Here is a 72089-nt window from a genome sequence, read left to right as displayed (position 1 = left end):
AATGTGTCTTGAGTCGAATTGATGGTACATCACATCCCATTGTTTTTGAATCCTCCAATCTGTTACCTTGAACCTGTTCCACAAAACTTCCAGATCACAATATCAGGACAGATATGGAAACGCACAGTTCGCAAACTAAAATGACCGAGCGAAGAAGCTTTTAATGTGGCCCAGGAAAACAAATAATTCTGAACCATATAATGAAACGATCAACTGTAAACCCTCAACGCTCTTCCTTAACCGACTTGAATGGAACACTGATCTGACATTTGAAAGATTTTCCAATGGAGACAGGGAATTATGGGAACATCCTGAGATGTGTCAGGGAGAAGCTCAAATTTTGCTACATCATGATACGAGAAGCTTCATCGGGAATAGTAGAGAAATGGATTTGTATTAGTAACATTCTTGGTACTGTAACTGGTTTAGAAAAGGCAAGTATTGACCAGAGCTAGTGTTTCACGAGGAGCTTCCTTGCTCCCAGTACAGTGGCCTAATGCAGAAACAGAACCAGCACATTTAGTGCAATGCACTAACGTTAAGAGTTCATTTTGTGCAACAGGAACATCTGCAATTAACATGACCCCAGCTGGTCCCGAACCAATTTAAGAAATACTTCCAGGGAGATTGATTCAGCAAGTAACAGGTTATTGATCGCATAGCAGGTGATAAGGCGGATCAATAATCTGCCAATATTTTTAGCAGGAGACCACTGAGTTTTGAAATGATGAGTGAATCAAAGTTTTTTCTTCCCCATCTGCTTTCTTACCAAGGGAACATTCAACAACATTGCATTCACTATGAAGTGCAGATGTCCTAGCCATTGACTATTTTAATCTGTTGTATGCAACACATGTGTGAAGGATTAGGTCTTGTCAAAGGAGATTATTTATTTATCATGCTACATGTATTTTTAATTTGTTTTATTTCTTTCAGTTATTTGAAACTTCCACCCATCTGCAGGCACATGTTTTAGTTGGAAATTAGATACAGCCAGCAATCAGAACTATTACATAATGTGCTGACCAGAAACATGATTCCAGTTCAAGAAGACAACATACCAGCACCTTCTGAAGGGCAACTAGGGATGGACAATAAATGCTGGGCCTAACCAGCGAGGCCCACATCCCATAAAATGAATTTTTAATAAAGATGTGCGAGATGGGCATGAAATCACTTTTTCTCTTTCTGGAACACATCACACCAGCTACTGGTTTGGCTGAGAATAGTTTTGACAACATGAATAAGTCCAGCTACATCTAAACTAAGAACCCTTTCTCCTTCCCTAACCTTCACACCAAAAACATTAATAAGACATATGCCCAAGCGAGAGACTGCATAAATCTGAAGGCGAGAGTTTCAGTTTATAGAATAACTACTACATGGGGTGGCACGGTGGTTAGCACTGCTGCCTCACAGCTCCAGGGACCTGAGGTCAATTCCGACCTCGGGTCACTGTCTGTGCGGAGTCTGCACGCTCTCCCCGCGTCTGCGTGGGTTTCCTCCGGGTGCTCCGGTTTCCACCCACAGTCCAAAGATGTGCAGGTTAGGTGGATTGGCCATGCTGAATTGCCCCTTGGTGTCCAAAGGTTGAGGTGCGATTATGGGGATGGGGTGGGGGATTGGGACATGGGTGGGGTGCTCTTTCAGAGGATCAGTGTGGACTCGATAGGCCGAATGGCCTCCTCCTTCTGCACTGTAGGGATGTGTTTGCGAATTGTATCACATAATCCCAACCTCGCAGAAAAACAGGCAGGAAAAAGCGACTCGTTCAATTTGTTTTAAGTCAAGTACAGGAATAAGGAGTGAGTTGAGAAATGCGGGCAGTGAGTGCAGCTCTGGCTGTGTGCACACAGAAGGCAGGAGCATGACTTCCGTACTTTCAACCTGACGGTTGTTTGCTGTTGCTGTGACAACAAATGCTTCTGTCAGTGCCCTGATCGAGGTCTTTGTTTTTTTTTAAATTTAGATTACCCAATTATTTTTTTCCAATTAAGGGGCAATTTACCGTGGCCAATTCACCTAACCTGCACATCTTTGGGTTGTGGGGGCAAAACCCACGCAGACACGGGGAGAATGTGCAAACTCCACACGGACAGTGACCCAGGGCTGGGATTCGAACCCGGGTCCTCAGCGCCGTAGGCAGCACTGTGCCACCGTGCATCGAGGTCTTTGTTGGTGTTTCCTGGCAGACCCATGCTGCAGGCCACCGGACTGCAGCATCATTTAGAACAGATGGGAGGCCATTCGTCCCATCCTGCCCTTGTTGCCATTTTGAAACAGCTATCCAATTAGCCCCACTCCCCTGCCTCTTTCCCATAATCCTGCAACATTGCTGAAACATTTCCTTCGGTACAGATTCATTGCTGTTGGAATATGAAGTATATTTAGCTGCAGGAAACATTTTCATTTTTGGTTGAAAAAGAGGCAGCAGGGTGGCACAGTGGGTTAGCCCTGCTGCCTCACGGCGCCGAGGTCACAGGTTAGATCCCGGCTCCGGGTCACTGTCCGTGTGGAGTTGCCACATTCTCCCCGTGTTTGCCTGGGTTTCGCTCTCACAACCCCAAGGTGTGCAAGGTCGGTGGATTGGCCACGCTAAATTGCCCCTTAATTGGAAAAAAATGAATTGGGTACTCTAAATTTATTTTAAAAAAAGAAAAAGGGGCTAAACCGCTTTTCTATTCTCCTCCCACTGTTTTCACAAAATGGCTGCAGCATTTACATTTGGAGTGCGCAATTTTATTGAATAAACTTGTTCGCAGTCAAAGTCAAACTTCAGGGCAGTATAACGCATTAAATATATGTATCCCCGCATTGCCTGTGTAATCTGGGTGCAGGGAGTGTGCAGGCCTGAGGCACACCACATATTCGACCTTGGGCCTTCACTTGCACACGACTAGGAACCTACAGACAGGTTGTCCACAATTTTGTGTCATTGTGCATCACCCAGCCGCGCCCAAATAAGTAAAGCCTGAGCAATCGGGAGGGAGGTAACTTGTAGGTAACGGAGCAGGCAGATAACTGGGCACCAACAACATTCGTCAGTAAGCTGGAGAGGTTCCTCCCCACTCCACATCGGCCTGAAATATTTTTTTTAAATTATGTTTTTTTTGTGTAGGCCTTCAGTGGTCTCTTCAAGAACCAGTGGTGAGGCCACATGTCCATCACACTTGCCTTTCTAGCACTGCACTTGGAAAGAGTGCAGTGTTCAATGACCAGAATGATACCTGGGCTTGTAGAGCCAAATTACGAGGCAGAATTTCGCAAACTGGGGATGTGTTCTCTGGAATTTAGAGGGTTAAGGGGTGATTTGATCGAAGGTTTCATGATATCAATGGTACTGGATATAATAGCTGGAGAGAAACCATTTCTGCCGGCTGTGGCGACAAGCATTAGGGGGACATAGTCTAAATATTACAGCCAGATCCTTCAGGACTAAAATTAGGCAACAGATCTTCACCAACAGGATAGCAGAAGGTTGGAAATCCCTTCCTGTGATGAATGGTATCGGTAACTGCTGTAACTGTACCTTGCCTTTAATACATTGGCCCTTTAAGACCGGGCTTGGAACCCTGGGGGACTCCGCCTCTGGCTCCGCCCCCAGGAAACGGTATATAAGGTGATGCTCACTGGGCAGCGTGCTGTGAGCACACTTCTCGGCAGCTGTCCGGTTCTCTGGTAATTAAAGCCTTTGAATTACCGACCTTCTCTCCCGTGTCGTAATTGGGGGTATCTCACTTCCGCAAACAGCAATTGATGCTTGATCAATTGTTAATCTTAAATCTGAGATTAATTTTGTTAACTAAAGATATTAAGGGTAATGGAGAAAAGATGGGTTTATGGAGTTAGGTGTCATTGAATAGTGGAACAGTGTGGAGGGGCTGAATGATGTGCTCCTCCAATGTTCACAGTTTAATATGGGGGATCCTGTGGGCCTCTGAGAGGCATCAATAACCCTGCTATTTGCATACGGTAGGCAGTGTTATTTTGTTGTGGAATGGGCCACTCAGTGCCTGGTATGGGGCTCCAGCCCACATCCTTTTGGCTCAGTCACAGGACTGTCACTGACAGAGCCAATCTGATGCATCTCCCCTTGACATTCAATGGCATTACCATCACTGAATCCCCCACTATCAACATCCTGGGGGTTAGCATTGACCCGAAACTGAATTAGAATAGCCATATAAATACTGTGGCTACAAGAGCAGGCCAGAGGCTAGGAATCCTGCAGAGAGAGTAACTCACCCCCTGACTCCCCAAAACCCTGTCCACCATCTACGAGGCACAAGTCAGAAACGTGCTGGAATATCCTCCACGTGCCTGGATGATTGAAGCTGCTGCAACACTCAAGAAGCTCGACGCCATCCAGGGCAAAAGCAGCCCACTTCATTGGCACCCCTTCCACAAACATTCACTCCTTTGAGCACTGGCACCCTGTGGCAGCCGTCTGCATGATGCACCGTAGGAACTCACCAAGATCTTTAGATAGCAACCTCCCAACCCTTGGGTCACTGCCATCTAAAAGGACAAGGGCAGCAGATACATGGGAACGCCATCACCGAGAAATTTCCCTCCAAGTCACTCATCATCCAGACATGGAAATATACCCCTGCTCCTTTACTGTCACTGGATCAAAATTGGGGAACTCACTGTGGGTGTACCTACACCTTAGGGACTGCAGCGGTTCAAGAAGGCAATAATCCTTCTCAAGGGATGGGCAATAAATGCTGCCCTAGCCAGTGATGCCTACATCCTGCGAATGAATTAAAAAAAAATTCCAAGTGCAAATTTTTCCATCACGTACGGCAGTGGCATTGTGCGGTGTCCTCCCACTGTATAAAAAAACAATTACAGAAGCAACCCGATTTTCATTTCAGCTGGCCTTCTGCCAGTGAGTTGAAAATCCACTTCATTGTTTAGAATGAGATGAAAATTCCAAACTTTCCCGGCCTTTGTCTAACTTTTAGAAAGTAGAATCAGAAGTAGGGATATTTCTCTAGCAGGCCGGTGACTTATTCCATCTGCTATTGGCTCTGTTCCCCTGAATTGATGGTTCTCACACAGCAGCCATCTGAGAGTAATGCTAATTGCTTCTGAATCCGGTTGGTGAAAAAGAGAATTTAAAAAGTTGAATTTACCAATATGGCGAGCATACCATTGACCCCAATTTGCATTAATTTCCATGTGAAATGAAAATTGCTTATTGTCACGAGTAGGCTTCAATGAAGTTACTGTGAAAAGCCCCTAGTCGCCAAGTTCCGGCGCCTGTCCAGGGAGGCTGGTACGGGAATCGAACCATGCTGCTGGCCTGCCTTGGTCTGCTTTAAAAGCCAGCGATTTAGCTGAGTGAGCTAAACCAGCCCCTGTCATTATAGAATCATAGAATCATAGAATTTACAGTGCAGAAGGAGGCCATTCAGCCCATCGAGTCTGCACCGGCTCTTGGAAAGAGCACCCTACCCAAGGTTAACACCTCCACCCTATCCCCATAACCCCAGTAACCCCACATCCAACACTAAGGGCAATTTTGGACACTAAGGGCAATTTAGCCTGGCCAATCCACCTAACCTGCACATCGTTCGACTGTGGGAGGAAACCGGAGCACCTGGAGGAAACCCACGCACACACGGGGAGGACGTGCAGACTCCGCACAGACAGTGACCCAAGCCGGGAATCGAACCTGGGACCCTGGAGCTGCGAAGCGATTGCGCTATCCACAATGCTACCGCGCTGCCCCGAATTAGCCAGATTGAAGTCAAATGAAACGGCCTCCCGGGAATTAACCGGCTCCCCAATGAGAAATCACACAGGCGTCGTTTTGAAAACGAGAAGCTGGCGCAATGGCTGCTGAGAGGAGGTGAGGAGCCATTTCCATTTTCCAACAAGCAGCCCCAGGGCACTTGCTCCAGTGCTCAGGGAGTTGGGCTTGGTCGGGGAGCTGAAGTGTTCCAGGTCGGGGTTCACCCCTGGGGTGGGGGGTGGGGGCGGGGTGGTATTGAGGGGCTCTTCATCTATGAGGACTTCAAGCCATCTTTAAATATTGTGCAGCCCATAACAGGGGCAACTACAGCTGCTGCCTGTCTGTCCAACAAACACTTCCAGACAGAGCCTTAATCCCTGGTTACATGCTGAAGGTCACTTTAACTCCCTTTGACTGTGAGTAGCCTCTAGCTTCACAGCTGAATTGCTAATAAAGAATTGGCCGTGTTAGTTGTGAGAGCCTTTCACAGCTGCAGGTTGTGTTTGCTGCTTGCTCCTGCGGGTGGCTGCAGATGCTGTTTCCTTATTTTTATTTAGCCAAAAGGAAGGACAATTTTTTCAAAGCTGTCTGGGTCCTGGTGAAGGTATGAGTCTGGAAGGCAATCCGGTTTGAAGCACAAAGATGCTGCGGGACCGGGTGCACGGCATTGTTTCAAATGATGCTGCTGAAGAAATTCTGTCGTAGATTGCTGATGTTTTTGTTGCTGGTGTGGTGAGTGCTGCGTGTAACTGGCACGTCACCCGCAGGTGAAACACGCTGGAAGTCAAGGATGTTCAACTGCACCTTGAGCACCGTGGAATATGTGGATGTCAGGATTTGGTTCCAATGAGATTGGACCATGTGGGAGGGCCTGCATAGCTGTATCTCCTGGAAGGAGAATGGCATAGATACTTAGAACAAGTACAGGTTGAGCGTCCCTTATCCGAAATTCCGATAACCGGAAATTTCCGAAATCTGCACTTTTTCTCGAGTGCTGACATGGCTTCACGAGTGGGACAAGACTCTGGGTAGGTTCCCGGGCGATGTGCAGGTCTCAACACACGCGCAGGTCCCAATACGCTGCACATGCGCATTGCCACATCATATTCCGAATTACAAAATCCGATGCACACTCAGCCCCAAGCAAATCGGATAAAGGATGCTCGACCGGTAACGCATTGATAGACAGATCATTTCCACAACCGAGTTCTGAATATGATAACACATTCTCAGTCTTATCCTCCATTTCTGTTGAAGAACTTGCGAGAGGTGTTTGTGTTTTGTGTGAATATGAGCTGATATAGCTTTGTCTTGGTACCAATATGGAACGGTGGCGTTTCCTTGTTGTTCAATGGTTAGTGTGATTTGTGGAATGTTACATAGTTGATTTTCAAATCTTTGTTACTGTTGACCATTTAATAAACAAAATATTCTCAAGTGGATTCTCGTGGGTACACCTGCCATGTCTCAGACAATGATAATTGGGGGGGCAGCACGTTGGTCCAGTGGTTAGCACTGCTGCCTCACAACGCCAAGGTCCCAGGTTCGATCCCGCCTCAGGGTCACTGTCCGTGTGGAGTTTGCACATTCTCCCCGTGTTTGCGTGGGTTTCGCCCCCACAGCCCAAAGATGTGCAGGCTAGGTGGATTTGGCCATGCTAAATTGCCCCTTAATTGGAAACAATGAATTGGGTACTCTAAATTTTTTTTAAAAGACAACAATAATTGCATTGTATTTCAATCAAACTTGGAAACCTGAACACTTTACCTGACCTCGAGAAGCGTCAGCACCATAGAGCAGCAGCCAATAATCAAACACTAAAGAGCTGGGCTTCAGCACTGGGGGCATTCCCAGGGAACGTGCATAACAGCTACATCTTGGGACACTCGAAGATCCTGGGGGGTGGAAGGAGGGGAATGGGGGAATCGGGGGACGCCTTCATCCTCGATTGCTTCTCATAGGACGAGGCTTTGTCCGTCAATTCATCCCCTCTCCCCAATTCTCCTCCTACCCCCCATTCCCCTCCTTCCCCCCCATCCATGATTGGAACACTTACAGCAACTGAATACCTTTACTTAGGGCGGCGATTTAACAGAAACATTTCGAAGAGTCATTTTGGGCATGGTCGGCGGATTGTTTCTCTGGCGATATTGCGGCCAATATTTAACGGCACTTTAGTGCTAGAAATGAGCCTGGTACAGTGGCACAGTGGTTAGCACGGTTGCCTCACAACGCCAGAGACCCAGGTTTGATTCCAACCTCGGTTGACTCTCTGTGTGGAGTTTGCATGTTCTCTCTGTGTCTGCGTGGACTTCTTCCAGGTGCTCCGGTTTCCTCCCACTGTCCAAAGATGTGCAGGTTAGGTGGATTGGCCATGATAAAATTGACCATAGGTGGGGTTACGGGGATTAGGTGTGAAATTGGGCTTGGGTAGGGTGCGTTTTCAGAGGGCCGATAAAGACTCGATAGGCCAAATGGCCTCCTTCTGCACTGTAGGGATTCTATGATTTGAAGATAACAGTAATGGATCTATGCCACTCAGACTGAACTGAGCAGGTTCTGCAGATGTGTGCCATTTACAGTGAACATCCCACCCATGGAACTCAGGTTGGTTGCTGTCAGCTGGGTGTCAGACTCTAGTTCCCAAGGAGATTGGAGGTCAAATTGAAGAAGACAACATTTGAAGGACTTTGTGGCTGAGTTTGATCACTCAAATCTGAGTAAGCTCCTAAGTGCAACCATAAGATTGGTCTTAGTTGCATCTGCCATTTAAGGTGTAACTTATATTCAATCACAATTTACCTGTTAATTCATATTAAGCTCTTGTTAATTCTGGATGGTAGATACAGAATAGATACCATTTAGTGTTTGCTTTGTTGACTCTTGTACTGTAAAATACATTTTGTTTTAAACAGTGGAATCTTGGTGGCTTCATTCTCTTAGCAAATAATCAGAATTTCAAACTTTGTTTGCTTTTTAAAAAAAGTTACTGGTCTCCACCGAGGTCGTAACACATCTTTCAAAGAAATAAATAGAATGTAGTCTAAAAATAGCAATAAATGAACTGGGAGAGAAAGGGGGCTCTCGTTTACTTTATACATTCAAAACCAGGAGCTGGGAAACCCCTTGAATCTGATTACAGTACATGGGTAAAATGGGCTAGGTAAGATGGAGTGGGAGCAGCTCTGAGCAAGTTCTTAGCTAATTTATTCAAAGCATCAGTGTGGTGAATGTAATTCACACTGTAATATATATGATACCATATTATTGTAAGCGCAGTTGCGTTGCCCGACCACTAGGGGGAGTAGCACTGGGAATGCATAGGAGTTTGTACAGAGCTCCACCCTTGGCTCCGCCCACGGCTCCTCCCCCTGGACTGCTGTATAAAGATCGATGCCCAGAGCCAGCCGACCAGTTCATCCAGGATTCATCGTGTTACAGGCTGGCTCTGTTGTAAGTAGATTAAAAGCACTGTTCATATCTTAAAGCACGTGTCTCGTGAATTGATGGTCTCATCAATCAGTACAAATGTGGTACAGTGAGTGCTGCCACTAAGCACTACCCACCACCAACCCACCGCCTTTCAAAATATGACCATTGTCTAACCTTGTTGCTTTTTAAAAGTCAGCATTTTAATTTGGTTGTGTGACGTGGGCGTCATGGGCAAGTCCAGCATTTGTGTCCATCCAAAATTGCCCTTGATGGTGGTGGTGAGCCACCTTCTTGAACTGCTGCAACCCATGTGCTGTAGGCACACCCACAGTGCTGTTCGGAAGGAAGTTTGAGGATTTTGACCCACTGATAGTGAAGGGATGGTGGTTGTACTAGTGTACCAAGCAGTCAAATCTTTCCAGCATTGCAAAAACATAAAAGTTGTAGAAACTGCAGCTTTGCCACACGGTATTGCGTGCAAACTTTATTTTGTTACTTTATACTTTCTGAAACTTTATTGTGACCTCAGATGTGGTAAAGCAGTACTAAGTACATTTAAGTTTCTAACTTCATTAGGTGAATATTATGGAGTTGGCTTTCCGAAACCACATGGAACTGCCGGCTGAGAATGCATTCAATGCCATTGTTGCTGAATGCAGACATTTTTATTTATTTCTTTTGCACCTCCCAAAAAATTGCTTCATCTTCTTTGTTTGAAAGATTTATTTTAGCTGCTCTCCGAAAGTCAGCAGTATTGTTCAGCGTAGACTGCTGGTTGCGACTAGCTTCAGAAGGCATTTCTGTACATCGGGCAAGATGGACTTGCCAAAGTGAGGTTGGAGGTCGCTCTGATCCCTGCACGGTTTGGATATTGGGCAGGTAATTAGACAATGCAGCAACAGTTGCGGTGTCGAGAATGGTGGGTGTGGATAAAGCTGACTATCATCAGTTTCGACAAACAAAAGCTGACCTAGTTTTTTGGCTAATGTCACTATAGTGATAACATATTGAAAAGAAGCGGGCCCACAATGGAATCTTGGGATATAGCAGAGGTGACCATCTTACAATTTCCCAGATGTCTCTAAACCTCTTCTACGTCTCTCTTACTCTTTGCTTTTCCCATATTTTTGAACTCTGTATTCTTTTCTCCAAGATACTTGAATTGAGATACATGAATCACCAACCTCCTGTTTCTGCGATCCTCTTACATTCTGAATGTCTCCAGTAGGCCCAATTCTTCAAATGTTTGAGACTTATCTCTTGTTTTCCCCGTGTTTCTGAGATCCTCGTTGTCACTCTCCAGTCAGGGAGTAGGAGTGGTTCTGAATTCCTCGTCTTCTATCCTTCCTGTTGCTGAAATCCACTATCCCAAATCCTCCTCTACCACACCTGTGGCTGAGACTCTCATATCCTCTCTCTCTCCCAGAAATCAGCCCCCTCTTCCACTCCCCCCCCCCCCAGATTTAAATTCTACGGCTTGCATCTACTGTTCATAGGGCAGCACGGCAGCACAGTGGTTAGCACAGTTGCTTCACAGCTCCAGAGTCCCAGGCTCAATTCCCGGCTTGGGCCAGTGTCTGTGCGGAGTCTGCACGTTCTCTCCGTGTCTGCGTGGGTTTCCTCCGGGTGCTCCGGTTTCCTCCCACAATCCAAAAATGTGCAGTTTAGGTGGATTGGCCATGGTAAATTACCCTTAGTGTCCAAAAAGGTTAGGTGGGGTTACTGGGTTACGGGGATAGGGTGGTGCGGGTTTAAGTGGGGTGCTCTTTCCAAGGGTTAGTGCAGACTCGATGGGCCGAATGGCCTCCTTCTGCACTGTAAATTCTATGATTGAAGGGGATTTTCTAGAAATTGATATGACTTCATTTTACTCACTGTGAATATGTTACAGCAAAACGTTTAAGCAATTTTTATTTAATCAGTTATTCACATGATTATTAAAGCAAATAGAGATGATTGATGCGAAAATTGTTTCTGAATCACATTAATTATTCCTGTTGCATTGTTTTGACATAATATAATTACTTCAGCAAAAGTAAATGATGTGTTGATGTAAATCATTGTACACAGGACACGATGGTGCAGTTTCACCAATTTTTTTTTTACAAGATTCCAAGTCCCGTACTTCTAAATGGGGAGAGGGCTCTGCATTGTAAACCTAGGCTTGGCTGTTACTGTTCCAGCCAAGCAGGAACCAGGCAATATAAACAGGGTTCTGCTTGACTGGAACCCAGACTGCAATGGAAAAACCCAACCTGACATTCCATTATGTCAGGCAATGATATACAACGCGTACTAACCAAAGGATATTTGTGCTGATGAATATGACTTAATGACTATGAATAGGTTGAGAATGGGGACAGGAAGGTAACCAGTGGCTAGTTTTCTACTGCATGTTCTTGAAGCGACAGACTGCTGTGTAAAATCACCTTGTAGTGCTAGCCTTCAAAGCTGCAAGCCAACATTTTCTGACCAGTGTTGTTCTAGTATCATCTAAAGTTATTTCCTGATATTCATCATCTCAATTCTTCTTTAATTCAATGTAGCATCCATTATCACAGCCTCTCATTGTACACAGATTTTTTATTTTTTTTAAATAAATTTAGAGTACCCAATTCATTTTTACCAATTAAGGGGCAATTTAGCGTGGCCAATCCACCTACCCTGCATATCTTTGGGTTGTGGGGGCGAAACCCATGCAGACACGGGGAGAATGTGCAAACTCCACACGGACAGTGACCCAGAGCCGGGATCGAACCTGGGACCTCCTCGCCGTGAGGCTGCAGGGCTAACCCACTGCGCCACCGCGCTGCCCTTGCCTCTCATAATGGATGGTCAGATTGGAATGCATTAACTGTGTTCTCTTGAACGGGTGACCTAATTGAGGTCTTTAAAATTCTGAAAGGTTTTGATAGCGCAGACACAAATTTTAAAAAATTCATTTTATGGGACGTGGGCATCGCTGGCTCGGCCAGCATTTGTTGCCCATCCCTAAATGCCCTAGAGAAGGTGGTGGTGAGCAGACTTCTTGAACCGCTGTAGGCCATGTGGTGTAGGTACACCCACAGTGCTACTAGGGAAGGAGGTCCAGGATTTTGGCCCAGTGGCAATGAAGGAATAATGATATATTACCAAGATGGCAAGTGAATTAGAGGGGAACTTCCAGGTGGTGGTGTTCTGTGTACCCGAACAGGCGCCGGAAAGTGGCGACTAGGGGCTTTTCACAGTAACTTCATTGCAATGTAAGCCTACTTGTGACAATAAAGACGATCATATCATATTATATTTCTAGGTATCCACTGCCCTTGTCCTTCTAGATGGTGGTGATCGTGGCTTTGGTAGCTGCTCCCGAAGAACCTTGGTGAGTTACTGCAGTGCATCTTGTGGATGGTACGCACGGCTGCTATTGTGCGTCGGTGGTGGAGGGTTGGAATGTTTGTGGATGGAATGCCATTGCGGAGAGCAGATATGAGTCAACCACATAGCTGTGGGTTTGGAGTCACCAGGCTGGGTAAGGACGGCAGATTTCCTTCCCAAAAGGACATTAGCGAACCAGATGTTTATGACAAGTGATAATAGTTTCATGATACTGAGACTAACTTTTTAATTCCACATTTTTCTTGTTCGGTATGAATCCAATTTCTTTTGGTAGAGTATTATAGAACTCATCATGCTAAAGACAGGGCATTCTAAATCCAAACCAATTATTGCGTCAAAGGTTTTGCTATGTGCCACCTTTGCTCTTTTCACTTTAAATCTGTGCCCTCTGGTGATTGACCCTTGAGCCATAGGAAAAAGTTTCTCTTTATTTACTCTATCTAAACTGGCGATGGTTGTAAACACCTCTCTCAATTCAACTCTTAGCCTTCTCTGAACGGTATAGATTCATTCAATGGGAAGCTAGATAAGCATTTCAGGGAGAAGGGGATCGAGAATTATGCTGACAGAGCTAGATGAGGGAGGATGGGAGGAGGCTTGAGTGGACCATAAACAGTTGCACATACTGGTTGGGCTGAATGGCCTATGTCTGCACTGGGATAGTATGTGACTGCTGCAGTCATGTTTCTAAAAAATCCTGGTTTTTGGAGACAGAGGTACAATTAAAGCATCGTAAAAGTAAGATCTTAATTCATTCCAGCCATGGATATTGTTTGCTAATGTTTGGGCTACTGGAATTTTGTTTATATGAAGGAGGCTCCCTGGGGAGTAGGTAATTAGAGACATTTGTGTTTAGGTTTAGTAAGATGTTGCAGTTAATGGGAGGACTCAGGGGCTGAAACAGTCAGTTATTGAGGTTGCAGTTTAAGAAATTCAGTTTTAAAATTGGGATGTGACCAGGGAAACAGCTGATCTGAATACAATCTGTTCCCCTCTGTCTATGGACAGACTAGCAGTTTCTGGAGAAACAGTTCAGTTGAAGATTTGACTGGGGCCAGACCAGACAAGCAGCTGCTCTGAAGACAGTGCGTTCAGAATTTGCCTGTGTACAGGACAGGAGCAGTGTCTCAGGCTGGCAATTTAAACAGTAGGTTGAGACAGGCAAGAATCTGCAGCTGGTTCCTGAAGGATCTCTCTTTCTCAAAGTGGTTTATCCAAGACATCTGTTTCCAGCAGGTATTCCTGTATTTACTGACTGTGTTTAAAAGTGTATTTTGACCTGAGATGGGTTTTGTTTGAGTGGAGAAAAAGATAGCAGTTAGGATTGGTGTTTCATTGTATTGTTAAGCATTTGTAAACTGGTAATTGTAGGCTATTTTCTTTATGAGGTTAAAGTTAGTAATACTGTGTTTGTAATAAAGTTTGTTTGAATATACCATATCCCCATTTGTGCGTGGAATCACGTCTGGAGTGAAGTATCCTTTCCTCACAGTCTTATAAATTAAACAAAATATCGGGGTTTCTGTCCAGTATCCTAGCAACTGGGATCTGGTCTGGGATCATAGTAGTCTTTTATGCAGATGACATCTTGTTGAACAATTTAGCAATTGCACTGTAAATTGCCCATTTAACCCTCTCGCGATATGCTCCGAAGTTGTGCGAACCCTGACTTCAACCTGAGCAAAACATTAGCCAATTACAAAAGCAAAAGCAGGTGCTGGAGATGCAAATCCTGGGTTCTGATGAAGGGTCATCCTACTGCCTGGCCTGCTGAGTATTTATAGCATTTTCTGTCTGTATTTGCAAAATATCCAAATGTTATCAGCCAGGACAGTACCGACAAAAGTTGAACATTCCGCTACTTCAGCACACAGCACAATTCAGCGTGATTTACCGTCCGCCTCCCGCTGGAGTCGGGAAGGGACGTAGCTGTTAGATCCCGCTAGAGGCTCCTTCCGGGATTTCCGACGGTCGCTACTCTGATGACCATGTAATAATTTAGACAGTTACCAACACCATGCACACAAGTATATCATTGCAATGCACAGCACATCTTAATCAGCAGAAATGTCTGTGCATCATGCAATATTCAGCCCATCTTCAATTCACCTTTTCAGACTCTACTTGCAGGATCCAATTGTTACTTAAATGATTTTTATCCACAACACTCTGTCTGGAAACCTATTCTATGTATCAGTCACTGAGGGAAGAATCATTTCTTGTTAAGAGATCCAAATTTATCTTTTAACACAGTGAGCCAGTGACACTTATCCTTTCCTCGCAATTAAAATTGCTGAAATATTCTGGAGATGCCATTTCCGTAGCTGTATTTTAAACCTCTGGGAGATGTCCTCTCACATCTCTCTCCAGGTTGACATTGGTTTTCATTACTTTGAAACCCAAGTGTGATTAGCTTTGACTGATCAGCGAGAGTGTCTGTAAAAGCCTGCCTGAAAACACCAGCAACCATGACACAGGAAAGGAGAAATACTTGTCTGCAACGGCATGCGCAGAAAATGACATTGCTCTGGATTTCTCAGTAACCTTGAAATTCAAAATAGCAGATCTGTGAATGTGAATGAAGGTAATGCTTCGCCGGTGGAAACGATGAATCACAAGGAGCACTCACGATGCTAGATATCTGAGGGGCTCAATTCATTGCCAATCACGTAACTTCCGAACAATTCATTAATTACTGAGGTGATGCATAAAGTGCCTTACCTTCTCCTGCGTAATGGAAGTCACAAAGCTTGCAATGCTGCTCACCATTGCACAGAGGTGGCTTGGCAGATGACCAGCTTTGAAAATCCCCGGTGATATTTGCTATGCCTGTCACCCAGTATTAACTATGCAGGTCACAGATTCAGATTCATTCCCGTTCCTGCTCCCCGGGATCTATTACCCTTCCTTTAACATCCTTGGAGACCTTTTTAAAAAGGCCTAGAAATCAGGTTGCGTGCGTGCGTAACCTGAAAATGCAAAGACGCAGAGACTGATGGGGGGGGGGGGAAGCAAGCTGCTGCTTTGAGAAAGTTGCAACAGACTACGAAGATTCACAGCTTGAAAAGCTGAAGACTCACCCAAATGAAATGTGGACAGGTTTTTATTCATTTCCGGGATGTGGGTGTCGCTGGTTAGGCCAGCATTTATTGCCCACCCCTAGTTGCCTATCAGAAGGTGGTGACGAGTTGCCTTCTTGAACCGCTACAGTCCTTGAGATGTAGGTACACCCACTGTGCTGTGAGGGAGGGAGTTCCAGGCTGTTGCCCCAGCGACAGTGAAGGAACGGCCGATATATTTCCAAGTCAGGGTGGTGAGTGATTTGGAGGGGAACCTCCAGGTGGTGGGGTTGCCAGGTATCTGCTGCTCTTGTCCTTCTAGATGGTAGTGGGCATGGGTTCCTGTCTGAGGAACCTTGGTGAGTTACTGCAGTGCATCTTGGAGATGGGTACACACGGCTGCCATTGTTCGTTGGTGGTGGAGGGTTTGAATGCTTGTGGAAGGGGGAGCAATCAAACGGGGCTGCTTTATCCTGGATGGTGTTGAGCGTCTTGAGTGTTGGAGCTGCACTTGTCTTGTTATGCTCTTGGCGTAGCATAAGCTGCTTCCTTGATGTTCACTCTGACAAAGGAAGGTTCAGACGTGGAGATAACTTCAACACGTTTATTAAACTATTTACAATTCTCCTACTCGGATTCGCCTCTCCTGTTAATCCTTCTATAACTACTCAGACTGACGAATCTGTCTGCTACAATCCACGTGGTGGGTGTGATGTTGAATCAACCCTGTGTCTGTACTCACTGAGTGTCTCCACTGGAAAGAGGAAGATCATGTGTGCTGTGTTCTTTATATATGGGTTGGTGTAATGCCCCCCTGTGGTCGTGTCACCTCTGCGTGTATCGTGAATGCCCATTGGTCATGTCCTATCTTACTGACCTATTGGTTGAATGTCTGTGTGTCATGTCTCTGGTGCTCCCTCTAGTGTCTAGCTAGTCTATGTGTATTTACATTAACCCCTTGTGTATCTACAGTGATGCATATCACCACAGCACTTATCCAGGCAAGTGGAGAGTATTCCATTACACTCCTGACTTGTGTCTTGTAGATGGTGGACAGGCTTGGGGGGGGGGGGGGGGGGGGGGGGGGTCAGGAGGTGAGTTACTCGCCGTAGGATTCCTAGCCTTTGACCTGCCCTGGTAGCCACAGTATTAATATGGTTAGTCCAGTTCAGTTTCTGATCAATGGCAACCCTCAGAATGTTGGTTGTGGGGGATTCAGCGATGGTAATGCCATTGAATGTCAAGGGGCGGTGGTTAGATCTTCTCTTGGAGGAGATGGTCATTGCCTGCCACTTGTGTGGCGTGAATGTAATTGATCCTACTAATTGGCTTCAGTTCTGGAATGTATCGCAAATATTTCTAAACATTTGGCCGATGTGGTATTTGAGTTATAGAATGTTGTTTAATGGTGTGAGGTATTCACAAGGTGTTACTTATGACTGATATCTAACCTAGACAGCGAAGATTAGAGAAATTGTTAGAATCATAGAATCCCTACAGTGCAGAAGGTGGTTATTCGGCCCATTGAATCTGCACTGACCCTCCGATGGTGCACCCCACCCAGGCCCACATCCCTGTCCTATCCCCTAAACCTTTTGGACACTAAGGGGCAATTTAGCATCGTCAATCCACCTAACCCTGCACATCTTTTGGACTGTGGGAGGAAACCGAAGCACCCGGAGGAAACCCACGCAGGCACAGGAAGAATGTACAAACTCCCAAGGCCAGAATTGAACTCGAGTCCCTGGTGCTGTGAGGCAGCAGTGCTAACCACTGTGCTACCGTGCCCCCCCCTGTATCACCGTGCCGCCAGGGGAGTAGCATGGCAAGGCTGGATGGCATTTATTTGAACACAATGAGTCTTGTGTGTAAGGCAGATGAGTTGAGGGTGTTGATTAACACATGGGAATATGATATTATTGCTATCACAGAGACATGGTTGATTGAGGGGCAGGACTGGCAGCTCAGTATCTGCACGATCGAATCTTCAGACGAGCATGGAGAAGGGGTAGAGAGAGGAGGTGGTGTTGCAGTATTGATCAAGGAGTCAATTACTGCAGTAGGGAGAGATGATACCTCAGAAGCTTCCTAAAATGAGGTAATACTGATAGAATGTAGAAACAAAAAAGGAGCAATCACATTGCTGGGAGTGTACTATAGGCTCCCAAACAGTCAGGGCGAGAGAGGAGGGAAGATATGTATATATGCAATTCCCTGAGAAATGCAAGAATAACAGGGTAATAATAGTATGGGATTTCAACTTTCCCAATATATTTTTTTTGTAAATGTTTTTTTATTGGGTTTTTGAACAAGGTATAATTACCGTTATGTACATAGAATAAGAAACATATACATATTTGGAAGAGAGGGGCACACCTCAACCTAAAACACAATGAAATATGAAATAGGGGGTTGGGGAGGCAAATATACATTTGGGTGCCGGGGAGATAATTACAGTGTGCGATACTTGGCTGTGTTTTGTGTTGTTGTCGCCTGCTTCTCCCGGACAGATCTCGCTGCCGTCTCGCGCTCGCCTCCGCTTCTGCTGCTCCTCCCGTCCTCCATCTTTATTTTCCTTGTTCCCCGCTCCTGGAGATGTCATACACGTTTTGGTATCCCGTGCCTTCCTTCTGGTTCCCGTTTCCCTGCCCCCGCCAGTTCTCCTCGCTTGTCCCCCCCCCCCCCCCCCTCCACGGTTCGTCTTTCTTTCCTCAGGTTTAGCCGTCCCCCCCCTCCCCCTTCCCTCCCTCCCTCCCAGTCTATCTCTCCCTTTCATGCCTTGGCTACCTTCCCCTGATTCTTGACTAATTTCCCCTGATTTTTGGCTACCTGGCTATTCTTCCTCTTGCTCGTTGGCCACAAACAGGTCCCGGAACAATTGCATGAATGGCTCCCACGTTCTGTGGAAGCCGTCGTCTGACCCTCGGATGGCAAATTTGATTTTCTCCATTTTGAGAGATTCCGAGAGGTCGGACAGCCAGTCTGCAGCTCTGGGCGGTGCTGCTGACCGCCAGCCAAACAGGATTCTACGGCGGGCGATCAGGGAGGCAAAGGCAAGGGCGTCCGCCCTCCTCCCCAGGAATAGATCTGGCCGGTCTGAAACCCCGAAGACCGCCACTATCGGGCATGGCTCCATCCTCACCCCCACCACTTTGGACATAGCCTCGAAGAAGGCTGTCCAGTACTCCACAAGTCTGGGGCAAGGCCAGAACATGTGGGCGTGGTTGGCCGGGCCTACTTGGCACAGTTCACATCTATCCTCCACCTCCGGGAAGAACCTACTCATACGGGTTCTTGTTAAGTGGGCTCTATGTACCACTTTTAGCTGCGTCAGGCTGAACCTTGCGCACGTGGAGGTGGTGTTGACCCTTTGCAGTGCTTTGTTCCAGTGTCCCCACCCTATCTCAATCCCCAGGTCCTCCTCCCATTTCTTTCTTGCAGCGTCCAGTACCGTGTCAGCCCTTTCTGTCAGTCGGTCGTACATGTCACTACAGTTTCCCTTGTCAGTTTCCCTTGCGTCCAGTAGTTCTTCCAGTAGTGTCTGTCATGGCGGTTGTGGGTACATCCTTGTCACCTTTCGTAGGAAGTTTTTAAGCTGCAGATACCTTAGCTCGTTTCCCCTGGCTAGCTGAAATTTCTCTGTCAGTTCGTCCAGTGTTGCGATCCTGCCGTCCGTGTATCGGCCCCTGACTGTCAGTGTTCCTCCGTCCTGCCCCCACCTTTTGAAGGTGGCGTCAGTCAGTGCTGGTGTGAACCTATGGTTGTTGCAGATGGGAGCCTTGTCCGACATTATGGTCAGGCCAAATTGCTGCCGCAGTTGGTTCCAGGATTGGAGGGTGGCTATCACCACCGGGCTGCTGGAGTGTTTTTTGGGTGGGGATGGGAGTGCTGCCGTGGCGAGGGCCCGGAGGGAGGTCCCCACGTAGGAGGCCACCTCCGCGTGCACCCACTCGGCCTCTGGCTCCTTGATCCATTCCCTCATTCGCTCGGCTGTTGCCGCCCAATGGCAGATTTGTAGGTTTGGGAGGGCTAGCCCCCCCCTGGATTTTGTTTTTTGTAGGACCTTCTTTGGGATCCTAGCATTTTTACCGCCCCCCCCCCCCCATACGAAAGCCATAACTTTCCCAATATTAACTGGGATAGTTAAGGTGTGAAAGGCTCAGAGGGGGAAAAATTATTAAAATGCATTCATGAGAGCTTTTTATGCCAATACGTAGAAAGTCCCACAAGAGAGGGGGTGGTGCTGGACCTCACTTAAGGAATGAAGCCAGTCAAGTGGCAGAAGTTTCAGTGGGGGAGCATTTTGGGGGCAGTGACCATAACTCAGTAGGAATTAAGGTAGTTATGAAAAGGGACAAAGATGGACCAGAAATAAAGGTTCTGTATTGGGGGACGGCCATTTTTAATAGGATAAGACAGGATCTGGCCAAAGTCAACTGGGAGCAGTTACCTGTAGGAAAATTTACATCAGAGCAGGGGGTTCATTCAGAAAGGAAATAGAGAGAGCACAGGGCCTACATGTTCCCATAAAGGTGAAGGGTGGGAGCAACAAGTCAAGAGAATCCTGGATGTCAACGGACATCCAGGGTTGGATAAGGAAAAAAGGGAGGCTTATGGCTAGGAGGCACGGCAGCACAGTGGTTAGCACTGGCACTTCACAGCGCCAGGGACCCGGGTTCAATTCCCGGCTTGGGTCACTGTCTGTGCGGAGTCTGCATGTTCACCCCGTCTCAGCGTGGGTTTCCTCCGGGTGCTCCGGTTTCCTCCCACAAATCCCGAAAGACGTGCTGTTAGGTGAATTGGACATTCTGAATTCTCCCTCAGTGTACCCGAACAGGCGCCGGAATGTGGCGACTAGGGGCTTTTCACAGTAACTTCATTGCAGTGTGAATGTAAGCCTACTTGTGACGCTAATAAACATCATTATTATGACACCTAGGGCTCAAAACAGGGGAAGCCCTAGAGGACCATAGAAAATGTTGTGGGATATTTAAAAAAGAAATTAGGAGAGCGAAGAGGGGCATGAAAAACAGAGGTGTTTTATAAGTATATTAAGGTCAGGAAGATGACCAGGGGAAGAGTAGGGCCCATTACGGAGCAATGTGGCAATCTGTGTGTGAGGCAGAAGACATAGGAAAGGTTTTAAATGAGTACTTTGTATCTGTGTTTACTATGGAGAAGGACAGTGAGGCATAGAAATCAGGGTAGGGGACTATAATGTACTTGAACAATTTAACATGGAGAGGGAGGAGGTATTAATGATTTTAACAGGCTTAAAAGTGGATAAATCCCCAGGCCCAGGTGAGATGTATCCCAGGGTGCTGTGGGATGCAAGGGAGGAGATTGCAGAGGCTCTGACAATGGTTTTCAGATTTCTGACCACAGGAGAGGTGCCAGAGGACTGGAGGACAGCTAACGTGGCACCATTATTCAAGAAGGGAAGTAGGGAAAAACTGGAAAATTACAGGCCAGTGAACTTAACTTCAGCGGCAGGGAAACAATTGGAAGAAATTCTGAGGGACAGAATTCATCTCCACTTGGGGAGGCAAGGATTAATCAAGGATAGTCAGCTTGGCTTTGTCAAAGGGAGATCATGGGCGGGATTCTCAATCCTGACGCCGGGCCGGCGAATCGTCGGGATGGGCGCGAATCGCGCCATGCCGGTCCGCCGATTGTCTGGAGAGCGAAGAATCAGCGCCATTGGTCCCGAGGAAGGAGCAGTGCTCCGAACGCTAGTGATTCGAGACAAACCTGTTGGACTTTAACCTGGTGTTGTAAGACATCTTGCTCACCCCAGTCCAACGTCGGCATCTCCACATCGTGTTAAACAGTGAGGAGGAAAGCTTTAGATTACAGGATGATACAGGCGGGCTGGTTAGATGGGCGGAACATTGACAAATGGTATTTCAACCTGAAAAGTGTGAGGTAATGCATTTTGGGAGGACTGACAAGACAAGGGAACATACAATGAATAGTGGAATACTTGGAAGTGCAGAGGATCAGAGGGGCCTCGGTTTGCACGTTCATAGATCCCTGAAGACAGCACGACCGGTCGATATGGTGATTAAGAAGGCATATGGGATACTTTCCTTTATTAACCGAGGCATAGATTCTAAGAACACGGAGGTTATGATGGAGCTGTTTAAAATGCTGGTTAAGCCACAACTGGAGTACTGTGTGCAGTTCTGGTCGCCACACTATTTTCTTCTTCTTGGCCAGTTCCTCAATGTCAAGGAGGACTTGCTTCCACCCAGGGGATGTGGCTAAATAGTCCGGTCCTGGATCCGTAGACTCTGCCACAGGTGTGGCAGGTGGGGTTTGATGAGCTGGGTGGGTGGGACGCTCTGGATTCTGCGTTCCCCTTCCACTGTTTACCCTTGGCCTCCGCGTGCTCCATCCTGTGAGGCTCGAGGTGATTGGCTCCTTCACGGATGCTGTGTCTCCAGTTTGTCCGTTCTGAGGCAAGTGATTCCCATGTGTCGATGGGGATATTGTATTTATTTAGGGAGGCTTTCGGAGTGTCCTTGCAACGTATCCTCTGCCCTCCTAGTGATTGCTTTCCATTCCGGAGCTCGGAGTAGAGCCCTTGTTTCGGGAGTCCTGTGTCGGACACGCGGGCAATGTGGCCCACCCATCGCCACACTGAAAGAAGGGATTGGACTAGAGAGGGTGCAGAGGAGATTCACCAGGATGTTGCCTAGGCTGGGGCATTTCAGCCACCATGAGAGACTGGATAGACTGGGAATACACAAGGGGTTAATGTAAATACACATAGATGAGCTAGACACTAGAGGGAGCACCAGAGACATCACACACGCACAATCAACCAATAGATCAGTTAGATAGGACACGACCAATGGGCATTCACGATACACACAGAGGTGACACGACCACAGGAGGGCATTACACCAACCCGTATATAAAGGACACCATACACATGATCTGCCTCTTTCCAGTGGAGACAGTCAGTGAGTAGAGACACAGGGTTGATTTGATATCACTCCCACCACATGGATTGTATCAGTCTGGTTAGTCAGTCTGAGCAGCTATAGTAGAATTAACAGTAGTGTCGAACCCAAGTTATAGAAGTGTATATAGTTTAATAAACGCGTTGAAGTTATCTCCACGTCTTATCCTTCCTTTGTCAAGTGCACCACAAGGAAGCCGCTTATGCTACACCAAGAGCATAACAAGACAAGCTGGGGATGTTTTCCTGGGAGCAGAGAAGGTTGAGGAGGGACCTGATTGAGGTGTATAAAATGATGAAGGGCATAGATAGGTTGGTTAGGAAGGAACTTTCCCCTTAGCGGAGGGGTCAATAACCAGGGGGGGGCATTGATTTAAGGTAATAGGGCAGGAGGTTTATAGGCAATGTGAGGAAAACCTTTTTGCCCAGAGGGTGTTGGAAATCTGGAACTCACTGTCTGAAAGGGTGATAGAGGCAGGAACCCTCACAGCAGTTAGAAAGTATTTAGGGGAGCATGTGAGCTGCCGTAGCAGACAAATCTACGGACTATGTGCTGGAAAATAGGGATGACACTAAATAGGTGCTTGATGGGTGTGTAAGTCACGATGGGCGGAAGGGCCTCCTTCCGTGCTGTACAAACTCTCTGACTCTAAAGTGAAGAATTTTCTTTAATTTTTAGGATATGCACCCCGCCCACTCCCTCCCCCTACACAAAAACAGCCTGCCATCCTTTTTCTCCACTGAGGGGGCAATTTCATTTATTCAATTAACGGGCACCAAAATTCTTCTGGTGCCAACCCCGGCGATGTTGCGAGGATTGTGTACGCAAGTGGACTCCAGTGCGAGCTGGCTGAAGCTTGCAGGGCCGAGGGCACGTTGTTTCGGAGCAAAACAAATAATCATTAATTCGTCCATGGTGATGCACGATCAATCACTACTGAAGCGGGATTGTAGTCCAATTGAAGGCTTTAATGAACAAGTAGTTACCCCAGCAGCTCCGGTACAGAATGACTGCTGTGGGTGAAACACAGACTCTTATGCTCCGCCTGCTGGGCGGAACCAGCAGGCAGGTTCTACCACTCATACTACAGTATAAGGTACATCCCACCTAGGTACCGCGATACCCCTAAGATAGCCTACCACACATGCCAAGGCTGGAATTTATTGCCCGTTCTCTCGTTGCCCTTGAGGAGACGGTGGTGAGCCATCGCTGTGAACTGCTCCAGCCCATGTGAAGTGCTGTTAATGGTTGTAAATTCCAGGATTTTGACGCAGAGCTGACGACAGGGCAGCAATGTGCGTACAGGTCAGGAAGGACTCAGAGGTGCTGATACGTCTGCTGCCCTTCACCCTCTGGGTGGCAGGTTGGTGGACACAACCCCCATCCTTTGCCTGCCCCTTGTGGCTGACATACCGATTGTCCAAGACTTCTCCAGGACCAGCGATCTTCCACCATTTAATGAGGTTTCAAAAAAAAAAAAAAAAAAAAATTATTTGAAGAGGCCCAGATCAATTCCTTGACTTGGATGCCATTGGTGGGACGGGTATTTTCCCTTAAAACCAGGAATTATGAACTCACTTGGATTACTGACCTCTGCACATATACTAGGTCCTGATTGAGCCCAGCTTGAAGGTACACCTGAAGCAAAGTGACAGCGTGATTTGCTTTGGTGCTGTGGTGTGGGGAAAACCGTGGAGATCTTGGAAAGATAGGAATGGATTTGGGAGGCAAGATTAATTAAAAATTAAACTTAAACAATTGAAAACGTTAACAGCCCATCTTTTGGATAAAACCAGGTGCTGGAGGCTGGCAATGATTTCAGAGCCAACAAAACCTTGTCCTGACCAGCATTCCCTGGCACATTGGTGGTTTGGTTAGGAATATTGAGATGATGCAAGCTGTTGGATCCAGGAAACAGAGACACGGAGAGGCACAGGTGCAGCCATAGACAAAAGGTTTTGCGCTACCCACCTCTAACTTCATTATTGTCAAGTGATTATTACAATGGTTGTGTGCATATCCTTTCAGTAGGATTGTGTTTGAGTGTGTCGTTCATTGTCGACTGGAATGGAACATTGGAAAGAATTGTATTGCCAAGCAACAGTGTTTTGACCTTCTCTCTCGCCCAGTGGTCATGTGAAAAGCGTGATACAAATGTTAAGACTTCCGTTTTCCTTTAATGGTCTGGTCAGCCTCGCAGGCCTGGGGGCATCAGTGTCTCATTGGCACCGATTTGACTAAATTAGAATTGGCTTTGAGTGATCAGAATATAAATGCTGAGAAAAAACTGCATTTCGAAAACAGAGCAACACGGAAAATTGCAACATGTAAGCCACCACCGTTTCAGCCCTTCTTTGCACAGTGTAAAAATGCGAACTTTAATAAAAATGTTGAAAACAAAACACCGAAAATTGGACTTTTAAAGGGTCAGATTACGAGGGGTCTTAGGAAGAATTGAAAAATGTGAACTGGAGCACTCTATTGATTAGGAGCATCGAATGAACATTTTTGTATGTTTTTGATAAAAATTCTGTTTGGCTCAAAGAGCGACATGGTCACTAAGGTCGACTAGGAATGTCAGGGATGACTCCGCAATCTGGCACTCCCTAGGAAGTCTGTTTAAAAAAAAACCCACTAGTCTGCCAATTTTCCAGGATGTGCCTCTACAAGTACTTCTTCCCGCTGGGAACTCTGCATCATGATGGAATCACTCTAAGGAAGGATCAGCAATAGGGATTTGAAGCAGATTTTAAAAATATATAGACGTTTGGCAGGAGAACAGGGTGAATTAAAAAAGGCAAGCGGAGTTGGGGAATCCAAGAGGGCAGAGGGGAGGCGGTTTGGCAGGGGAACATGTTGAAATACTAATGATAATCTTTATTAGTGTCACAAGTAGGCTTACATTAATGCTGCAATTAAGTTACTGTGAAAAGCCCCTCGTCGCCACATTCCGGCGCCTATTCGGGTACACTTGAGGGAGAATTCAGAATGTACAATTCACCTGACAAGCACGTCTTTCGGGACTTGTGAGAGGAAACTGGAGCACCCGGAGGAAACCCCACGCAGACACGGGGAGAACATGCAGACTCCACACAGACAGTGACCCAAGCAGGAATCAGACCCGGGTCCCTGGTGCTGTGAAGCAACAGTGCTAACCACTGTGCTACCATGCCTCCCAATACTTGAAGTGGAGATGCCGGCGTTGGACTGGGATGGCCGCAGTATGAAGTCTTACAACACCAGGTTAAAATCCAACAGGTTTATTTGGAATCACTAGCTTTCGGAGCGCCACTCCTTCATCGGGTGAGTGATGGAGCTGCGCTCAGAAAGCTAGTGATTCCAAATAAATCTGTTGGACTTTGACCTGGTGTTGTAAGACTTCTTACTGTGCCCAATACTTGCACAGTGGAACAAAAACTCTAAGGTACTGATCAAATTAAAATAATCGCTCAGATGAAGAATATCAAATAAATGCTCCCAAAAACGTGCCTTAAATATGATCTCAGAAGACCACCCGATACTACCACAGTGTACACACTTTGCTTTTCTGACTGTGAGAGTGTTACATAAGAGTTGGCAACGAGGAACAATTTTATGTCCTTTGGGAACTGCTCTGGTTCTGCCCAAACTCATTTCACAAACATTCCTGGTATGATTTCGCACCTGCCGCATGTACCTTATCAGGTTCAACGCTGCCTGTTAGTCCCACATGTCATCTTGGTGCCTTCCTATCATGGGATTAGTCTCATCTACCCACATGGGTCATCTTCGATTTTAAATCTGTTCAAATTCACATTGATTTTAACATTTAAGAGTGCCTTAACGATTTCAAAAACCTCCTGTGGGAAAATGATCAAAAAAGATGTTGAAACTTGCAGCTTGCAGACAGAAGAGATTCATACATATTTAATTCAGCTGGGCAATAACTTTGAACTTGAGCTCCAGAATTAAAAGGTCAGATAGTGTTGAGTTTGCCGCATCATCCAATATCAGGTTTGAAACTTAAATAGCTGGAAATTGCAGGGTTTAGTGTTACAGCTGGAAATTGTGTGCTTTTCCTTTCTTACTTTGGTGCAAGTTAAAATAAAGTTTGGAGTGGCACGGTAATTTTATACTATCAGTGTTAAGCTGGTTGGTCAACATCTTCAGTTGGGATCATTAGAACATCAGAAAGAGGAGCTGGAACCTGCTCCAGAATGGCCCCTATTCCTCAAAATCATGATTTATTTTCCATTAGTTACTGCACTAAAAGCTGAGCATTAAGTTGATTTTAGGGTTGAGAATTGTGGAAGGGGTTCATCCGCTTGGTCCATTATAGGGACAGTAGGAAGTCTTACAACACTAGGTTAAAGTCCAACAGAGGAACTGCTCCGAAAGCTAGTGTTTGAAGCAAACCTGTTGGACTTGAACCTGGTGTAAGACTTCTTACTGTGCTCACCCCAGTCCAAGGCCGGCATCTCCACATTATTATAGGGACAGGAAGAGGCCATTCAGCCCCTCAGGTCCACACCACCAGTCAAGGAATCAGAGCAGATCTAGCCTAGCCCCCCCGTTGCTCAGTGCGCCTTTCACCTCCAGAAGGTTTAAAATGTTCATCGCCCCTTTAACCTTGCTCCAACCAGTGACGCCACTAAGGGCACAGAAAGATCCCACTTTGTGGTAGTCGGAGTCGCCCACCAGCGGCGCCCGGCGGACGGAGCCGGGACTGCAGCAGGCGACCGGCGATGCGAAAGTGTGCGCGCGCACCTGCCGATTGGCGGAGGGGGGCGAGGTTAAAAACGTCACGCGGGACGTGGGGGCGGGCTTATGACGTCACACGACAACGTTATGAATGTCACGTGGGGGCGGGGTTACGAACGTCAGGCGACTACGTGGGGCGGGGTTCGGTCTGTCCGCCTGACGAGCGGCGCGCGTGCGCCCTGAGAAAGGGGGCGGGGTGAACCCCTGGTCAGACGTCACCGGACGAGCGACGGTTGGGAAGTGACGGTTATTTGGCGCTTCCAGCATGGAATTCAAATTCAACTTCGCGCCGGCGGGGCCGCCCGTGGCCGGAGGGGCCGAAGGGCCGCTCCCTGAGACCGGGCGCGGGGGCGAGGACCTCAGGGAGCACAAGCTGCCCTGGGGGGAGATGGAGAGGCTGCTGGAGGAGGAGGAGGAGGAAGGGGTGCTGGTGGAGGAGGTGGAGTTGGGGGGTCCGGGGCCGGGGACCCTCCGCATCAAACACCTGGGCGCCTGGGCGGTGGAGAGAGCGCTGAGCCGGGGGGCCGAGAGCGGCCTGTCCACCGCCATCGCCTCCCACTCCGACCTGGTGCCCGGCGTCTACGAGGGCGGCCTGAAGATCTGGGAGTGCACCTTTGACCTGGCCGCCTACCTGTCCGCCGCCGAGCTGCGGGGCCGGCGGGTGCTGGACCTGGGCTGCGGGGCCGGGCTGCTGGGCATCCTGGCCCTGCGGAGGGGGGCGGCTGAGGTCCACTTCCAGGACTACAACGGGGCGGTGATCGAGGGGGTCACCCTCCCCAACGTGTCGCTGATGGAGGACGGGCAGGACGAGCTGACCCCGGATGGCGGGCAACGTCCGGGCGTCGGCGGAGGAGGTGGCGACGAGCCGCCTGGCCGGTGGAAGCAAGCCCGGGAACCACTCCCGAGACCAGGATTGCTCTCCCGCTGCCGATTCTTTTCAGGGGACTGGTCCCAGTTCGGCAAAGTCCACGGCGGCTCCTTCAAGTACGACGTGATCCTGACGTCCGAGACTCTCTACAACCCGGACTGCTATGGCGACTTGCACGACGTCCTTTCCAGCTTGCTGTCCCAGGACGGGGTGGTCTACCTGGCCACTAAAGCCCACTACTTTGGGGTGGGCGGTGGGCTCCACCTGTTCGAGAGCTTCGTGAGACAGAAGGAGGTTTTTGAGATCCAGACGGTTAAAGTGATCGATGATGGACTCCGGAGATGCATTGCAACCATGTCGTTCAGGAAGGCCAAACCCTCCTGACCGCTGACTGCAAAACCAAAGTGCTTGTCACACACCCTGAACACCCATCTTTCCAAAAGTGAAAATTGGGATTTTCCTTCAACTCAGTGAGATGCAATTCATGGGAAAATGGTTCAATGCTCGCTAAAGGTGTAAAGGATCGAAGAGTTGAACCATTTCCAAATGACTGAACTGTACACCCTGAAAGGCTATTTGTATAGCCTCACATCGTGACCAGATCTCCGTATTGATTTAGTTTTAAAAAAAATAGTTATCAAGATTATAGCCGCAAATGAAACTGTTCCAAATACTTTGAAGAGCACTTAGAATCTAAGTCTTAGACGTTGTCCTTTTGGAAGATTTTGTGTTGAATAGGTCAAGTGTCTAGACACGTGCAAAAGTAATTTAATGTGGGCACCGAAGACCATGAAAGAAGGCTTTGGGCCTTTTTGGAGCTGGAGTGAATTTTTGGACTTCTTTAGAAGGAATAATACTGCCTAGGGGCTGCCAATGTGTTGGATTTCAGTGCTAGAAATTGTGCCAAAAATGCAAATAATTTTATTTTGGAGGTCTTATCTGTTTCGGCATAAATCATGAGGCAACAATACTCTTTGTGCCTTTGGTTGTGTTCAATAAAACACCATATTGTGATTTCTTTATTTTAAGACCTGTTATTTTTATTTAATTTGCAACCATTTTTGAAGCAACTGAACTGTTTTTTTTTAAATCTTGAAGTTGGAGCAGAAACGTGCTGCATTGTGTTTGTCAATGGACAAAGAAAGGTTTTTTGTACCTCATAACATGATGCTGTGACAAGCTGTAACATTGATTCATCAAATCAGCCTTTAGATTAAGTAGTAATGACAATAATCTTTATTGTCACAAGTAGGCTTACATTAACTCTTCAAAGAAATTATGTGAAGTGCTTAACACCCAAGTATAAGGGCAGCATGGTAGCACAGTGGTTAGCATTGTTGCTTCACAGCACCCAGGTCCCAGGTTCGATTCCCAGCTTGGGTCACTGTGCAGAGACTGCATGTTCTCCCCGTGTCTGCGTGGGTTTCCTCCGGGTGCTCCGGTTTCCTTCCACAAGTCCCGAAAGACGTGCTTATAAGGTAATTTGGACATTCTGAATTCTCCCTCCTTGTACCCGAACAAGCGCCGGAGTGGCGACTTGGGGCGTTTCACAGTAACTTCATTGCAGTGTTAATGTAAGCATACTTGTGACAATAAAGATTATTATTAATATGTTTTTTGAAGAAAAAATATTCTTATTATACAGCATAATTAACTTAACATTCATCTAGGATGTGCCTGTAACTGATATTTATTGCTCATCCCTAATTAACCTTGGGTTTTCACAGTAACTTCATTACAATGTTAATGTAAGCCTACTTTTGACAATAAAGATTGTTATTATAAAGGTGGTGGTGAGTCACCTTCTTGGACACAACTGAGTGGCTTGGTAGGCCATTGAGGGGAGATGATGGTGTTGTGGTAATGTCATTGGTTTAGAAATCCAAAGACTCAGGCTCATGTTCTGGGCACATGGGTTCAAATACACCACAGCAGCTGGTTTGGAGTCACAAGTAGATCAGTCCAGGAGATTAATGTCCTAAAGGACATTGGTGAACCTGATGGCATGACAACAATGGATAATAGCTATAAGTTGCCCTGGTGGGATTTGAATCCTTGTCCCCAGAGCATTAGCATGGGCTTCTGGGTAACTAGTCCAATGGCATTAGCACTACACCCGGCAGGGCCTTTATTATGTGTAGGCACTCACGTGTGAGGCCACACCTGGAGTACTGTGTGCACTTTGGTCCCTTTACCAAAGGAAGGATATAACTTGTGTTAGAGGGAGTGCACCAAAGGTTCACTAGACTGGTTCCTGGGATGAGGGTATTATCCCACGCGGAGAGATTGAGCAGACTAACCCTGCATTTTCTGGAATTTAGAAGAATGAGAGGTTATCTAACTAAAACATGCAAATTTCTTAAGGCGCTTGACAGGGTGGATGTGAAGAAAATCTAGAATACGAGGCTCCGGTCTGAGAATAAATCATTGTTTAGAGTCCCTACAGTGGGGGACTTCCGGTTGCGGCTATGCGGAGCTAAGCCGCACGTTCGGCAGCTCCTGCCAGGAATGGACTTTTGGGCTCTTTTAAGGGCCCCCAGCGGTACTTGCTCGACGGTTCCCGACATGGTAAGGTGTCTGCAGCGGATCCCCAGTGGTCTATGGTCTTGACCAGGAGCGGGGCCAGCAGAATAGCGGTGGCAGTGCCTAAGAAAAAGCGGAGGAAGAGAATCAAGATGGCGGCTGGCGGAGGCCTCGAGGAATGGAAGCAGTGGGCTCAGGTGCAGCAGGAGATTCTCCAGCGCTGTTTTCAGGAGCTCAAAGTGGAGCTGCTGGACTTGCTGAAGGAAAAATTTGCGGATCCTGGGCCTCACGGAGGGGCTGGAAGGGTCAGACCTGGGGGCCTATGTGGTTGTCTTGTTGAACTCGCTGATGGGAGCTGGGTCCTTCCAGGGGCCCCTGGAGCTGGAGGGGGCCCACAGAATACTGGCCAGGAGGCCCAAACCGAATGAGCCACCACGGGCGGTGCTGGTGCGGTTCCACCGGCTCGTTGACCGAGAGTGTGTGCTTAGGTGGGCCAAGAAGGAGCGGAGCAGCAAGTGGGAGAACACGGTAGTGCGGATCTACTAGGACTGGAGTGCGGAGGTGGCCAAGCGGAGGGCCGGTTACAACCGGACGAAGGCGGTGCTCCACAGAAAGTGTGTAAAGTTTGGCATGTTACAGCCGGCACGTCTGTGGGGCACCTACAAGGACTGGCACTGTTATTTCGAGTCCCCGGAGGAGGCGTGGGCGTTTGTGCGGGCCGAGAAGTTGGTCTCTGACTGAGAGTCGGGGGTTTGTAAATAACTGTTAACTTTTGGTGGGAAGGGTCTTTGTTTTATGCTGTTTCATGCTGTTTTAAGCTGGTTGTGGGTTGTTTCTAGGGTGGGTGGGGTGATGTCTTTTTTTGCGGGGGCGTGGTCGGGCAGAGGGAAAGTGTGGGCTTTTCTTCTGTTTCCCGTGCTGAGGGTGGATGGGGGCTGGGTCGGAGCTGAGAAGCGTGGGCTTTTTTCCCGCGCAAGAGTGGGAGGGGGAGGCGGAGGGTCTGCTGATGGGTCTGGGGGAGGAGGAGTAGCCCCACGTTGGGAGGGGTCGGAGGTGTGGCGGGAGCTGCCGGGGTCAGCAGAAGTTAGCTGGCTCACGGGAGTGCTACGGAGGGAGTAACGCGGCTGGGAGGGGTCCTAGCCTTGGGGGGGGGGGGCGTTGGGGTGGGTACCGGGTTGCTGCAGGAAGGAGCTGGAGTCTGCAGGGGGGGCCGGGGTGGGGGTTTGCCACCGTGGGGAACGGGCTGAGCGAGGGGCGCTGGGGCGGGCAGGGGATGGGTTATGGCTAGTCGGCAGTGGAGGGGTGGAGGGGGGCAGGGAGCCCTCTGATCTGGCTGATAACTTGGAATGTGAGGGGGCTGAATGGGCCGGTCAAACGGGCCCGGGTGTTTACGCACCTGAAGGGGCTGAAGACGGACGTGGCTCTGCTCCAGGAGACGCACCTGAAGGTGGCGGACCAGGTTAGACTGAGGAAGTGCTGGGTAGGCCAGGTGTTTCATTCGGGGCTGGATGCAAAAAATCGGGGGTGGCGATTCTGGTGGGAAAAAGGGTGTCGTTTGAGGCGTCAAAGGTGGTGGCTGACAGTGGAGGGAGGTATGTGATGGTGAGCGGCAAGTTACAAGGGGAGCGGGTGGTGCTGGTGAATGTCTATGCCCCAAATTGGGACGATGCGGGTTTTATGCGGCGTATGCTGGGCCGCATTCCGGATCTAGAGACGGGGGGCCTGATACTGGGGGGGGGGGACAGGACTTTAACACAGTGCTGGGTCCCCCATTGGATCGATCCATGTCCAAGACGGGCAGGAGGCCTGTGGCGGCTAAGGTGTTGAGGGGGTTTATGAACCAGATGGGAGGGGTGGATCCTTGGAGGTTCGCGAGGCCGAGGGCCAGGGAGTATTCATTTTTTCCCCACGTGCATAAAGCCTATTCCCGGATCGATTTTTTTTTTTGTCCTGAGCAGGGGGCTGATTTCGAGGGTGAAGGATGTCGAGTATTCGGCCATAGTCATTTTGGACCATGCCCCGCACTGGGTAGACCTTGAGCTGGGGGAGGAGAGGGACCAGCGCCCGCTCTGGCGCCTGGTGGTGGGACTGCTGGCGGATGAGAAGGTGGGTGGGCGGGCGGGTTCGGGGGTGTATCAAGAGATACTTAGAGGCCAACGATATTGGGGAGGTCTGGGTGGGGACGGTTTGGGAGGCATTGAAGGCGGTGATTAGAGGGGAGTTGATTTCCATCCGAGCCCATAGGGAGAGGGGAAAGCAAAGAGAGAGGAGAGGTTGGTGGGGGAGATGGTGAGGGTGGATAGGAGATATGCGGAGGCTCCGGAGGAGGGATTGTTGGGGGAGCGACGTAACCTGCAGGCCAAGTTCGACTTGCTGACCACCGGAAAGGCGGAAGCTCAGTGGAGGAAGGCACAGGGACCGGTGTGCGAATATGGGGAGAAGGCAAGTAGGATGCTGGCGCATCAGCTGCGTAAACGAGACGCGGCCAGGGAGATTGGTGGAGTGACGGATAGGGAAGGCAATGTGGTGCGAAGGGGGGTGGACATTAATGGGGTCTTCAGGGACTTTTATGGGGAACTGTACCGGTCCGAGCCCCCGGTGGAGGGGGGTGGGGGGGGGGGGAATGGGACGCTTCTTGGATAGGCTGAGATTTCCGAAGGTGGAGGAGGGACAGGTGGAGGGGCTGGGGGCGCTGATTGAGCTAGAGGAGCTGGTCAAAGGGATAGGCAGCATGCAGTCGGGGAAGGCGCCGGGGCTGGATGGGTTTCCGGTTGAATTTTATAAAATGTATGCAGACTTGTTGGGCCCCCTGTTGGTTAGGACCTTTAATGAGGCAAGGGGGGGGGGGGGCGGCTTTGCCTCCGACCATGTCATGGGCGCTCATTTCCTTGAATCTTAAACCGGACAAGGACCCCTACAGTGTGGATCATATAGGCCGATCTCGTTGTTAAGTGTGGATGCCATGCTGTTGGCGAAGATCATGGCCACAAGGATAGAGGACTGTGTGCCGGGGGTCATTCATGGGGACCAGACAGGGTTTGTGAAGGGAAGGCAGCTGAACACCAATATACGTAGGCTTCTGAATGTTATAATGATGCCGGCTGTAGAAGGGGAGGCGGAGATAGTGGTAGCATTGGACGCGGAGAAGGCCTTTGATAGGGTTGAGTGGGGGTACTTGTGGGAAGTGCTGGTAAGGTTTGGGTTCGGGGAGGGGTTTGTCAGTTGGGTGAGGCTGCTATATGAGGCCCCGATGGCAAGCGTAGCCACGAATAGGAGGAGATCGAAGTACTTTCGGTTGTACCGGGGGACGAGGCAGGGGTGTCCCCTGTCCCCTTTGCTCTTTGCGTTGGCAATTGAGTCCATGGCATTGTGGGAGTCGAGGAATTGGAGGGGTCTGGTGCGGGGTGGGGAGGATCACCAGGTGTCATTATACGCAGATGACTTGTTGCTTTATGTGGCGGACCCAGTGGGGGGAATGCCGGAGGTGATGCAGATCCTTAGGGAATTTGGGGGCTTTTCTGGGTACAAGCTCAACCTGGGTAAGAGTGAGCTGTTCGTCGTGCACCCGGGGAATCAAGAGGAGGGGATTGGTAGGCTCCCGCTGAAAAGGGCGGGGAGGAGCTTTCGGTACCTGGGAGTCCAGGTGGCTAGCAGCTGGGGGGCCCTTCACAAGCTTAACCTCACTAGGCTGGTGGAGCAAAATGGAGGAGGAGTTCAAAAGATGGGACATGTTGCCGCTGTCGCTGGCGGGCAGGGTGCAGTCCGTCAAGATGACGGTGCTCCCAAGGTTTTTGTTCCTGTTCCAGTGCCTCCCCATCCTTATCCCGAAGGCCTTTTTTAGGAGGGTCAATAGGAGTATTACGGGATTTGTATGGGCGCATGGGTCTCCGAGGGTGAGAAGGGTGTTTTTGGAGTGGGGCAGGGATAAGGGCTGGCGTTGCCCAACCTCTGTGGGTACTACTGGGCTGCCAACGCAGTGATGGTGCGTAAGTGGGTAATGAACGTGGCAGGGGCAGCATGGAAGAGGATGGAGATGGCGTCCTGCGTGGACACGACCCTGGAGGTGCTGGTAACGGCGTCGTTGCCGCTCCCTCCAACGAGGTATACCACGAGCCCGGTGGTGGCGGTTACCCTCAAAATTTGGGGGCAATGGAGACGGCATAGGGGGAGGTGGGGGGCTCGATGGAGTCTCCGATACGGGGGAACCACCGGTTTGTTCCAGGGAGCATTGATGATGGGTTTCTGGGCTGGCACAGGGTAGGTTTTATGTTGAGGGACCTGTTTGTGGATGGGAGGTTCGCGAGCCTGGTTGAGTTAGAGGGGAGGTTTGGGCTCTCCCCGGGGAACATGTTTAGGTACATGCAGGTTAGGGCATTTGCCAGGCGGCAGGTGGAGGGGTTCCCTCTGCTGCCCCCACGTGGGGTACGGGACAGGTGTGGGTTGGAGGGGGGAGGATTTCGGATGTGTACCATGTCATGCAGGAGGTGGATGAGGCCTCGGTGGAGGAGCTGAAGGGTAAATGGGAGGAGGAGCTGGGTGAGGAGATTGAGGAGGGGACGTGGGCGGATGCCCTGGAAAGAGTGAATTCGTCCTCTTCCTGTGCGAGGCTTAGCCTCATACAGTTCAAGGTGCTGCACAGGGCCCACATGACTGGGACGAGGATGAGTAGGTTTTTCGGGGGCGAAGACAGGTGTGCTAGGTGCTCGGGGAGCCCAGCGAACCACGCCCATATGTTCTGGGCATGCTGGGGGAGTTTTGGAAGGGGGTAGCAAGGACGGTGTCGAGGGTGGTAGGATCCAGGGTCAAGCCAGGCTGGGGACTCGCAATTTTTGGGGTTGCAGTGGAGCCGGGAGTGCAGGAGGCGAAAGAGGCCGGGGTTCTGGCTTTTGCGTCCCTAGTAGCCCGGCAGAGTTTCTTGCTTCAATGGAAGGATGCGAGGCCCCCAAGCGTGGAGGCCTGGATCAATGATATGGTGGGGTTCATCAAATTGGAGAAAGTGTGTTTTTCTTTTTGCTGTTGTTAATATTGTTTTCTTGTTATTTTCTGTTTTGGATATGTTTTTGAAAATCTTAATAAAAATTATTAAAAAAAAAGAATCCCTACAGTGAAGAAGGAGCCATTTGGCCTATTGAGTCTTCACCGACCCTCTGAAAGAGTATTCCACCCAAGCTCACTTCCCCACTCTACCAATAACCCTTAACTTAACCTACACGTCTTTTTTGAACACTAAGGGGCAATTTGGCATAGCCACTCCACCTAACCTGCACATCTTTGAACTGTGGGAGGAAACTGGAGCACCCGGAGGAAACCCACGCAGACACGGGGAGAACGTGCAAACTCCACACAGACAGTGAACCAAGGCTGGAATTGAACTTCGGTCCCTGGAGCTGTGGGGCAGCAGTGCTAACCACTGTGCCACCGAGATGAGCAGAAATTTTCTTCACTCAAAGGATTGGAAATATTTGAGATTTACTGACCCAGAGAGCTGTGGATGGTCAGTTGTTGAGTATATTCAACAGATGTTCTTCACCTTTTAGCAAGGCGACATTACTTGAATTGCACAGAAACCTATCACAATGTTTCAGAATCGAGAAAGACACAGGGATGTTCATTTCATTTCATCTCCGGCGACCAGACTGGATTTAGGTAAATCCAAAAAACATAATGAAACTGATATTTGGAGATGCCAAGCATGCACAGGATTACTGCTGGAATGCTAGCAAGTCAAAGTCCTTCCTGCTACCTGTCTGCTCTAAATCAATCTTGAATATTAGAGCATTATTTGGAAGAATCCCTCTCTTAGTGGGTGTTGGATTATAGAGTTTACTGTTGTCAGTTGATTAGCATACAAACTTTCATCAACAGGATTGTAATCTTGAAGCCACTCGGGTGAAAAAGCCACAACTTACACCTTGTACAATAGGAGCACACAAGGTCCATTGGTTGCTGGAACATTTGAGTTGCTGCTATCTCTCCAACGTCCATCAGCCCTCGTAACGTGCTGCATTTTTGTCATCTCAGGCTCCTGTTAGCTGCAGTGGCAGCGTACACGTGGGAAGTGTACTGAGTCTGTCGCATTACTAGTTGAGGTCGTTGGGTAGGGTGGCGTCTACTGGCCTTCACATTGGATGGGCCTTCCTCAATTGTCTTGTCCGTGTTGCTTGAGCTCCCATAGCAGCCAGAGCACACATGTCGAATTTGGAGTGGAGCACTAACACACATCCCCTGTTCGCTACGAGAAAAGGGTCAGTCATGAAGCCTACTTCAACCATGTCTGAAGCAGCCAGGCTTTGATTTGATTTTGATTTGATTTATTGTCACATGTACCGAAGTACAGTGAAAAGTATTTTTCTGCGGCCGAGGGAACATACGCAGTACGTACATAGACAAAAAGGATAATCGACAGAGAACATTGACAAATGGCACATCGACAAACAGTGATTGGTTACAGTGCGGAACAAGGGGCCAATCAAAGCAAATACATGAGCAAGAGCAGCATAGGAGCTTCACACCAGCATCTCTCAAAGCTCTGCTGGTACAGATTGTCACCAGTACTGTTGTTAGCCCTTGGAGTGTGATTAAGTGCTGTTCTTTTTAAAAAAAAAACTCAATTCCCTCTTCTTGCTTAGTGGGTCTTGTGGGCAGTGAGTAGTCCCAGCCTCTGAGCCAGATGCTCCAGGTTCGAGTCCCACTCCAGAATTTGATGGCCAAGGAACTTGTCTTCATAACTCAGCTGAACAGATTGAATATCGATCTGCAAATCTCTAATATGCACCAATGGTAGAAGGGGGAGAAACTCCCGGTCAGCCATGCCTGATGTGGAGCAACGCCTCTCTAGCTAAAGCCTTTGGCATCAGGCTGGTGAACTGTTCCAGGGAAAAGAAGCGACAGAAACAGAGCTGGGTATGTGTTTCATCTTCGTCGTGTCTTGAGATGCAAGAAACCTGTCTTCTTACCACTGAGAGGCACCAGGAGCCAGACATCTAGATGTCTCATTTTTAAAAACCGATTATGGGACAATAACGAACACACATATACTGCAGTCATAGAACCATATAATTTACAGTGCAGAAGGAGGCCATTCGGTCCAACAAGCTCTATGGATGTCCTTAGTTCTGTGGATAATCCATACTCTATGGATATCCTTAGTTCCTAGGGGCTGGTGTACTTGCTTCAGCTATACACATGGCATTTACACAGGCAAGTATATAACGGGGCAGAGGAACAAATGCCACTGGTTCATCTTGATGATTTTAATTGGCATTGACTTACCTTTGCACTTAATACAATATAGCAAAATTCATTAAAAGGCATGACCAAACGATATACTTCACTGCAAGGAGATTTGACAACGATGTTGAACCCCATGAGAGGGCTGGACAGAGTAGGTAGGGACAACCTGTTCCCCCTCATCGAGAATAAGAGGGCATTGATTTAAGGTTATTTGCAAAAGAAGCAAAAGTGATGTGAGAAAAAACCTTTTCACGCCAAGTAAATTGGGTCTGGATTGCACTGCCAGAAAGGCTGACATCATAACCTGCTCACATAACTCCATCTTCTACTTATGATGCGCCAAGTATCTCTTTGCAAGTCTACTAGGAAATAAATATTCCCCGTGCGTTTTAATCACCATAACTGAATGCAGCACAAAGTATGCAACCATGTATTATATCCTCTTCACTGTTGGCAGCCTCAGACCTCGACTGTACTCATAGGACAGCATCGCCCATTCCCACGACGTTTGCCACCAAGATAAAACAAAGGCAGCAGATGCATGGGAATACCTGCAAGTTCCCGGTTGCACAGTGGTTAGCACTGTTGCCTCATAGCGCCAGGGTGCCAGGATCGATTCCTGGCTTGGGTCACTGTCTGTGCGGAGTCTGCACGTTCTCCCCGTGTCTGCGTGGGTTTCCTCTGGGCGCTCTGGTTTCTTCCCACAAGTCCTGATAGACGTGCTTATTATGAGAATTGGACATTCTGAATTCTCCCTCTGTGTACCCAACCAGGCGCCGGAATGTGGCAACTAAGGGAATTTCACAGTAACTTCATTGCACTGTTAATGTAAGCCTACTTGTGACACTAATAAAGATTATTATTAAGCTCCCCATCAAGTCACACACCATGCCTATTTGGAAGTACATCACCGTACCTTCCTGATAAACTCTTCCTACACCATGTGGACTGCAGTAGTACAAGAAGGCAGCTCGAGGATAATTAAAAAAAAAAATTTAGAGTACCCAATTATTTTTCTGCCAATTAAGGGGCAATTTAGCGTGGCCAATCTACCTAACCTGCACATCTTTGGGTTGTGGGGGTGAAACCCACGCCGAAATGGGGAGAATGTGCAAACTCCACACGGACAGTGACCCAGGGTCGGGATTCGAACCCGGGCCCTCAGCGCCGCAGTCCCAGTGCTAATCACTGTGCCACATGCTGCCCTAGCTCGAGGATAATTGGGGTTGGAAATAAAAATGCCAACTGAGCTAACCAAGTCCCTGTACCGTGAAAGGATAAAAAAAATGTAACTCAGAATTGGGTTTGTTCTTTTCTGCAACGGCTGGGCATTTCAAAGGTTGAGTTCACTGTCAATCCCATATCAACCTCACAGCTGCTTCAACTTGCATTGATTGAGTAAATGTCTCACTTTATCCCCCCTGCCATAAACAACATTTTCTAGTTTCCCATTCCGACGTCCATCGACCGTACCTCTGCTCACTTGAAAACTTTGTTGAATCATTCTAGTTCCTTATCTACTTTGTTAGACCAGACTGTTGCCTCCTTTGGCCCCAGTTTCGTTTCACCTGCAAATTTGACAACTGCCATGATGTGAGTCAAATCCAGATCATTCAAATAGATTGGAAACAGTAGAAACCCTGGTACCAATTAGACTGTCAGGGAGCTCAGACCAGCTCCCCAAGCTGCCATCGTGAAATAAGAGCTGCAGTAAATGTGTCAATTTGCTGTAATTTATAGGTCCAGCCCAAGTATGGTTAACAGCGGAACATTTTTCAATGCAGCTGCTAATTAAAGTTGCTTCTTGCTGAGACGTGAAGAGCTGGCCTTATTTGAGGGTTTTATCCAGAAATGTAATGTTGTTTGTGTTTGCACTTAATGCCAACGGGCATTGGTGTCAAAGGTTGATGGGATGCAGTCCTATACCCCAGTCATCAAGAATGAAAAGTAATAACCCAGATGGCAAGGATGTTCTGCCCTTGGGCGGGCCATTATTTATGCCCCAGCCGGCACCTTCGTCTCCTCCAGTTCCCTGCCCCAAGGTAGGTCCAACCCACAGGGCTGCAATCTCCTCCATGGGCCAGGTAAGGAGATAGGTCCTGAATCCAGGCTTGCTGGGAGCAGGGATTGAACCCTGGGCAGTTGGCATCAATCTGATCCACAGAAGTGTGCTGTGCATGGATTTTGCTGAGTTAACATTGGTTGCTGCGTTTCTCTACATTGCAACAGCAACTGCACTTTGCTTCATTAACTTTAGCATGGACATCCTGAAGTGCTGTATAGATGCCATCCTTTTTGAAAAATAAATTTAGAGTACCCAATTCTTTTTTCCAGTGAAGGGGCAATTTAGCGTGGCCACTTCACCTACCCTGCACACCTTTGGGTTGTGGGGGTGAGACCCACGCAGTCACGGGGAGAAGGTGCAAACCCCACACGGACAGTGACCCGGGGCCGGGATCGAATCCGGGTCCTCGGTGCCGTAAGGCAGCAGTGCTAACCACTGCGCCACCGCGCTGCCCATGCCAGTTGTTTCGGATTTAGACTTTTCACAATGTCCAAACTGAATTGAATAGTCACTTCAGAGTTACCTATCATTACCTCAGTTTGCTGGAGAGCTGATGTGTGATGTGGAGCGAGGCCAGCAGCGTGGGTCCACTTCCTGTACCGGCTGAGGTTATTCATGAAGGCCCCGCCTTCTCAACCTTGCCCCTCGCCTGAGGTTTGACCCTCAGGTTAAATCACCACCAGTCGGCTCTCAAAGGGGCGAGCAGACTATGGCCCTCTGGGACTGTAGCGACATTTACATTTTTACCTATAGGCAGAAATTAATAATAGGAACGAGGTTATTTTTAGAATTTGACACCCAGGATGTTGAATTCGGAAATCCAAGTGATTGTATAATTTCTTTCAGGGTTGAATACCTCCAAACATTTTGAACAATGAACAAAAATAATTGTCCTAAATAGAAAAGAACTGCTATGTCCATTCTATTTCACTGTGGGGGTGCAGCACTGACGTCCAAAATGTAGTAAGTTGTATTTTAATAGACTCAAGTTTCCCCCACCAGTTATAGGCTGGCACGGTGGCACAGTAGTTAGCACTACTGCCTCACAGTGCCAGGGGCCCAGGTTGAATTCCGGCCTCGGGTGACTGTGTGGAGTTTGCACTTTCTCCCCGTGTCTGCGTGGGTTTCCTCCCGGTTCTTCTCACATTCCAAAGATGCGCAAGTTAGGTGGATCAACCATGATAAAATTCCCATTAGTGTCCAAAGGCTATGTATGGTTACAGGGATAGGGCGGGGGAGTGGACCTAGATAAGGTGCTTTTATAGAGGCTTGGTGCAGACTCGATGGGCCAAATGACCTCCTTCTGCACTGTTGGGATTCTAGGATTATAGAAATAGCTGATGAAGGCTTGCATCTAGCTCTCTAATTCACCGATGTTTAATACCACAGCAACCTACACAGGGTAAAAATTAAAAAACCATTGGGAGGCTTTGATTATCAGCAACTTTTATCAGCAGAGCTCCACAGTGGGCAGCACGGTAGCACAGTGGTTAGCACAGTTGCTTCACAGCTCCACAGTCCCCGGTTCGATTACTGGCTTGGGTCACTGTGCGGAGTCTGCACGTTCTCCCCGTGTGTGCATGGGTTTCCTCCGGGTGCTCCGGTTTCCTCCCACAGACCAAAGATGTGCAGGTTAGGTGGACTGGCCGTGCCAAATTGCCCCTTAGTGTCTAAAAGGTGGGACTGGGTCACGGAAATTGGGTGGAGGGATGGGCTTGGGTGGGGTGCTCTTTCCAGGGGCTGGTGTAGACTCGATGGGCCAAATGGCCTGCTTCTGCACTGTAAATTCTATGATTCTATGAGCTTGAATTGTTCAGATTGAAATGGGTTGAACACAGAGGGAAGTAAAAGATCTATGGGCATTGAAAATCCTCCGAGGTGCAGCGAGGTGAATCGATAAATTTGAATTTAAATATGCAAAGTGTTTTTGCGAATTTCTAACCTAAAAGTGGCACCCAGTACCCGTTCAGACACTTTGAGGTTGTTCACCCACAGAATCCCCATCACTCTGTATTTAAAATCTCTTGAGAGGTAAGGCAGCTCCTCCCGCTGTCTGGCACGTTATTTTAGATGACCTGTTACCATTACCGAAGGTTCGGCCCTCTATCACTAGCTTCACTTGCATCAGGCAAACTTTCTGTCCTTGTCAACAGCTACTTTACATTGATGGATACCCAGGCCAGGCCAGTGAGGCTGATGACGCACAACGTAAAGGGACAATCTGAAAAGCAGGAATCCGATGTTGACCCAGTAGTCCTCTAGTGACGTGGCTACATAAAGGGTCACGTGTCGGAAGTGCAGGAGTTCTTCCCGTAGCGCCGGCAGAGTGGAAGCCTGTCAGAGCTGCTCAGAGTACTGAATAAACTATTGTTGTTATGAGCCCTTGGTGGCCCGTCATTGGAACTCAGCACTTCTACACTGGACAAATCCAAGAATGCCAAATTTCAAATGACCACAAGAGTTTATACTCCAGGAAAAAAAGAGTGCTGATTGGTTGGCAAGTCAACTCTGATTGGCTGAGGCATTGCAATATATAAATATTTACATAGGCAAAGGACGGTAGAGTTTCGGAGTTCTCTTCCACAAATGTGAATTGATTCTAGATCGATTGCTAACTGTACATCTGAGAGCAATAGATTTTTGTTAAGCAGAGGCACTAATGGACATGGGGCAAAGGTGGGTATTTTGAGTTAGGTAGCAGATCAGGCGCAATCTCATTGACTGGCAGAACAATAGAGTCAAGGGACTAAAAATGCCTCCTTGTGGTCCTGTGAAGCAGAAGAAAATGATCCTTAAATGTTGCTCCACTGTTGCAAAAACCCAACCCGTTCATCGGTTCCCTCGCGCAAAATAAGCCAGGCATATGGGAGCAGGGGGGTAGGAAATTACAAAGGAACGGGAGGAGGCCATTCAGCCCTTTGAGCCTGTTCTGCCGTCCAATGCTGTACTCAAGCTCCGCCTCTACAGCCTCACCTGCCGATCTCACACTTGACATTTTCTATTGACTCCCAGCCTCAACATTCTTTTGGAGGAAGAAGGTTGTGGATGTCCACTCAGCCTTGTAACCAGGTGTTCCCTGACATCATCCTTATAGAAAGGGGACAGCCTTATAGAAAGGGGCAGCACAGTGGTTAGCACTGTTGCTTCACAGCTCCAGGGACCTGGGTTCGATTCTCGGCTTGGGTCACTGCCTGTACGGAGTCTGCACGTTGTCCCCGTGTCTGCATGGGTTTCCTCCGGGGGCTCCGGTTTCCTCCCACAAGTCCCGAAAGACGTGCTGTTAGGTGAATTACACATTCTGAATTCTCCCTCTGTGTACCCGAACAGGCGCCGGAATGTGGCGACGAGGGGATTTTCACAGTAACTTCATTGCAGTGGTAATGTAAGCCTACTTGTGACAATAAAGATTATTATGTCTTCTGAATAGTCATACACACTAAATATGCATTTCCTCTATGTAGCCAATCAGAAACTACTTTATAGAAAATCTGTGTCAAATTTGGCAAGCATTGACCATTCCCTTCCCAAAATCCCTGCTACCTGCTCGAGACCTCATGTTGGGATTCTAAGCATTTGCAACAACACATATTACACTAAACTGGCTATAGGTATGTGGTTTATCCTTCCCTCTCTTGACTGAACAAGGACACCACTCCAACAGCACAATTTACAAATCTACAATGGGTTGGGAAACTGTGGTCAGATATTCTGCTGCCTGCTCTTTCACCAGAGTGATGTTGGTTCATGTCATAAGGGTTTCTGGCTGTAGGTGGCAGTCTTGAGCTTTATAAAGATGCATGGATCATTGATACAGTAAACATCACCATCTGGTGGCAGAGATTTGCTATGATGCAGACAAAACCAAAGAGGATATAAGCCAGAATCAGTAAAGACCATCATAGAAACCCTACAGCGCCATTCGGCCCATCAAGTGTGCATCCACCCTCCAAAGGAGCACCCTAGCTATGCCCACTCCCCCGCCCTATCCCTATAACCCTACCTAACCTTTGGACACTTAAGGGGTGATTTATCATAAAAATAATAATCTTTATTGTCACATTAACACTGCAATGGAGTTACTGTGACAATCCCCTAGTCACCACATTCCGACGCCTGTTTCGGGACCGGGGACCCTGGAGCTGTGAAACCGGAGCACCCGGAGGAAACCCACGCAGACACGGGGAGAAAGGACAAACTCCACACAGCCAGTCATTGAAGGCCGGAATTGAACCCGGGTCCCTGGCACTGCGAGGCAGCGGTGTTGACCTCTGTGCTACCTGAAATGTTAACTCTGCTTCCCCTCTCTCCGGTGCCCACTCTGCTGAGTATGGGCTGAATTTTCTGTTTGCTTTTGCAGTTTTCCAGCATCTGCAGTGCAGTCAGAACCTGTTGCTAGACAACGCAAGTTAACGCTTTAAATCCAGACCCTTCATCAGAATACAATCAGCGTCTGTTGGAGGAGCAGGGAAGTGGGTTTCATTACAGCCTAGAGTGCTGATCAGATTGGAAAAGACTTGGAAATGGTGCGCCCGAAGGATCAGCGCTCCTCCACACACAGCTTGTACTCTCGGCGAGGAGGTTCGTTCGCAGACCCATCACAAGCTGGATGAAGCAAATTGCCTTTTATTGTGCTGCAGGATTCTACAAACCAAACAAGATGCTTCCGGAGAGCACATTAGTACAAAAGCAAAACGTCGCAAAGTGCTAGTAATCAGAAATGAATACAGAAAGTGCTGGAAAAACACTCAGCATCAGGAAGACAGAAACACATAACATCTCAAGTTGATGCCCTTTTGCCAGAACCAGAGTTCGAGATTGGGCATTTTTTAAGCACGTGCCTGTAAAACCTGGGCAAGGGAGAGCTCTGTGATAGTGTGGTAGGCAGGAGCGATTAAATGATAAGACGTCAATGCAAAGCAAAAAGGAGCGAGTTGATAATCTGAGCGATAGGAATACAAGAAATGATATAAATGGTTGCAGGGTGTCCAAGAGAAAATGGTTCATTCAAATCCAAAGGTGTTAAGTTTGATGTTGAAGTCTGAAGACCGTAAGTGGCTGATCGAAAGCTGAGGTGCTGTTGCTCGACCTTGAATTAAGGATCAACTTGTCCTTAGATTCCAGCTTATTAATAATGGCACAGAAGGAGGCCACTTTGTGTTGGTTTTCCAAGGGAACAATTCACATAGCGCCACTCTCATCCCCACCTTCTCCTCTGTACCCTGCACATTCTTCCTTTTCAGATAATAACCCAATTAGCTCTTGAAAGTCTCGATTGAACCCACCTCCATCCAGCACACTCTCAGGCCGCGCATTCCAGACCCCAAACACTCGCTGTGCGATAAAGTATTTCCTCCTGTCTCCATCGCTTCTTTCGCTGCCCTGATCCCTCGTGATTTTGAACACCACTATCAAATCTCCTCTCAACCTTCTCTCCACCCAGGAAAAAAGTCCCATCTTCCCCAACGTGTCTATGTGGCTCCCAATACCCCCAGAGAGGTTCCCCCCCCCCCCCCGAGAAAGTGTGAGTATCGATGATTGGCGGACGTTTTACCGGTTGGTGGGTTGGCACCATGTGGGTTGTATTGGAAGGCTATTGGCAACTTTGTTTTCGGCGTGGAGAGTGTATGTTCAAAGAACAAAGAACAAAGAAAATTGCAGCACAGGAACAGGCCTTTCGGCCCTCCCAGCCTGCGCCGATCCAGATCCTTTATCTAAACCTAAATCCTATTTTCCAAGGTCTACTTCCCTCTGTTCCCCGCCGGTTCATATATCTGTTCAGATGCCTCTTAAATGATGCTATCGTGCCCGCCTCTACCGCCTCCGCTGGTAAAGCGTTCCAGGCACCCACCACCATCTGCGTAAAAAACTTTCCACACACATCTCCCTTAAACTTTCCCCCTCTCACCTTGAGATCGTGACCCCTTGTAACTGACACCCCCACTCTTGGAAAAAGCTTGTTGCCATCCACCCTGTCCATACCTCTCATAATTTGGTAGACCTCAATCAGGTCCCCCATCAACCTCCATCTTTCCAACGAAAACAATCCTAATCTACTCAACCTTTCTTCATAGCTAGCACCCTCCATACCCAGCGCCGGCCCTAGGGTTGCTGGCGCCCCGGGCAAGCTGAACTTCGGCACCCTTGGGGGGGGGGGGGCGGGGCCGAGGGGGGGGGGGCGGGGCCGAGAGGGGGGGGCCGCGGCCGAGAGGGGGTGGGCGAGAGGGGGGCGCGGACCCGGGGGGGGCCGAGAGGGGGGGCGGGGGCCGAGAGGGGGGCGGGGCTGAGAGGGGGGGGGGCGGGGCCGAGAGGGGGGGCCGGGGCCGAGAGGGGGGAGGCCGAGAGGGGGGGGGCGCGGACCCGGGGGGGGGGGGGGGGGGGCGAGAGGGGGGTCGGACCCGGGGGGGGGCCGAGAGGGGGGGTCGGGACCCGGGGGGGGGGACCCGAGGGGGGGGGGACCCGAGGGGGGAGGCGGGGGGGGGACCCGAGGGGGGAGCGGGGGGGGGGGGGGGCGGACCCGAGGTGGGCGGGGGGACGGACCCGAGGCGGGCGGACCGGGGGGGGGGGGGGGGGGCGGACCGAGGGGGGGGCGGCCTGGGGAGGGCGGCCACCGCGCATGCGCTGGTTGGCACCGGCCCAACTGCGCATGCGCGGGACCCGAGTCTCTGGCGCCCCCTAGCACATGGCGCCCCGGGCGGCTGCCCGAGTTGCCGGTGCCTTGAGCCGGCCCTGTCCATACCAGGCAACATCCTGCTGAACCTCCTCTGCACGCAGTATTCCAAATGTGGCCTAACCAAAGTCCTATACAACTGTAACATGACCTGCCTACTCTTGTACTCAATACCCCGTCCGATGAAGGCAAGCGTGCTGTATGCCTTCTTGACCTGCGTTGCCACCTTCAGGGTACAATGGACCTGAACTCCCAGATCTCTCTGTACATCAATTTTCCCCAGGACCCTTCCATTCAGTTCCTCACCTTTCCTCCAGCCGATCCCCTACACGGCAGAGTGCACCATCTGTTGCTTTTCAATCGTCGTTCTGAGGTTCTGCATCTCCTTCCAATTGCCGAGTTCCTGGCTGAATCTCTGTCTTCAATTATTGCCTTGAATGGCTGACTACCTGTTGTGACTCTCAATGCCATTGGCAAAGTAGTTGTGGACAATTAAAATTTCCCCCATGAGGCTAGAATAATAAAATATTCTGATGAAAGAGTAACCGTTTTTAATTGCTGATATCACAATATATCAAAGGCATATTAAAATAAAAACCAGCAAAAGGGAATGTTTTTGTTCAATAAAGTCTGTCGCTGGTTTGAATGTGTCTGAATTTAAATGCAAGTTTAGGATGGAACATGGAAGAGGAATCCTAATTGAGGATGTCAGGTAAGTATTTAACTTGGATCGATTGCTAAGCATGGAAGCACATTATTCAACACAACTGTTCCACGCTGGTGTCTATGCTCCACACAGTGGTACTTTCGTAAACGTAAGAATTGCAAGGGTTAATGAAATGTACAACTCAACCACTAGAGGGAGCTAGATGTACAAGTATATAAGGTATTGATGCCAAGCCTTATGGGTGAGAGATTGAGGAGAAAGCTAGAGAGCAGACTGAAGGAAAGATAGTGTGAGTGAGAGCAAATCATAGTTAATGTTATAGTGTAGAGATAAGGGGCGGGGCTGGCCGTACCGGCGCCAAGGAGTGGCGTGAACTACTCCGGCGTCAGGCCGCCTGGAAGGTGCGGAATCCTCCCCACCTTCAGGGGCTAGGCCAGCGTCGACGGGGTTGATGCCGCACTAACAAGCGGCGAAGGGCTTGGCGCCACACCAACTGGTGCCGAAGGGCCTCCACCGGCCGGCGTGAGTTAGCGCATGCGCGGGAACGCCAGCGTGTGCTGGTGTCATCCCAGCGCATGCGCAGGGGGCTTCTTCTCCGCAGCGGCCATGGCAGAGGTTGACAGCGGCCGTTGCGGACGGAAAGAGTGCCCCCATGGCACAGGCCCGCCCGCGGATCGATGGGCCCCGATCGCGGGCCAGGCCACCGTGGGAACACCACACACACCAGCCTCCATCCACTTCTTTTCATCTCACCTTGTCAGTATATTCTTCTATTTCTTTCTCCCTCATGTGTTTGTCCAGCTTCCCTTTAAATGTATTGACCCATTCACCTCAACCACTTCCTGTCGTAGTGAGCTACATTCTCTCCAACCTCTGAATAAAGGGGTTTCTCCTAATAATAAGAAGAATCTTTATTATTGTCACATGCAGGCTTACATTAACAAACTGCAATGAAGTTACTGTGAAAGTCCCCTAGTCGCCACATTCCGGCACCTGTTCGGGTACACAGAGGGAGAATTCAGAATGTTCAATTCACCTAACAGCACATCTTTCGGGACTTGTGGGAGGAAACCGGAGACCCCGGAGGAAACCCACAGATCCTGGATTTACTGTTGGGTTTACTCGTGACTGTTTCATAATTAGCGCCCTTAAGGAGGGCAGCACAGTAGCACAGTGGTTAGCACAGTTTCTTCACAGCTCCAGGGTCTCCGGTTCAATTCCCGGCTTGGGTCACTGTCTGTGCGGAGTCTTCACGTTCTCCCCGTGTCTGCGTGGGTTTCCTCCGGGTGCTCCGGTTTCCTCCCATAGTCCAAAGATGTGCAGGTTAGGTGGATTGACCATTGTAAATTGGCCTTAGTGTCCAAAAAAGGTTAGGTGGGATTACTGGGTTACGGGGATAAAGGGGATAGAGTGGAGGCGTGGGGCTTACGTAGTGTGCTCTTTCCAAGGGCCGGTTCAGACTTGATGGGCCAAATGGCCTCCTTCTGCACTGTAAATTCTATGATTAATTCCGGTTTCCCCCACATGTGTGAATGTCTTATCCATGTCCGCGCTATCAAACACCATCATATTCATAAAAAAAACATGTCCAGGCATTGCACTTTTTTTGAAGTAAACAAAAGTATTTGGTACCATAGTTCCTCGGTGCATTCCCTATGGCAACTCCTTGATGAGTCAGAGTCAATTTACCAATCAATCAGCAGCACCCTTTTCTCATGCAGTACAGATAGTTGCTCCCTTTGAAATTTGGTATTCTTGTGTCTGTCCTGATGAGTAAGAGACAAAAAACTTCAACAGCATGTCTCCTTTTTCCCAGCAACACTCAAAATAATAAATTTTTTATTATTGTCACAAGTAGGCTTACATTAGAACATAGAACATAAGTGCAGAAGGAGGCCATTTGGCCCATCGGGTCTGCACCGACCCACTTAATCCCTCACTTCCACCCTGCTCCCATCACCCCTCCTAACCTTTTTTGGACACTAAGGGGCAATTTAGCACGGCCAATCCACCTAACCTGCACATCTTTGGACTGTGGGAGGAAACCGGAGCGCCCGGAGGAAACCTACGCAGACACGGGGAGAACGTCTCGACTCCGCACAGACAGTGACCCAAGCCGGGAATCGAACCTGGGACCCTGCCGCTGTGAAGCCACAGTGCTAACCACTGCGCTACCGTGCCGCCCATATGTTCTGCACTACCGAGCAACTATTATTGAAGACTTATGTGTGGCCACCCTGTCCAACACTTACCTGATAATTCTAACCTCCCAGCTCCAGTACTATTCAAATAATTTTTTTTGCGCCTTCTGCATCGCCTCCTAATATTATTTTTATAAAATGTAGTCCAGAACTATGCAGCGCACTCCGATGATGGTCTAGCCAGGCCCTGTGCAGTCTGTATTTTTGATTGATCAGTTCAATGAGATTTCTTGCACTTGGCCTGTGATTGACTGGACTTCACCGGCTGGATCTTCAGTGGTTGAGCTGGAGGTCTCACTCCTCTCTGGCTCGAAACAATCAATTGGTCTAACCTCATTCTGGCTGAACCCTGATTGGCATCTTGATTGCGGCAGCCACCCTAGGCATTGGGAAATGCAAGACTCTTTCAATCAAGCAAATGAAACGGTGTTTTTCCCTGATTTAAGAGAAAGGGTAGCAATAAGCTCGCATCAAATAATATTGCCACAGGGAAATTAAAAAACTCTTTGAAACTGGAACAATTAATATTCCCACCAAGACAGCACGGTAGCACAAGTGGATAGCACTGTGCCTTCACAGCGCCAGGGTTCCAGGTTCGATTCCCCGCTGGGTCACTGTCTGTGCGGAGTCTGCACGCTCTCCCCGCGTCTGCGTGGGTTTCCTCCGGGTGCTCCGGTTTCCTCCCACAGTCCAAAGACTGGTGGATTAGCCTTGTTAAATTGACCTTAGTGACCAAAAAAGGTTAGGAGGGGTTATTGGGTTACGGGGATAGGGTGGAAGTCAGGGCTTAAATGGGTCGGTGCAGACTCGATGGGCCGAATGGCCTCCTTCTGCACTGTATGTTCTATGTCTATCTATGTGATGCGACCATCAAAAAAAAAAACAAAAAAAAAAGACGTGTATTTTGAAAGGAGCAGTGGGGCAATCAGTTCCATAGTGTGGACAACTTTGGGAGGTGGACATGGTTGGCAAAAGCATATGAAGGTGGGCATTGCAGTACAAAGAAAGACCTGTATTTCCTTCGCCTTTCACAACACCTCAAAATGCTTGACACCCATTGAAGTGCTTTTGGAAGTTTAGTCACTGTTTTAATTTAGAAGCTGCAGCAGCCAATTGGCGCGCAAGTTCCGAAGTACACCGACGTCACAGTGACCAGAGCATCTGGTTTTTGTGACGTTGATTGAGGGATAAACATTTGCCAGGACACCAAGGGAGTGCTGCCCCTTAGGAATAGGGCCGCGGAACCTTTTAAAGTCACCCGGCAGGGCAGGCAAGGCCTCAGGCTGACACCTCACCTGAAATAAACAAAATGGTAGCTCTGACAATACCAGCACTCCCTCGGCACTGCGCCCTGCGTGCCAGCTGAGAGCTTTGTGCTCATGTCCTGCAGTAGGACTTGAACCGGTAACCTTCTGAGTCAGAGGTCGGGGCCACATTAGTAATGGAGAAATGAAATACCACAGAGTCTGAGAGCATCTCTACGGTTCTACGATCCATCAATGTGAGCGTAGCTGTGGTAACGTCTTGCCTTTTCAAACGATTGCCACTCCTTCAACTTGAATTATCCATGATTCCCTCTCCAAGACAGTAAACACAGGGAAGGTTAGAAGGCGGCACGGCAGCACTGCTGCTTCACAGCGCCAGGGATCCGGGTTCGATTCCCGGCTTGGGTCTCTGTCTGCGCGGAGTCTGCAGGTTCTCCCCGTGTCTGCCTGGGTTTCCTCCGGGTGCTCCTGTTTCCCCCGCACGAAAGACGAGCTTGTTGGGTGATTTGGACATTCTGAATTCTCCCTCTGTGTACCCGAACAGGCGCTGGACTGTGGCGACTAGGGGCTTTCCACAGTAACTTCATTGCAATGTTAATGTGAGCCGACTCGTGACAATAATAAAGATTATTAATTATTCATCTTGGAATGGAGTTGGCTTGGGGCTGGTTTAGCTCACAAGGCTAAATCGCTGGCTTACCAAGCAGGCCAGCAGCACGGTTCGATTCCCGTACCAGCCTCCCCGGACAGGCGCCGGAATGTGGCGACTAGGGGCTTTTCACAGTAACTTCATTGAAGCCTACTCGTGACAATAAGCGATTTTCATTTTCATTTTTCATTTGTGAGGAGACCTTTAAACATAAAACAGATGAAAGGGGCAATTGAGACTATTATACCGAGTAACTATCGCAGGATGATGTAGATGTGATACACGAGACAACAGTAAGGGAGAAAGTCGGTGTGCCGGGTTGATGCGCCTGCTGTGTTTCCTGGCTCTCAGTAACCCCGTGCATTGAAATACAGGCTGCAATTCTCCGGCCGTTCACTGGGGGCGGGATTCTCTCGTTGCCCCGGCAGCCCACCCCTGCCCGCGGGTTTGCTGGTGGTGTGGGTAGTTTCGATGGGAATTCCTGTTGACAGCGGAAGGAGCAGATACCCCCACTGCCAGCGAATGGTGTGTCGCCTCCCGCTGCCAAGAAACACGAGGAGGGGGTGGGGGGAGGGGGGGGGGAGTGGGGGGGGGGGGGGGACCCCACCTTCATTGGATTAAGGTGCTGGCCCATGCCAGTGTTTGTGCCCCCTTCACCCCTATACTCCATCTCACCCCCAACAGCAAACCCTTCCATTCTATTGTCTATTCTCAACTCACCATAAATACATTGCCTCAATCAGTGGCGGACTGGGTCTAAAAATATTGGTTGCCCCGAGACAAAGGGGGCCCACCCACAACTACAATGCTATCATTTAATTTTCATAACGAATAAATAAAATTTTCAAAAAATACATATGGAAAAAAGGGTACAATTAAAATTTTGGTGGAAAAAATGTGTATTTGTTAGTAATTACAGTGTACATGTACTGTACATATTACTGGCCATAGATACCAAATGTAAATACAGAATGTTATAATTGAATTTTTAATTTAAAATTTTAAAAAAGTAATTGGTTGATATTTTTAAATAGTTTACTGCACAATTTACACATTAACAGATAGTTCAAAAGCACAATAGAGCATTGCATGCAGTCCACTATATTAAGAGCAATCGTTTGTGTTCGCTAGATGATTGTGCGAATCTGCCAATAATTGCTTCTGCATCCATTTCATCTAACAATTCCTTTTCAATGGATAGCAACATGTATGATTCCAAATTCTCCTCAGACAGCGAATTTCTTAACCTTGTCTTTGTGATCTTTAGCTTTGAAAATGTCCTCTCACATTGGACTTGAGTAACTGATAGTGTGCAGATGACTTTATAAAGTTCATAAAGGTTATCATATGCCTTGTCATGAAGTCTGTTGGATGCCAGAATTTTTAGTACACACGATGGGCAAGTGCTGCAAATTTTACAATTGTTGCAACTGGAATCCATATTCTCATCATCATTAAGCAATAGCTTTAATACATCAAAGTTTGAAGCAAAAGAAAACAATTCCAATATTACTTGATCTTTGCTGATTTGTGGAAACAGCTTAAAAATACCTTCCAATGCTTCATCTTCAAGGCCCTTCTCTGCAATAGTTTTAAACTTTGCTGCGTCCAAGCAGGATAAATCTTTATACAACTGTTTGTGTTGTACAAAGCGTGATTCTAGTGACTGGACAATGCGATCCATTATTAGGTTAAACACATTTACTCGAAAATCAGCTAGAGAATCTGAGGAATTTCTTTCATCATCAATAAGCTCATCTGCCATTCTTTTCTTCTTCCTCTACCTCTTAACTGGCAATGCTGTTTCCAATGCATCAATTTCCAATGTTTGATTTTCATCCATATTCATCTGTAAAATCCTGTCATTACATTTATTTACAAATTCCAAAGCCTTGCTGTGAACGTTATCAAATGTTTGGGGCCTCACGGTAGCATGGTGGTTAGCATCAATGCTTCACAGCTCCAGGGTCCCAGGTTCGATTCCCGGCTGGGTCACTGTCTGTGTGGAGTCTGCACGTCCTCCCCGTGTGTGCGTGGGTTTCCTCCGGGTGCTCCGGTTTCCTCCCACAGTCCAAAGATGTGCGGGTTAGGTGGATTGGCCATGCTAAATTGCCCGTAGTGTAAGGTTAATGGGGGGATTGTTGGGTTACGGGTATACGGGTTACATGGGTTTAAGTAGGGTGATCATTGCTCGGCACAACATCGAGGGCCGAAGGGCCTGTTCTGTGCTGTACTGTTCTATGTTCTATGTTCTATGTTCTTGTCTGTTCCTTCAACTTTGTTGTAGCTGAATCTACCAAACTCCTTGCAGTGAACATACCTAAACCACTTGTCTGTAGATAACTTGATAACGGGGTTGTAGTTTCAAATATATATAAGTAAGTAAATGCTGTCAATATGGTTTCAAACTTTAGAAGTCTTTGAAGTAAAACATTTGCTTCATGTTTTATTTTTGCATCAAACTTTTCTGAATCTTGTATCATTGATAAGCATGTCAATAGATTTACGAAAGTACTGGCAGCGGCATCATCAAAACGTCCAAATATAGTTGTTGCTGCATTGGATTTTCCTGACCATCTGGTCTCACCAATTAGCTTTAATCGTTTCATTTTTTCTTGTCCTAGATGTTTTCCAACAACTTCTATCCATACAGCCATTCTCTTGTATGATGCTTTCACAAAAGTTGCTATATTCTGGAGCAAATTGAAAAAAGAAACTGCAGGCACACAACATTTTGTTGTTTCAGTTATCACCAAATTCAAGACATGGGCATAGCACCATATATGAACATGTTGATCAGCCACATCAGCAATTTTACTTTGTAAACCATTATACTGGCCATGGTAGCTTGCAGCGTCATCTGTGCTATCAGATAAACATTTTTGGGGGTCAATTTTAAGATGCTGTAATGTTTCAATCAATAGATCAAAAAGTCCCTGTCCTGTACCATCATTACTTGGCACAACTGAAAGTAGTCGCTCACGGATAATACCTTTAAGCACATACCGAATAATAATGCTAAACTGATCGATGGATGAATTATCTTGTGTTGAATCAACCTGAATGGAATAATATTTTGCTTGAGAAACTTCATGACTAATTCTTTCTTGTATCATATTCTTCATAATTTTGATTAACATGTTTATATTGTTTTACTCAGGCATGTAACAAGTCCACCATGGCCTTTACTTTGAGCCTTTCCTTGTTGCTCTAATCGTTTGATTCTTTGTTTAGACTTGTTTTGCACTGCAGAAACGTGAGCTGCCATAATGGGGTCATATTTTGCCATCAACTGCACTGTAGCTAAAAAATTGCCATGATTCAGAACCTCATTATCTAGAGTGTAGGCCGATTCATTTCTGTGACCTCGAAAAGGAAGTGCTTGCTTGCCTAACATCTTTATGATGTCTATAATCCTCATGACAATACTTCTCTGCTTCAATACTTCTTTCCTTTTAATTAGTGATGCTGCAAAAAATTTATCTAAGGTGCCATCATTAACCACACTGATATATTGCTGAGCATTTCTGACATGTGTTGTTGTCGATTCATGTAAAGTCAAGCTCTGGCTAATACGCCTGTAGTCACTAAAGCCACGTACAAAGGGTGATGGATTACAAGTGTTGGGAAACTCAAAGGCTAAGCAGTATGAACAATATAAGCATCTATTTTCTTTGTTATATGTTAGCCATTTTCTTGGGACTGAGTCATTCATAATTTTCCTCTCATACAAACGAGCATCAAATGGCAGATCATCAAGTGGCTGAAGTGGATGTTCAGCAAAAAACTGTTTTAGCTTTGCTCGTGATGGATATTGGAAGATTCCAGTAATTGATCTTTCTTGCGTAGGTTCATTTACAGGATGTGCTTCAGAAACCAAGGGCGCGATTCTCCGCTGCCCACGACGGGTCAGAGAATAGCGGGAGGGCCTTCCCGACAATTTTCATGACCTCCCGCTATTCTCCCCCCCCCCACGGCCGCCCCACGACACGAATCGCTGCTCGCCGTTTTTTACGGCGAACAGCGATTCTCCCCAGGCCGATGGGCCGAGTTCCCAGGCCTTTACGGCCGTTTTCACGAACGCAATCACACCTGATCTCACCGTTCGTGAAAACGCCCGCAAAGTGCCGTCCCGGACAACCATGGCACCGATTGGCACGGCTGCACCATGGCCGTGCCAAGGGTGGCATGGGCCTGTGATCGGTGGGCTCCGATCGCGGGCAGCGGGTCCGATACCCGCGCACTATTTGTTCTTCTGCCGCCCCGCAGGATCAGTCCGCGGGGCAGCTGAGGGGCATGATGGCCCGCGCATGCGCGGGTTTGACGCGTCTGCATGATGACATCATCCGCGCATGCGCGGCTGACGTCATTGTGCATGTCAGCCGGCGTGACGCTTGGCGCACGGACTTAGCGACGGTCGCTAAGGCCGCGATGCCGTGCTTCACGGGGCCCCGCTGCTAGCCCCGCCTGGAGGGGAGAATCGGGTCCCAGGAGGGGGTGCGGTGGCTGCCGTGAAACACGGCCAGTTTCACACGGCAGCCTTCACGACTCGCTGCATTTGCGGAGAATCGCGCCCCAAGTAATTTACGCTTGAAGGAATATCTGATTCCCTGTCACTAGTTGAAGCTATGTGTTCAGATGTTGCAACTACAGGCAGTACAGATACCGGAACAAGGAAGCCTGAAGAAATATTGGGCCTGGGTTGATTAGTAATGGATGCACTTGTATTTGTCTCTACATTCAGCTCTTCTCTGTTCTTGTAACTCGCATGTCATTGCATCATCACCATGAGCATTTTTTCTTGCTTCTTGATTATTTGTTGCAGAACTGGATATTGATGTGGATTGTGCTTGTGGTATTATAAACTCTGTAATAGGCCTGCATCGCTTGGCTGATTCCTTCCTTTCTGCTTCTTTTTGTTCTTTGCGTTTTAGTGACCCAGATTTATGCTTTTACTTTTCCATGCTGGTAGGGGTAATATTCCTGAAATAAAAACTTAAGTAAAAATAGCCCACATTGGGAAAAAATAATATTTTTTTTTTTTTTAAAATAATTTTTATTGAAAGAGTTTTTCCATACAAACATTTACCCCTACTAATTTTTTAAATTATTTACAACACAATCCCTCCAGGCAAATGTCCCTCCCTCGCCCGCCCTCTCGCGCGCACCAGTCCTCCCCCCCCCCCCCCCCCAGGCAACCTTAACAAACAAGGCAGTCTACAGTTTCAGACATGAGCAGCGAGCAGACTTGCCCGCGTTACAGTCGTGCATGTCCCCCCACAACCCTTGCTGCCCCCCCCCTCCCCTCCCCCCCCTCCCCCCCCCCCTCCCCTCCCCCCCCCCTCCCTCCCCCCCCCCCTCTCCCGGGTTGCTGCTGCCACGACCCCGAACGTCTATCTCTGATCTAAAAAGTCAAGGAAAGGTTGCCACCGCCTGGAGAATCCCTGTACCGACCCTCTCAGGGCAAATTTGATCCTTTCTAGCTGAATATAGCTAGCCATATCGTTAATCCAAGTTTCAACGCTTGGAGGCCTCGCGTCCTTCCATTGAATTAATATCCTTCGTCGAGCCACTAGGGACGCAAAGGCCAGTATTCCGGCCTCCCTAGACTCCTGTACCCCCGGTTCTACCCCGACCCCAAAGATCGCAAGCCCCCATCCTGGTTTGACCCTGGACCCCACCACCTTCGACACCGTCCTTGCCACCCCCTTCCAGAACCCTTCCAGCACCGGACATGCCCAGAACATATGCACATGGTTCGCTGGGCTTCCCCGACATCTGACACACCTGTCCTCACCCCCAAAGAACCGGCTCATCCTTGTCCCCGTCATGTGAGCTCTATGCAGCACCTTAAATTGAATGAGGCTCAGCCTCGCACACGAGGAGGAAGAATTGACCTTCTCCAGTGCTTCCGCCCACGTCCCGTCTTCTATCTGCTCTCCCAGCTCCCCTTCCCACTTGGCTTTCAGCTCCTCCCCTGATGCTTCTTCCGCCTCCTGCATTATCTTGTAGATGTCTGATATCTTCCCCCCTCCGACCCAGACCCCCGAGAGCACCCTATCACTCGCCCCCTTACTGGGGAGCAGGGGAAACCCCTCCACCTGCCGCCTAGCAAATGCCTTCACTTGTAAATATCTGAACATGTTTCCCGGGGGGAGCTCAAACTTCTCCTCCAGCCCTCCCAGGCTCGCAAACCTCCCCTCTATAAACAGGTCCTTCAGCTGCCGTATGCCCACCCTGTACCAGCTCTGAAATCCCCCGTCGATGTTCCCCGGGATGAATCTATGGTTCCCTCTTATTGGCGCCGCCAACAGACCTCCCATTTCCCCCCTATGTCGCCTCCACTGCCCCCATATCTTGAGGGTGGCCGCCACCACCGGGCTCGTGGTGTACCTCGTGGGGGGGAGCGGCCATGGTGCCGTTACTAGGGCCCCCAGGCTTGTGTTGCCACAGGACGCCCTCTCCATTCGTTTCCAAGCTGCCCCCTCCCCTTCCATCATCCACTTGCGCACCATTGACACATTTGCCGCCCAGTAGTACCCCGAAAGATTGGGTAGTGCCAGCCCTCCACTGTCCCTACTCCGCTCCAAAAAGACCCTCCTCACCCTTGGGGTGCCATGCGCCCACACGTAGCTCATGATGCTACTCGTCACCTTTTTGAAGAAGGCCCTAGGGAGGAAGATGGGCAAGCACTGAAATAAAACAAGAACCTTGGGAGGACCGTCATTTTGATTGACTGCACCCTCCCCGCCAGCGACAACGGTACATGTCCCACCTCTTAAATTCCTCCTCCATCTGTTCCACCAGCCTGGAAAAGTTCAACTTGTGGAGGGTCCCCCAGTTCCTTGCCACCTGCACCCCTAAGTACCTAAAGCTCTTTCCTGCTCGCTTGAAGGGGAGTCTCCCAATACCCTCTCCCTGGTCCCCCGGGTGTATCACAAAAACCTCGCTTTTGCCCAAATTTAGTTTGTACCCCGAAAAGTCCCCAAACTCTGCTAATAGTTCCATTATCTCCGGCATTCCCCCTTCTGGGTCTGCCACGTACAGCAGTAGATCATCCGCATACAGCGATACTCGATGTTCCTCCCCTCCCCTAGTCAGTCCTCTCCACCCCCCTGAACCCCTCAGTGCCATCGCCAACGGTTCAATCGCCAGTGCGAAAAGTAGGGGGGATAGAGGACATCCCTGCCTGGTCCCTCGGTGGAGCCCGAAATACTCCGACCTCCTCCCGTTTGTCACTACACTCGCCGTCGGGGCCGAGTAGAGCAACTTCACCCACTTAATAAACCCTTCCCCAAACCCAAACCGTTCCAACGTCTCCCACAGGTACTCCCACTCCACCCTATCGAATGCCTTCTCCGCGTCCAGCGCTACCACTATCTCAGCCTCCCCCTCCACTGCCGGCATCATAATTACATTCAGCAATCTCCGCACGTTCGTGTTGAGCTGCCGCCCCTTCACGAACCCCGTCTGGTCCTCATGGATTACCCCTGGCACACAATCCTCTATTCTAGCTGCCAGGATCTTTGCCAGCAACTTGGCATCCACGTTCAGAAGCGAGATAGGCCTGTAGGACCCGCACTGCACGGGGTCTTTATCCCGCTTGGGAAAAAATAATATTGATGATTGCAAGAATAACTTGATGGAACGCCAGATAAACCCCTACTTGATAAAAAATATAAAATAACTTACTTACACTTCAATAGGCTATGTTCATTAGTCAATACTACTGTGGCCTATGCAGCTTCAGAAGAGGAGACAATCCACTGTCCAGTGTTCACACCAGCAAGCAACTGAGACAACTGTTGAAACTTAGAAGTTTGGTCCGACTATAGTAAGACAATAAGAATGGTCCCACGACCAAAGTTAACATGTCCAGTTTGATACCAGTGTAGTGTTACAAGTCGCAACCCTTTGAGTTTACCGATCATGGCTTATCACTTCAATATCTTTGACCTCATGATTCACGGTCAAAGGTACCGCTTCTCCTTTTCGGTGACCTCACGACCCTATGTACTGCTTGATATCCTTTCAAGTTGCCGACCATCTCAAATCACAACTGTAACTTTATCTTTAAATTCACACACTCTTGCTGAAAACGTGGATTTCCAACTATGTCCGACCCGGGTGAACCAGCCCCCCCCCCCCCCCCCCCCCCCCACCTCCACTCCTTTTCACATCCGTCTAACACTGCTTCGTTCCTTCATACACTGAGTGATTATTTGTTTGTTTCTTTATTGCATTTTTATTTGGTATTGCTCTTTTTAAAAACAATTATATTTTATTAAGTTAGAATACAAATCTCAGGAAAGAAGTTGGAGATTTATTTATCTAATTAATTATAATTTTTAAGGGCCCTTCAGAGATTCACGGGCCCCTTCTTGGCTCTCCGGGCCCCGGACCGATGTACCGGCTGAACCAAGACTACTGCTTGATATCCTTTGAAGTTGCCGACCATCTCAAATCACGAATTGTAACTTTATCTTTAAATTCACACACTCTTGCTGAAAACATGGAATTTCCTTAATTATGCCTGACCCGGGCCCCCCTATTCCACATCCTTCCACTACCTCCCCTGCTTCGTTCCTTTTCATGCACTGCTTATTTGTGTCCTGTTCTCTTTTTTTTCTTATTCCTTTTTATTACTAAAACAGTTGTCTGTGTTTGTTTCTTTATTGCATTTTTATTTGATATAGGGGGCCCACTTCATCAGGGGCCCACTTGCCATCGGGCAAGCTGACACCCTGGCCAGTCCGCCACTGGCCTCAACGACTCCATGTGGTAGTAAATTCCCCATTTTCACCGCTCTCAGAGTTAAAGAATTCCTCATTCAGTTTATCAATGACTATCTTATGATTATGGCCCCAGTTTTGCTTCCTCCCCTCCCACCCCACCCCTCACCATCACCACCCGTTCTTTAGCCACAGTGACCCTCCTTCACAAATACGCCTGAACGTGCATTTGTGTTCACTGTACAGTGAACCCGATCGCCATTCGTCTTTAACACGCGCACTTTCCGAGTTAGTGCCACTGGACAGCAATCAGGAATAACAAGCCTATTTTCTTCTCATCTGTTTAGGCAGAAGATGCAGAGGACAAGCGAGCCATCCTCATAATTATAATCATCTCGGTTGACACAGACAAGGAATTGAATTTGGAACCTTCCAAGCGAGGCACAGAACCATCGGGCAACTGATATATTAATCTTGATGCATGAATCATTGATACCTTCAAGGTTAATCCTTCGTAACTCATGGGCGAGAGCAGATCTCGGGGAAGGTGACATTTCATTTCAGTCGGAGCTTTACAATTGACAACTTCTGTGTGTTTAATTATAACCACAGTCATTTAAATGAAATTAAGGTTACGCAAGTGCAAAGCGCACATATAAATTATTGAAATAAACAACCGTCGCAGTCAAATTTATGTCTATAAAATGTCACCCAGCAGCATTAGAGTTTACCCTGCTTAGATATAAATTTGCTTCCTGGCGCAACTTGACATGAGTTTAGAAGCTAAGCTGAAGGAACTCGAGTAAATTGACATCTCTGCAAAGTAAGGTCTTCTGTTATTCGCTAATGTTTTTGCCGGCATAAAGTTTATTTTTCAGTGATTCATTTTGACAAGGAATTCATTAGTAATTGAGGACTTGGACATTTTGGCAAGATAACGCAAAAACAAGCATGAATTTAATTTATTGTTTCTCAGTCAATGAAATCGATTTATGTCGGGCTAAATTGGTGTTTATGGGGGGTGGGGTGGGTGGGGGGGGTGGGGGAGTTATACAAGGAGGCATTTCTCCCCCTCAGGCCTTTGTCCATGAACAGTTGGTCATTTATATATTCCGGTACAAAGAGAAAGATAGGAAATCTTGCGTTTCTACACGCCAGCGCTTTTTCTCGTGTTCCAAATCACTTTATAGCCAATGAAGTCCTGTGGTGTCAGAAATGCAGCAGCCAATTTGTGGTAATGAGCAGTTCATCTGTTTGAATGATTGTGCTTGAGGGATCATTGTTGTGTAGGACAGCTGCTCTCCTTTGTAGTACCACAGGATCTTTTACGTCCATCTGGGAGGTTGGGTGGAATCTTAACTCAATTACTTATTGGAAGGCTGGTACCTCAAACTGCGCTTCACTCCCCTGGGCTGCCCTGGAACTTTCTGCTCAAGTCTTTGGGTGGGCCTTGAACTTATAACCTTATGAGTTAGAGGCAGGAGTTCTACCACTGAGCCACAGCAGAAACCTGCTCCTGGTCTCCCTGCTATCCTTTATTGCAATACTCCACCTCCCTGATCTGCCCCTCTTGAGGTATCCCCCACTTGTTCCCACATCTCTTTATGGTCTTGCCTCTCGCTATCTCGGAATCTCCTCCAAACCACTGAGATAACTTCGCTCCTCTAATCCTCGCATTTTGGCTAACCCTGACTTTAATCACTCCACCATTGGCGGCTGTGCCCTCAGCGGCCTAGCTTTCAAGGTCTGGAATTCTCTCCCTAAACCTCTCAGCTTCTCTTTCCTTCTTTCACAAACTCCTCAAACCTACTTGTTTGGCTGAGTTATTGGTCATCTACCCTAATATCTCTGATTTGGCTTGGTGCCAAATGTTTGACAGTGCTCCTGTAGAATCATAGAATCCCTACAGTGCAGAAGGAGGCCATTCAGCCCATCGAGTCTGCACCGACCCTCTGAAAGAGCTCCCTACCTAGGCCCAGGCCCCTGCCCTGTTCCCCGTAACCCCCCCCTAACCTTTGGACACAAAGGGACTATTTATCACGGCCAATCCACCTAACCTGCACGTCTTTGGACTGTGGGAGGGAACCGGAGCACCCGGAGGAAACCCACGCATTCACGGGGAGAACGTGCAAACTCCACACAGACAGCGACCCAAGCCGGGAATCGAACTTGGGTCCCTGGTGCTGTGAGGCAGCAGTGCTAACCACTGTGCCACCGTGTTGATGGGTGCTATATAAATACAAGTGGCTGTTGTCCTTGTCTCTTTCTCTTTAACTCCACAATCTTCCTGTCCAGCTGCATCTTTGGGAGCCCTTCCCATTTTATCAGGCCTCCCAAGATGTACCGGTCTGTTCTGGATCAACATTTGCCTCTCTTACTAGCTGTAAATCCTTCTTGTTTGTCCCTGAGCTATGTCCCTTACTCAGTAATCAATTTTACATCAGACTACAAGAGATAGGAGTAGGTTGTCTGGCCCCTCGAGCCTGCTCCACTATTCAGTAAGACCATGGCTGACCTGGTTGTGGCATCAACTCCACTTCCTGGCCTGCCCAAAACTCTGAACTTCCTTGCCAATCAAAATCTCTCCATCTAGCCTTGAAAATAGTCAATAGCCCAGCCTCCACCACTCTCTGGGGAAGAGATTCCTTTGAGAAAAGAAATTCCTCCTTATCTCTGCTTGAAAACCCCAGCCCTCTTATTTGGACACTCTTGCCCCAGTTCTAGATTCGCCCGCGATTGGAGCCGCTCTCCTTACTCCCCGTGTCTGTGCGGGGGCTCAGCTTCCCTCCCACACAGTCCAAGGATGTGCAGGCCAGGTAGGCCATGCTACTTTGCCCCTTTGTGTGCAGGTTAGCTGGGGATAGGGTGAGGGCCTGGTTAGGGCGCTCTTTCAGAGGGTCGATGCAGACTCAATGGGTCACATGGCCTCCTTCTGCAATGTCGGGATTCTATGCTTTCTAAGGAGGCCATTCGGCCTGCCTTTACCTGTGTTGGCTCTTTCCACATTTTGAGTTGAAGTTGAAGTTTCCTTTGAAATTCTGTTTCCTTTCTGCAGGGGCTGGCTCCTTTGGTTTGTCCTTCGTTTGTTTAATTTAGTTTAATTAGTTCAACTCAAAATAGTATAAACGGAGATAGCCCCCTCTTGCACGGCTACATTCACGGCTGGGTGTCCTTCGAGAGGGTGCACGCGATCGGGACGTTCCGTGCCCGGTTGGCACCGCAGGGGCTGGCATGCTTTATTGACCTCCCACAATCACAATTAGGTTTGACCTTTGTAAGTTTCCTTTCTGATGCTGTCGTTTGTTGCAATTTCCCTTTAATTTGTTCATTGGACCTTTTGTTAATTTGTCACCTTTTTGTTGAATGATTTGTTAAAAATAGTATAAATGGAGATAGCGGGGACTCTGGTGGGTCGGAGTAGTATTGACAGTGGACTAAGTCAATAAACCTCAGCAATCAGCGCGGATCTGATTCACAACTTGGAGCTGCCACTATTCAGCGGCAATGCTGGTTGGAAATAAACACCGTGGCGATTTTCACTGCACTCAAAACTCATCTCCATGGTGATCATCGCCATGTCACCCGACACCACTTTCTTCTCAATGCCACGATGCCCTTTAACAATCTGACCTCCCTCTCGCGTCCCGCTTCAAGGCGGAGTCTTGGGAGAACGTAAATGAATATTCTCTGGCGTTACACTTCCTCGTTAAACAGCCCTGCCGTTGGAGGACTGAGCAGAGGCTGAAATAGATATTTAAAAAAACAAACATTTTATTAGGGTAGTTGTAGTTTTTATAATAATAACAATAACAGCAACATAAACATGGTGCATGCATCCATCTGACATTCTTCGCACCCCGAACAATGAAATAATAGCCTAACCACCCCCCCCCCCCCCCCCCCCCCCCCCCGACACCACCTCCCCTCCCCCCCTAGATTTCTGCCTCTGCCGACATTTCAATTTTCTCTGAGAAAGTCGACAAACGGCTGCCACCTCCGGACGAACCCTAACATTGACCCTCTCAGGGCCAACTTTATTTTCTCCAGGCTGAGAAACCCAGCCATGTCACTAACCCAGGTCTCTACACTCGGGGGCTTCGAGTCCCTCCACATTAACAAGATCCGTCTCCGGGCTACCAGGGAGGCAAAGGCCAAGACGCGGCCTCTTTCACCCCCTGGACTCCCGGCTCTTCCGACACTCCAAAGATCGCTACCTCCGGACTTGGCACCACCCGTGTTTTTAGCACCGTGGACATTGCCTTAGCAAAACCCCGCCAAAACCCTCTAAGCTTCGGGCATGCCCAAAACATGTGGACATGATTTGCTGGGCTTCCCGTGCACCTGTCCTCTACCCCGAAAAACTTGCTCATCAGGGCCACTGTCATGTGTGCCCGGTGGACTGCCTTGAATTGTATCAGACTAAGCCTGGCACATGATGAGGATGTATTAACCCTGCTTAAGGCATCCGCCCACAAACCCGCCTCTATCTCTCCTCCTAGCTCGTCCTCCCACTTGCCCTTTACTTCCTCTATCTGAGTTTCCTCCGACACCATAAGTTCTTTGTAGATACCTGATACCTTCCCCTCTTCCACTCATGTTCTGGAAACGAATCAGCAGATATTTCTGAGCTCACGCGGGATGGCGTGCGTGGATTTTAATGTGTAATACAGAGGAGGGAGCACAACCTGCCGATCGTTCGTTAAATATGGGTTTTTGTCGGAAAACCCTGCAGCGTGCCAGCCTGAATTTCCCCCAATGATCGAAAGTCCTTGCGGCTGATACATTTACCCCCCCCCCCCCCCCCCGCCCGTTTGGCTGGCACGCGTGTCACTTACAAAAGTAAAATTGACCAATCAGCACGTCCATTGTAAAATTTCCAGGGTTTCGGAAATGACGAGGAAGAGTTGGGGCGAACACTGGCTAACACCCAGCAGTCATGACGGGCCGAATGGCCCCTTTCTATGCTGTATTATTCTACTTGATCTCATAATGGGTTGTGGGGGGGGTTGAGCACAGATACATTTGAGGGCCACCCAGGCAAGTACCTGGGGGAGAAAGGAATGGACGGATGGTGATAGAGTGAGGTGACATGGGGCAGGAGGAAGATGGTGTGGAGCACAGCCGCTGGCAGGGAGTGTCTGGGCCGAATGGCCCTTTTCTGTGCTGTTCATTCTTTGCAGCTCATTGCCTTGAAAACAGCAGGGCCAGTAGTTGTTTGTTGAATATTAAATTATCACGGTGTATATGTAAGGCACCAGCTGCAAAATAATGTAATAACTTTAGGGATTAGAATTTTCTGTTTCTTGGCAGAGTGCAGCTTTCCTTTTGAATCTTTGGAGGTTACTGTTATGTTGGAAGATTATCCAGTGACAGTCTTTTGCCATTTGTTGTTCATTTATCCTGTCGCTGTTCTGCGCAGCGGTGTGTTTACGCAAACCGCTGAGGCTGGGGGGTCCAACCGAAAATGGCAAAACTGCGGTTGTCAGATTGGGACGGGGTGTGGAGGGGGATTATGGAGCCAAGGTGGGAAAACGGAGTTAGGATACAGATTGGCCATGATTTAATTAAAGGGTTGATGGGCTGAATGGCCTCCTCCACTTTCTGTGGGCCAGATTCTCTGGCCCCTCGGGGACGGGAGGCGTTGCGTCGTTGGCCGGCGGCGAGATTGCCCGGTGCCGGCACCGTCAATGGTTTTCCCCATTGAATTCACCCCCATGCTGCCAGGAAAACCACGGCGGGGGCGCGCCGTCACCGGGATCGGCGTGCGCAGCCGCAAGGTCTAGCCCTATGTTGCTGGACCAATCATTCAGAGACATGGGGGCAGAACCTTCGGGTCGCGCCCGCCCCCTGAACGAAACGTCCTGCCCGTCGTCAACAGACCATTAAATCGCCCTGCCCGTGACGATTCCCACGGCATGAGAAAATGTACCCAGTGAGTTCAAACCACGACATGGCAGCCGGGGAACTGAAATTCAGTTCGCAGCATACATCTGGAATATTAAGCTAAAGTTTGTAACAGTGAGCATGAAACTACAATATTGTTGTTAAAACCCTATCTGGTTCACTGAGTAATGTTCCTGGAAGGAAGTCTGCCGTCCTGACCCAGTGTGGCCTGGACGTGACTCCAGGCTCCCTGAAATGTGATTGACTCTTTTTAAAAAAATATTTTCTTTTCTCCTCCTTTTTCACATTTTCTCCCAAATTTAAACCCAACAATAAACAATAATCAGTAACGAATGTCATGCCAATCCCCATATCAATAACAACGATTCCATCCTCCCAGCAAACCCCAAACATTAGCCCGCATGTTAACATAAACAAATGACAAAAAGGAATCAGGAATCACCCATAGTCGCCATTAACACATACAGTCCCCTCTTCCCCCCAACCCTCCCAGCCACCCCCTCCCCTAATGTTCAATGTGATCCAATTCTCGAAAGTGCATAATGAATAACGCCCATGAATTGTCGAACCCCTCCATCCCTCCCTTCAGTTCAAATTTGACCTTCTCGAGAGTCAGAAATTCCAGCAGGTACCCCCGCCACGCCAGGGCACAGGGTGGAGAGGTTGATCTCCACCCTAACAGGATCCGCCTTCGGGGCGATCAACGAGGCGAAGGCTACAACATCTGCCTCCGCGCCCGTTTCCAACCCCGGCTGGTCCGACACCCTGAATATGGCCTCCCGGGGGCCCGGGTCCAGTTTTACGTGCACCAACTGGAGATTACCCTAAACACCTCCTTCCAGTAATCCTCCAGCTTTGGACAGGACCAAAACATATGAGCGTGGTTTGCAGGGCACCCCCGCAACGTTCACACACATCTTCTACCCCCTCGAAGAGCCGGCTCATCCTCGCCCTATTGAGGTGCGCTCTATACGCCAACTTCAGCTGTATCAGCCCCAACCTCGCTCACGAGGTGGAGGCGTTCACCCTCCGGAGCACCTCACACCAGAACCCCAATGTGACTGACACTTAACCTCTCTCTGAAATAGTTGAGAAGGTTGTAGCTCACCAACACGTTCTCAAGGGCGATTAGGGATGGGCAATAAATGCTGGTCTCGTCCGTGGTGCCCTCATCCCGTGAATGAATAAAAATATAACCTCTCCAGCTATCTTGGCCATCGTGCAGGCTGTGTGCGGTGTCCAATATTTTGGTAACGTTGACTGACAAGCGTTCTGGGGGCTCTGCGTCCTGATTGACAGTCGGTGAGCTTTGCTTAGATGCCTCCCAGCCAAGAAATGGCTAAAACCAGAGGTGTCAGGAGGACCAAGCTCCTTGTCAGCCCTGTGGGGGCACATCCTGCTGGCTCTCTCTGGTGTAAACCCATTGAATGTTCGGCAAATGATAGACCCTGAGAAGCTTTCTGTGGCTGGACATTCTGACATGGAGTGGCCCAGGCAGGAATGCACATCCACCGCCCCTCTGCCAATGGAGAGAAATAGGAAGGGAAATCGTGGCCATGTCCCCTTGGCAGCTGTACTGTTAAAATGCTGCTGGGTGCCTGGTGCATTTCCACTAGATGGAGCTCCTGCACTGCGCTGGAGCAGGCCAACCAGCTCATTGAGTCTCCCTTTACTCAACTGAAGCCCAAAATAGCTCAAACAGAAGAGAATATTTTGCTTATTCTGTTACGGAACCATTTGTTTAGTAATCAACTGCGAAGAATTTCTATAGCGGAGTTCATTAACTTTTGGGCATCTGTTTTGTTCCACTAATACATCTTTCCCTAACTTTTAGCAGTAAATGGGGAGTCAGGAACAAACATGTTAAATGATCAATGAATAACCAGATATTTGAATGAATTTTACTTCTCTGCCGTTTCAATTATACAGTTATTATTGAATCGTAGCTGAATGCAGCAAATCTGTGCTGCGCTTTAATAAAATAACCTGGAGCTAAAAGTAACAATGAAGTGGAGATGCCGGCGTTGGACTGGGGTGAGCACAGTAAGAAGTCTTACAACACCAGGTTAAAGTCCAACAGGTTTGTTTCGAATCACTAACTTTCGGAACACTGCTCCTTCTTCAGGTGAATGGAGAGGTAGGTTCCAGAAACATATCTTTAGACAAAGTCAAAGATGCAAGATGATGCTTTGAATGTGAGCATTTGCAGGTAATTAAATCTTTACAGATCCAGAAAGACGGGTAATCCCATGTGTGTGGGTTCCTGCTGATGCTTACCCTCTGACCTAGCGACCTCCAAGGCAGTCTTCAGGATCCGCGACAATGCAGACCTGCCGAGCAGAAACGTATATCCAAGTTCCGCACATATGAGTGCGGCCTCAACTGGGACCTGGGATTCATGTTGCATTACATTCACCCCCCACCATCTGGCCTGGACTTGCGAAATCCTACCAACTGTCCTGGCTTGAGACAATTCACATCTCTTTAATCTGGGATTACCCCTATCTCTGGTTCTGTAAAGACTTAATTACCTGCAAGCGCTCGCATTCAAAGTATCGTCTTGCATCTTTGACTCTGTCTCTATGAATGTTTCTGAAACCCACCTCTTGATTCACCCGAGGAAGGAGCAGTGCTCCGAAAGCTAGTGTTTGAAACAAACCTGTTGGACTTTAATCTGGTGTTGTAAGACTTCTTACTAAATATAACAAAACACAGACGAAAGGGAGACCGTGAGAGCAGCATATCGGAAATGAAAAGTGAAGCTGGAAATGGTTTACTTGGGGTGTGGAGACATGAGCCAAATATTCTACTCCGACACTCGCACTGCAGCTGTGAAAAAAAAATTGCATTTATATAGCACCTTTCATGACCACAGGATGCCTCAGAGTGCTTTACAACCAAAGGCATACCTTTGGAGCGTGGTCACTGTCAGGATGTAGCAATCATGGCAGCAGGCCTGTGCACAGCAAGATCCCAGAAACAGCAACGCGGTAAAGACCAGGTAAGCCGTTTTGAATGATGTCGGCTGGGAGATGATTAATGACCAGGAACGCCGGGGGGGGGGTAAATCCCCTGCCCTACTTCGCAATAGCGCCGTCTCAAAGACGGCACCGCCAACAATGCAGCACAGGCCCAGGACTGTCCAGCACGGTGTCAGCCTGCGCTCGCAGCCCCCCGGAGTGGAGCTAAACCCGCAGCCACATGCTACCAACTGAGCTGTAGCGGGTACTAGTGGGGCAGTGCTGCACCGTTGGACATCTGCCCTTTCAGTGGATGCAGAAGATCCTGTGACACCATTGGAAGAGCTAGGCTGTTCCCCCTGGGTATGGTTGTCCCATTTGTCCCTCACTGAAATAGTGGATCTGGTCATTAGCAAAGTATCTGCCTTCATTACAGCAGTGACAACACTTTCAAAGGGACTTCATCAGCTCTTAAGCGCTTCGGAACATCCCCAGGTGGTGAATGATGTGATATGAAAGTAAGTTCATTCCATTTACGCTTCACAAGTGTTAATCATAGGAAACATTATAGCTGTTAAATTGGTTTAATATAGATGTGCGATCAAAGAAGGTCCCCTGTAACTCATGTGATGCAGTGATGAGCTGCATAATGGATGATCCTGCTCATGTCTCCAGCTTGTGTGGCCTCCTAGAAATACTAAGAAGTTTCATGCGGCGAAATTCCATTGAAAGAGCCATCGGGATTTTGTCCCTTGGTTCCCGTTTGGAGAATGGACCCACATCAATGAGCAAACACTGAGCCCACTGGGGGCGATATTCGGTTGCCTGTCGTTAAACCTCATTCGCGCAGTCGGCAGGTGGAAATGACGTAAAAGCGCGCTGTCCACAACAACATCAGCTTGCATTCATGTAGCGCCTTTACAACAAAATCTCAACTTGCTTCACGGGTAACCAGCCAAAATGCGACACTCCAGAGTCACCTAAAGAAATAGCTGGATTAGTGAACAGCGCCTTGAGGAGCGTGTTAAAGGAGAAGGGAGAAATACAGAGGCTCTCTTAGCAAAAGATGTTAACATTGATGTCCGTGCATTAATATTTGTACTCTGTTCATCCATAAAGCAACCTTAACAACCCTTTTTCAACAAGAACAACACAATCGATTACTGTTCTTACCGCTACACAAATAGCACAACCTCATTCTTAAAGTAAAAAAAAATACCCATTTTGGATGTAATGCTTTGTGGTAATGTCTTATTTAGTTTCAAAAATGCATTCTGTAAATATTTTAACGGTTGACATTTAGATAATGCCACATGTATGCTTCTGTCGATTCCTGATGCTGATGAACTGCGTGTCTCGCTGGGTCATTTCAGAGAAGCAGTTTAGAGTTAACCACATTGCTGTGGGGGTCTGGAGTCACGTGTAGGCCAGACCGGGTAAGGGCGGCAGATTGCCTTCCCTAAAGAGACATGAGTGAACCAGATGGGGTTTTTAAAAAAAAAAGTCGCAATCCATGGTAGTTTCATGGTCGCTATTACTGTGACTAGCTTTATATTCCACGTTTGTTGATTCAATTTTAAATTCCCTAGCTGCTGTGCTGGTGTTTGAACCCATATCCCCAGAGCATGAGCCTGCTCCTTGTGGTGATATGCATCACTGTAAATACACAAGGGGTTAATGTAAATACACTAAGACTAAGTAAACACTAGAGGGAGCACCAGAGATGCCAGGCCATGCAGACATACAGCGAATGAACACATAGAATAGGACACGACCAATGGGCAGTCAAGACACCCAGAGGTGACACGACCACAAGGGGGCATTATACAACCCATATATAAGGACAGCGCACACATGCTTTGTCTCTTTCCACAGACTGTGTGGAGTCGGGGACTCTTCGTGGTGCGTAGACCACTCTCTGTGTGGAGTCAGGGACTCTTCGTGGTGCGTGGACCACTCTCATGGTGCCAGGCTGCTCTCTGCATGTGGAAAGAGACAGAGCATGTGTGCCCTGTCCTTATATATTGGTTGTGTAATGCCCCCTTGTGGTAGTGTCACCTCTGGGTTTCTTGACTGCCCATTGGTCGTGTCCTATTCTATGTGTTCATTAGCTGTCTGCCTGCATGTCATGACGTCTCTGGTGCTCCCTCTAGTGTTTACTTAGTCTTAGTGTATTTACAGTGATGCACATCCCCACACTCCTCTGGGCAGTGGCATCAGCGCTAAGCTACCACCTCCTCACAAGAGATAACATTTCATTGGATTATTATTTGCTTTTTGCGGCAAGTGCATGATCCACTAAAACTGCTGTTCTAACGTTAGTAGATCCTGTCAGGGGTCTCCGAGGGAGTGCTGCACTGTCACAGGTGCTGACTTTCGGATGTCAAACTGCGATCCCGCCTGCTGGCTCCGGTGAACCCAGCGATCTCGTGGCACTAATCCGAAGTCGGGCAGCAGAGTTTCCCCCAGGGCCTTGGATAATATTTATCCTTCATATAACAGCATTAAAGTAAGATTATCTGCTCATAATTGCTGTTTATGGGATCTTACCGTGCACAAATTGGCTGCCCCATTCCCTATATTCCGACAGGGACCTTTCGTTTCATTCTTGGGATGTGAGCGTTGCTGGTGAAGCCAAGATTTATTTCCATCCCTAAACGCCCCCTGAGAAGGTGGCGGTCAGCTGCCTTCGTGAACCGCTACAGTCACGTAGGTACACCCACAGTGCGGTTATGGCGGGAATTCCAGGGGTTTGACCCAGCGACAGTGAAGGAACGGCCGACATATTTCCAAGCCAGGACGGTGAGTGACCTGGAGGGGAACGTGCGAGGGAGAAGACGTTGCCACCTACTTTTCAGAAAGGACTTTTGCACAATGGCTCAATGAGTTTGTTCTGAGCACAATAATCCTTTTCACTATAATACTTTTCATTGTACCTCGGTACACTTGACCTAGAGGAGGGCACAGAAGGTTGGGTGAGTAAATTTGCAGACGACACTAAAGTCGGTGGAGTTGTAACCAGTGTGGAAGGATATTGC

At 48.4% G+C, this 72089-nt stretch overlaps 1 protein-coding gene and 1 long non-coding RNA gene across 2 annotated transcripts; both read left to right on the top strand.

Moving 5' to 3' along the window:
* The first annotated feature begins 12482 nt into the window (after positions 1-12482).
* On the top strand, positions 12483-61066 carry LOC119977645. Its single transcript, XR_005463245.1, has 2 exons — positions 12483-12533; positions 60535-61066. It is a non-coding gene; the product is annotated as an uncharacterized LOC119977645 (long non-coding RNA).
* On the top strand, positions 27518-29213 carry mettl18 (methyltransferase like 18). The gene has a single exon (XM_038818804.1). The coding sequence runs from the start codon at positions 27583-27585 to the stop codon at positions 28567-28569; it is 987 nt and encodes a 328-aa protein (XP_038674732.1). The 5' UTR covers positions 27518-27582; the 3' UTR covers positions 28570-29213.
* Positions 61067-72089: the final 11023 nt, after the last annotated feature.

The sequence above is a fragment of the Scyliorhinus canicula genome, chromosome 14 (genome assembly GCF_902713615.1).
Source record: "Scyliorhinus canicula chromosome 14, sScyCan1.1, whole genome shotgun sequence".
Lineage (NCBI taxonomy): Eukaryota > Metazoa > Chordata > Chondrichthyes > Carcharhiniformes > Scyliorhinidae > Scyliorhinus > Scyliorhinus canicula.
Note: the sequence above shows the minus strand (reverse complement) of the source record. Positions and strands in the feature narration are given on the sequence as shown.

Coding starts and splice junctions, on each gene's coding strand:
- mettl18 (XM_038818804.1), top strand. CDS start 27,583: ATGGAATTCAAATTCAACTTCGCGCCGGCGGGGCCGCCCGTGGCCGGA.